Below are 72,089 nucleotides of genomic sequence, written 5' to 3' on the forward strand. Positions count from 1 at the left end.
AACAGGTACTTCAGGGGTAGGCGAACGTGGAGGAGTATTACCTCGAAGTGACTCTTCGGAGTTTGAAATCTCTTCCTCATATTCACTGGAGGAGGAGGCAAGAATAAGATTTCGCCTGGGTTGAGTCTTCCTCTTCTTTGGTGGAGGGGATTGAGCTGCCTTGGAAGGTTTGCATTTCTTTGGAGAAGGACCTTTCGCTCCTTTGACAACCTTCTTGTCTTTTCCCTTGTCATGTTTCTTTTCCCTGTGAGCAGGCCTATCAGCATCATGGATTGATTGAATCATTTCAGGAGTGAGCTCTCTGGGACCTGAGCGACAAAACTCCTTGTAAGTTCTGATGATGCGACTGTCGCTTGGAACACACCCATACATTGACTCAGGGATTGAGCCAACAAACTGAAATTTGGAGGAATCAGACACTATGATCTTCGTAGTGTGGAAAGTTCCTATGAAGGCGAGTGGAGAATCAGCAACAATAGGGACGTGATACTTGTCCATCACCCACTTTGTGACCAGCGTCCAGAATCTGGCATAAGAGATCTCTAAATGGCGAGAAGTAGACGCCAGGCTCTGAATCAACTGCTGCCATAAAACGATCCATAATCGAGATTGATGCCGTGGTACAACCCATAAAGAATTGTCATAAACAAGCGGCTCGCCCCATCTGAACCTGCACTTCGTTCCGATAGCCCTTTGAACAACACAGTGAAGAAGCCATTCCACTGAGGAGGTAAGCATAATTTCTTGAACTTTGTAACGGTGGTCAGAATTTCAGTGTAACCCATGTTATAAAACATGGAGAACAACTGTCCTATGGGAATGGATTCAGGGTTAACCCTAGACTCATCAGGTTCAAACCCTAAAAGCAAACAGAATCGCTGTTTGGAGATGGAGGACTTGTTATCAAGAATGTCGAAGAAGATTCGATCGACAGACTTGTCATAGTGGGCTGTGGAGAAGATTTGCGACAGACACTCCATTGGAACAGGTTCGAATTTGGTGAGTGCTGGAACCAGTGGCAAATACTTGAGACATTCCACGATTGGGAACATGAAAGCATCGTAAACTTGTGGGGTAAGATCGATGATCAGGCTTTGTTGAGGACGGATTGGCAAAATGTGAGAAGTAGCATGAACTGAAGAGGAGTCCGCCATTGAAGAGAGGTGTTTGGGGAAGATGATGAACAGTAGGATAAAGTAATCTTTTCTTGCTCTCTGAATATTTGGTACAGTAAAGAGGTAATGGACTGTAGAATTTACCTTTTATACCGTGGTGAGAAGAGAGAGAAGAATCTGTTCCAAATCTTCAAAGAAAAAACAAAGCGTTTCCTTAGGTGATTGACGCGTGACAGTTTAGAACCCCGATGATTACGCAGGAGAGAGAAAGACTGTCCCGTTTCACACGCCTTCCCATCAGGCGCCGTTTGAAATGTCAAAAACGATTCCGCTTCACACGCCTTCCCATCAAGCGCCGTTTGAAATATCAAAATGATTAGACTTTCGGCTGAGTCAGCAACTTATGCTTTTAGTATCAGCTGTCGTCATAGATCAAGAGAACCACGTGTAACTTTGTTAACCACATCTCTTTTATAAGATTAAATCCCATAGCCAAAAATAGCTTGTAATTAATGAAACCAGATTTATGGAAAATCAAAAAGATTTTCGTGCATAGAGCGTCAAAGAAAAAGAAATAAAGCAACACATATGTGGGAAATTGTGATGTCAATAAAGACACGAAACAGTGGATCCCGGGCACGAATCTCTTCCTTCAAAGTCAAGAGAGACCTTAAAGTGTTTGTGTGGTTTCCCGTTGAATTACGATCAGACACTAATTAAGAAGTGTTGAAAGGCATCTTTTAATAAGGCTAATTTTGGAGGCTTTCGCTTCAGTTCAGAATTCCTGATCTGGACATAAGACAAAAATCGACTGAAGTACTTGTGAGACCAATGTGGTCTGTTGAACAAGTAGGTGTGAAGAGAATTTAAGTGACATGTTGAAAATAACTTTTAGGTGAAATCTCAAAAAAAAAAAAAAATTTAAACTGGATTCTAAGGGAAGAAATGTTATGGGATTTAACAATTTCATAAGAATCACACAAAAAGAAAAATTAGAGATTTCAAGGTACAACCACTTGGGTGAATTTGTTAATTTATTAGTGAAAACTAGAGCAAATTTAATTGTTCACCGTCAATGCATAGTAGGTATGGAATTGTGGGTTTCACTTAGCACGTAGTGGCACGAAGCTAAGATCATAAACACAAAAATTGTGTAACCATAAACCTCAGTGGTAATTTCTGAGAGTCTCAAGGGTTACGTGTATGAAGCGAATAGGATGGAGAAAAATATTGGAGATGGTGTAAAGAAACCAAAGTACCTCTGCTGTTAAAATAAGGACCAAGCAGAAAAATCTTATCTCATGTGAGAAGAGAGTAAGGTAGCTCATGATTAGAATAAATATAGTAGCCTAATTGGGAAGACAAGGTTTGTATATACCAGGTCAGTAAGGCTTTATTCAGAATCAGTTGAGGCTTTGGACAACATACAACAACATGCTTCTAGGGACACTTAACTAGTAAAAGGTGTGAGAACAATACCTGCCCCATTGATCATCCACAAATGGTAAAAAAAACGAACATAAGTAAAAAAATAAAATATTTTTGGAGTTTTTGATTCAAAGAGAAAAACAAAAATAAAACAAACAAACAAAATTTTTTGGAACCGAACCCGAAATAGGCCGAACGCTCGGTTCATTTCGGTTTCAAAATAAAAGTTTGAAAGAAAAAAAATTGGCAAATAAGTGAGAAATAAATGAGAAATAAGAGTACAAAAAGTTTACAACCAAAGAAACTACCTTTGAGTGATAAGCGAAGACAAGTGAATAGGACCGAACCCGAGCGCTCGGTTCATTTCGGTACTTATGTGAACCGAACCCGAAATAGACCGAACGTTCGGTTCATTTCGCTTCCAACTTTTAGTTTTGAGAAGTAGTTTTTGGTACTGACTCCGATTCCATCATACCTAGTCCTTGTATAATTTTATTAAAACTTGCTTCAGGAAGAGCTTTAGTGAAGATGTCACCCAGTTGATCAGTAGTGCGAACAAAATGAATCTCTACGTTTTCGTCTTCTATGTGATCTTTAATGAAGTGATACCTCAATGCAATGTGTTTGGTTTTGGAATGTTGCACTGGGTTATGACAGATCCTAATTTCACTTTCTGAGTCAGAATATTGAGGGATCTTTTTCATATTGAGTCCATAATCCCAGAGTTGACTTTGGATCCAAATCACTTGAGATGTGCAAGAAGTGGCTGCAATATATTCTGCTTCGGCTGTAGACAGAGAAACACATGTTTGTTTCTTAGATTGCCAGCTCACCAACTTCCCGTCGAGGAATTGACAGCCTCCTGTAGTGGTTTTCCTATCTAAACCACATCCTCCAAGGTCTGCATCTGAGTAGGATTGAACAAAGAAACCTGAGTTTGAGGGATACCAGAGACCGAGAGAGGTGGTTCGCTTCAGATATCAGAGTATGTTTTTCACTACTAGCATGTGTGGTTCACGCGGATTCGCTTGAAACCTAGCACAATAGCACACAGAAAACATTATGTCAGGTCTGCTAGCTGTGAGGTACATCAGGGAACCAATCATTTGGCGGTATAGTGTTATATCGACTGCTGGTTTTTCCAAGGATGGTGTGAGTTTGGTGCCGAACGCCATAGGAACTTTGACTTTTGAATCTCCCATCATGCTGAATTTAGCAAGAAGAGTCTTCGTATATGCTTCCTGGTTGATAAAGATGCCTTCGGGTCCCTGTCTAATGTTTAAACCAAGGAAAAAGTTAATTGGACCCATTGAGCTCATTTCAAATTTTGTCTCCATCAGCTTTCTGAATTCAGCTGTTAAGCTAGGATTCGTTGAGCCAAAGATGATATCATCGACATAGATCTGAACTATAATAAGGTGGTTACCTTCCTTTTTACGAAAGAAGGTTGGGTCAACCGAACCTTGTTTGAATTTAGACACCTTTAACAACTTAGTTATTGTTTCATACCATGCCCTAGGCGCTTGTTTCAGACCATAAACTGCCTTATCTAGAATGTAGCAGTGATTTGGACATTTTTCATTCACAAAACCAGGAGGTTTCTCCACGTAAACCATTTCTTCAAGTTCACCATTCAGAAAAGCGCACTTCACATCCATTTGGTAGACCTCGAAATTCTTGTGTGCAGCATAGGCATGAAATATTCGAACAGATTCCAGCCTTGCTACCGGAGCAAATGTTTCTTCATAATCAATTCCTTCTTCCGGGCAGTATCCTTTCACCACAAGACGAGCTTTATTTCGAATCACATTTCCCTCCTTATCCATTTTGTTTCTAAATACCCATTTGAGACCAACTACTGAGGCATCTTTCGGTGTTGGAATGAGACGCCAAACCTTATTTCTTTCAAACTCATTTAGTTCATCTTGCATTGCCTGGACCCAATCAGAATGATCAAGAGCAATATTGACGGTCTTTGGCTCAACTTTGGACACGAAGGAATTATACATGTAGAACTCTACTTTGGAGAATAGGGAGGTTTGCTTTGCCTTCACTTGAGATCGGGTTAGGACCTTTTCAGACACATTACCCACTATCTGAGATACAGGATGATCTCTGGTCCATTTGGTGAGTAGAGGAAAGTTTGGATCATAGGATGGATCCAATTCTGCATTGACCATTTCTTCTAACTCTGATTGAATATCATCATCATAGAACATATCGGAACTCTCCCCCTCGACAGGTGATGAATCATTTGGATCTTCAGGTTGATTTGGACCATCGGGTGCTACTGAAATTTCAGATGTAGCCGGGCTTTCGGGTGCTATAGGACTTTCGGGAGTAGCCGGGCTTTCGGGTGCTACATGACTTTCAGGTGTAGCTGGGCTTTCGGGTGCTACAGGGATTGGATTCTCCCCCTAAAAGTGTGAGTCCTGTTGATTTGAAGAGAATTGATTCTCCCCCTCAACCGTAGTGCCGTGCTGGGGAGGTTCATTTCGAACTGGTTCTCCTTCTCCCATTTGTTTGGCTGTATCTTCGACAATCTGCTTCAGACGATCGATTTTGTTGTCTGCTGCCTTGGCTTCCGAGAGAGTGGCTTTCTCAGGTTCATCGAATAAGTCTACGAACTGAACAAATAAATTAGCAATCGTAGCTGTGACTTGACCTGTTTGAGAGAAAATCTCTCCAATTGCTTCTTCAGTAGTTTTTAGTTTCTTGACGTAATTGTCATCGAACGTCACATAATAGGTTTCTTCAATTCTTCTAGAACGTTTATTTAAAACCCTGTATGCCTTTGAAGTAAGAGAATATCCCAGAAAAATTCCTTCGTCAGCTTTAACATCAAACTTGTTGCGATGTTCTTTGGAGTTGAAGATGAAGCACCTTGAACCGAACACATGGAAGAATTTTACATTTGGCTTCCTGTTGTTGATGATCTCATAAGAAGTGAGAGAGAAACGCTTGTTGAGATAAGACCTATTCTGCGTAAAACATGCTGCAGCAATAGCATCAGCCCAGAAATATAAGGGAAGAGAAGCAAAACTTAGCATAGTTCGGGCTGCCTCACATAAGGATCGGTTTCGCCTTTCGACAATACCATTCTGTTGAGGAGTATCAGGGGCTGAGAAGTTATGATTGGTTCCTTTTTCTGCCAAGAAGTCTTCGAAGTCTTTGTTCTTGAATTCCAGTCCATTGTCGCTTCTAATGTTTCGAACGACTTTTCTCAGTTGTACTTCGACCTTCTTGATAAACATCTTCAGCTTAGGAGTGGCCTCAGATTTGTGCTTCAGAAAAAATACCCATGTAAAACGTGAGAAATCATCAACAATAACAAGAATATACTTGCTACCGCCAATGCTCTCGATTAATGATGGACCACATAAGTCGATGTGAAGCAACTCAAGTGGTTCAACAACTTTTGTGTTTATAATCAATGGGTGACTTTGACGACTCTGTTTCCCCATTTCGCAAGCAGCGCACAAGTGTTCTCGATCCAACTTGAGCAATGGAAGACCCTGAACATGACCGCCGGTGACAAGCTTGTTGATGTCTTTGAAGTTGAGATGTGAGAGTCTTCAGTGCCACAACCAACTTTCGTCTGAATGAGCATTGGACAAAAGACATATGGCTGGATTTCCTTTGATTGGTCTGAGATTCAGAGGAAACATTTTGCCTTTTTGATCTGATTTGAGAATGACCTTGTTGGATTTCTTCTCTATAATTTCTGAACCTTCGTCGTCGAATGAAACTTTGAGACCGGTACCTCCCACCAGTTGAGATAAACTGATGAGATTATGCTGCAATCCTTCTACACACGCCACCTTTCTTATTGTGAAGTCTCCATTGGTTATCATCCCATAACCCTTTATTGTTCCATAGGAGTTGTTACCGAACTTGACATTGCCACCATTCTGAAGTGATCGAAACTCCCTTAGCTCTTCCTTCCTTCCTATCATGTGACGTGAGCAGCCACTGTCAATGTACCATTCTTCGTTAAACTGCTCGTCACTAATAACCTGCAAAAATTAAGCAGATTTAGGAACCCAAAGTTTCTTGGGTCCACGTGAGCCTTTCACAGGAACAGGAATAGTAAGAGAAACATCAACAAGATATGTTCGTTTTATTAAGGTTGTTTCATCTTTTCTTTTAATAGTAAACACTTTGATTTTATTAGAATTAGTTGCAGGCATTTTGGATTCAGATTCTGGTGTTTGGACTTTAGTCCGCTTTCGGTCTTCCTTAGCTGAGGAAATCTTCCTTTTTCCTTTCAAATCCCTTGATGATCTTGAATTTTGTGTAGAAACTGAGTTGGACTTAGAAGAAGATTGAGAACGAGAAGAATTAGAGGTAAACTGCTTTCGCTCTGAGAGATTTTTCTCTCTGACTTAGAATCTTTATCAAGGTAAGAGTAGTGAGGATTTTGAGAGCGCCAAAACTGCTTTTGCTCTGAGAGATTTTTCTTGTATCTCCGGTTTCTCTGTTGCTTTTGATTTTTCACCTGTTTCGGTTGTTTGTGGATACTAGCCTTTTGTTTCAGCTTCTTAGCAACCGGTTCACTCTTTACAGATGAGGTTTTGCTTGTGGAGGTGACTTCTTCTACTGGAATCTCTTTTGTGCCACTGGTACTTGGTACGTCAAAGTTGGTAGGCTTATTCAGTGGTTCGGGCACATATCTACCTTTGGCCTTCCAGGATGTTCGATCCGACAGACCAACCGTTTCGTCTGCATTGTCTATAGGTGCTGACCAGAAAAACTCATCACAGCCATCAGCATTATCTTCGTTCACTATGGCTGTGAGTTCGGCTGTTTGATGTTCGGTTACTCCTGTGACCTTATACACCTAATTGGGAGTAGTTCTAACCTTCTGAAACACAACGGTCTTTTCTTTAAGAACTAGGGACTTAGTTTTGGACAAACGAGCGAATTCCACAGAATTTTCAGAAATCAGGTTTTTGTGGTTTTCGGGTTCGCTCCTGACGAACTCAGAACAGTCAACTTCGTCCTCTACAGAAATTTCACTCATATCATCATCCTCATTAAGTTTAGATGCGTTTTCAACGTCAATTTTGTTTTCTGAACTTAAATTGGTACTCAATGAGTCGAATTTTTGTATGGTTTCGGTCTTGAGTTTCAACTTATCATTTTCATCCAAAAGATTTTTGAGCATGTCCTTATGGTCTTTGGACTTTATAAAAGATTCTATTTTGTCCAGACCATACATGTAAGTAGGATTAACATCATTGGAAGATACAACACTTTCACAGTTGTATGCTACGGCATCGATTTCATCCTCCTTGAACTCAGGGAAGGGTAGAATCATGCAATGTATCTTCTGCCCTATTTCACAATTTAGATGCAGTGGAGTAATGTTAGCATAAAGCCTTTTGGAGATCAAACAAAAAACATTCCTTTGTTTTAACAATTTAAGATTGTCTCTTTGCAAATAAGTGTTTTCATCTCTAGACTTAATCAGCTCCAACTCTTTCTGCTCTATCCACATCCTTCGCTCCTCACTCTTGGATAACACCCTGCTTATTTGGTCAGTCAGATTAGAATTCGTGACCCGTGTTTGAGTTAAACAACTATCTAAATTTGAGATTATAGAATTCAAGTTATTTAATTCATTTTCATATGATTTCTGTGGAATTTTAGATGAAACAAAAACAGATTGTACCTTCTTGATCAGTTCATCAAGTTCACTGACCTGCACACTAAGAGGTTTTGCTGTAAAGCATAAGTCCTCTCGCTCCTTGGCCTCTTCATTTCCACCATCAATGTTGTATCCCCTCATCTGAGATACACCGGTCACCATCAGACATCTTCCATCGGTTTCACCACTTTTTGCAACATAAGCCTTTCCATGAGAAGGCTTTCTCACTTCATCATCTTCTGAGTCAGTCGACCACACCTGTACGCCACTTAACTCATTATCATCTGCCGAACCCTGCACAACAAGAGCATTCATAGAGGAATTAGTAGCAAATTTCTTCCTTTTTATCTCTTCTAGTCTTTTCATAAGACTTGCTTCTTCATCTTTCTCTGCCATCTTCTTCAACATGCAATCCTTTGCGTAATGATTCTTTCCCCCACAGTAGAAGCAACTAACACCAGAGTGAGCTTCACCCTTCGCTTCCTTTTTCGATTCCTCAACCCTCGGTTCATCTTTCACTCTTTCGAAACTATAGATTCCCTGCCAATTACGATTTTTGTTGGAAGGAAACTTTTTCTTGATAAACCTTCTAGGATTTGACACCATCATAGCATAGTCTTCGGCTGTCAGATCGTGATCTCCCAGATTTAGATCCTCTTCATCTTCTTCTACACTTTTACCCTTGGACAGAAGCGCCAGAGACCCCAGATTTGAAACCATGCTTTTCTCTTGAAGCACTATCTTTTCTTGGGATTTCAGAATTCCCACCAGTTTCGCCAGCGAGTACGATTTGAACTACTCGTGTGCTTTAACCTTTGACACAACAGCTCTCCATTCGGATCTTAGACCATTCAGAAAAGTGACCTTCTGTTCAATGAGCTTCCTTTCAATATCATGTTTGATCATCTTGCTGAGAACATGATTGAAGCAATGAAATGTCTGCGTAACAGACTCATCAGGATTTTGCTTGAACTCTCCAAATTCAGACAGAAGTAAGGTCTGAATTGAGTGCTCCAGATCATCATCTGTGGAATACAGCTCTCGCAGCCGATCCCAGATTTCTTTAGCTGTACTACAGGAACTCACCAATCTAAACGTGTCAGATTGAAGAGAGAATCGAATTAGTCTCAATGCCTTGATGTAGCACTGAAACTTCTCCTTTTCATCCTGAGCAACATCTTTCAACAAATCATTATACTCCTTTTGAGTTTTAATAATTCTGGATGTTCCTGAATGAGCAAATGGTCCAGACACAATAGCTTCCCATATCAAATACCCATTATCTTCAGATCCAATGACGTAGTCTTCAAAGTGATGCGCCCAAACCTCGTAATCTTGAGTGTAGAGAATTGGAATCTAGGTTTTAGATCCTATATTGTTTGAGATGTTGATAGGATTGGATTGAGAATCGTCCATGCTTGATCGTTTAACCTGTTGTAAGATCAGACTTGTAATACGTAATATTAGGGCAAGATGAATAAATAATGAGATACGTCAATTATGGAGTGACGGCTCAATAAATATCAGTAAATGCGGAATAAACCCTAATCACTTCTTTCACAGAAGAGATGTGTATGAATTACACAGTCTCCTGCTCTGATACCAATTGATGAGTTAAGAAACTCTTTGATCGTTTAGATCTTTGAACAGGTTAATCACAAAAACGAAAACAACAATATAAAGCACAAGAATGAATCAAAATATGTCGACTGATTCATTAGATTCAAGCCTCAACAGAGCTCGATAAAGAACTTCCGATGTAGAGGCTATTAGGGTTACAAACGATAAAGATTAATTCTTTTAGAATAATTAACTTCCAAATCTTACGTACTAAGATGCATGCAAGCACCTATAAATACAAAACCCTAGAAATAACTCTCGGATGGACAGGCTCGATCCGGAGACAAAATGGACTAAAGAGCGAGCCCAAGACGCAACACTTTTTAGACCCTACACAATCAAACAGATTATCAAAGACGATGCATGAAAATAAGTAACTTGATCATTTTAATAAACAGTTTGCGTGCAAAAAAATTAAGCTTAAAAGAAAATTAATGTAAATCACTTCTTCACCTACTGTGATAACCATGGTACTTTAGACATTTACCAATTCATATTGACCATGTCCACACCAACAACAACACCACAAGATGGAACTGGGCATCTCAAAATCAAACATCCAGGACCATCATTGATAAAAAAAAAACATAAAAAGAAACAGAAATCAGGATACCGATTATAAACATGTAAATGTATAATGAGATGAAAACAGAGAGCATTGTATTATCAATACTGTTGGATTAGTGTCTAAGTCCATAACTATTTTGGTATGTACTTGACCCGATGGTGCATGGTCCTTTTGGGTTGCCTTCACCAAAGCAACTTGATTGGAGAAATAAATAGAGAGAGAGATTAATATGATTTATTAATATGTTATAAGAATAATATATTAAAGGAGAAATCATATTTGTTTAATTAATATTGGTCAATAATTAATTAAGAATTAATTTTGTGATCAAGTGTAATTAATTAAACTAGAGGGGCTGAATTGTAATTATGTGATAGTTACAAAATAAGGTAAGAATTATCTTATAAGTATGGTGGACGAATTTAAGGTTGGAAAGCCTTAGAATTCGAGTATGATAAGGATTCAAGGATTATCTTATTGATTGCTTAATGGATAATCAACTAGATAAGGATAATGACTGAAACCCTATCTCTACACCTATATAAACAACCCCAAGGTCATGAATTCGTGTAACCCTTCCCAAGAGGTCCTAAGGACGAATTCTAACCTCCCTCCTCTCTCTTTATACCTTCTCCACTTGCTTATGGTGTTTGTAAGCCATTAGAGGAGTGACACTTGTGACTCTCTGCTTTCCAAGGTCAATTCAAGGAGGAATTGGATTGTTATTGCTATATAACAATCAAGGTATGTTCTTAAGCCTATTTACATGTGAATTCTGATTTCCATATGCTAGTATTAGGGTTCATAGTCTTGGATTCAAAGTATGTACAATAGAGAAACCTAGATCCAAGCATTAGGGTTTGTATGAGCACATAGGATGTCTTATGACCAAAACCCATCAGTGGTATCAGAGCCATGATTGGTTTCTATTGTATTGATGCTTGATGTAACTGAAAATCATGTTTTGGCCTCACTGTTCGACCTGACTCGGCGAGTCACTCTTGGACTCGACGAGTCAGCCCTACTCGGCGAGTTCCAGAGGGTGACTCGGCGAGTCGGTGCGTCAGACAGTGCTTATCTCGGGATTTCTTGCTGTTTGTGCATTGGGATAATTAGGTTATCATGTTAGATTAATATTAATCCGATTATATGATATATTTGACTATAATTTTAATCTAATTGAAGATATTTATCAATTAATAGGATAATTGTTTCCTTATAAGATAATTGATTAATTATTTTAAGTAAATTGATAAATTATTTTGCAAGAAATCATCAAATATGGATAATTATGTGATTAAATGTTAATTTGAATTATTTGTTATTTGATCCTTGTTGTTATGAAAAGTTTCATGTTTTCCCCTTTAGGTTTTATAGTTTTAATTTGACCCCAAAAGCTTTGTTGTTTTGAAATTTAAATAGTTGAAACCCTAATGTTTTGAAAAAGGTTTCAAAACTTGCCCTCAAGTTTTGGAATTTAAAAGTTGATTAACAGTTTAATTAGGAATGTTAAATTCTAAAACTCAAGTATAGTTTTGAAAAAGTTCAAATCACACCCTTATGGTTTTATTAACTAATTAAGGTGTTTAATTAAAGAGGTTTAATAAATCCATAAAAGTTTAGGTTTACAATTTAAGTAAATTAAAAGTATAATTGCTAAATTGAACCACCTAATATTTTAAAAGTGTAAAATACACCCTATACTATATATAACATTAAAAGTCTAACATTATATATATGTATGAGTAAAAGTCAGTCTTACCGTTAGTAGGCCTCATTTACGAAGCTGGTCTATAAGGGGTGTTTAAGGAAATTGCCTATAAAATGGCGATTAAATGGGTATCCACTCTTACCCACCGCACTCTTGACCAGTGGAGGGTCGTTAGCCGAACGGGTAGGATAGGACGAAACCTTCCTTTATAAGTATAATGAAGTATAAAAGTAACTAAATGTTTTCATATAATTCCCAATCTTAGTTACTTAGGCAAAAGTGAATTGATGCAATTCCATGAAATTACACTTTGTGCCCTTGCGAAGACGTTAGTGGAGCGTGTGTGGTTAACCGGCACACTAAATGGGTCTAAGCAAAGGTAGCAAAAGATGACTCAGTGTTTGTCATAGTTCGGTGGAGCGTGTGTGGTTTACCGGCACATCGAATAGGCGACCGTAACATGTGAGGGCACCATGTAAGTTTGCATGGTTATTCACACCCGTTTTGTGATCCTCGGCATCCCAGTCACAAACAAGAGGGGCATATCGAGATTTAAACATGCCATTGAAAGTTCAATGAATCTCAAAGGATCTAGGAGTTTTCATAGATTTAAAACTTAAAAATAATTATCGTTTTCATGGTGGAAATTAGTGAATCGTCATTCACTTACCTTCAAATGTTCTGCAATTTGGGTTACGGCATCCCTCTCCCGAATTGTAGAATATTGTGTTGGGTCCTAGCCTTGGAATTTCATTTGGGTGATTTACCAAGGACTCAATCAATCAACTAACTTGAATTCGTTTTCTCCCGTTTTGTAGATGTCAAAGTTCGACAACTATGGTATTCCCAAATCCCGTGGAACAAGCATTCCACATGAAGATGATATTCCACGATTCGATCGAGGATCAAGAAATCATGCTTCACTTCCTCCTCCTCCTCCAATTATTCTCCCTAACCCACAAGATTGTAAAATTGAAAGGTTCAATATCACTCAAGCCCTTTTGGCAAGTAAACATAAAGAAGGAAAGTCGGTGTGTGCACACGAAGTCGCGCATTGATAAACTAAGAATGATGGGATCCGTTGAAGAGATGGCTGTTGATTGGGTTCTTTAGTCACTTCCCAACTCATATAGTGAGTTCGTAAGAGAGTACTATATGACGAACCACAACGTGACCCTTATAGATCTCACCTATATGCTTATTGCTGCCGAATCAGCAATGGTTTGGCGTAATAGAAAAGCAAAGTTGATTGGTGAATCTGCCTTCAAGACCTCTATGGATATAGACAATGGCAATGAAAGACATGCAATGATCGAAAAGTTTGATCATAAGAGAAAGGCGATGTCTGAAGTAGTTCCATGTGAGTCAATTTGCTTTTATTGCCAAGAGAAGGGGCATTGGAGACGAAGTTGCCCTAATTACCTAAGAGATCTAAGAGATGGGAGAGTCAAAGGTATGACTGCGCTTTAGGTAAAAATCCACTATCTAACTCCATTAAGTTCCTATTCATTGATTCTTAATACATGATGTAATAAGATTACATTTGAGTGCTTTGTAGGGTCAGTGAAAAGAAAGGAAGCTTGATAAGAGAGCAAGATGAATCTAATCACAAGAGATGGATCTCGATCGCATGGACTTGAAGATTAGATTTTGAGCTTAGAAAGTTATGATAGAGTTGTTAGAAATTTTCTTTTGTACATAGTTTTGAATGGATTTTGCATTGTAAGGACAAATTTTTCCGCTGCTTTTATAAATAAAATAAATTTTTGTTTGACTTATTTATTTATTTGTTTATTTCCTTGCAATAAAATCGTTATGAAAATTGGTGTTTGAATATTTCTACAACAAATGGATATGATTCTTATTTATGGTGTTTATGGAAAAGTCGCGAATTTACCAAATAAGGAGAGTTTCTCATCGCCCAAGTTTCAATTGGACAGAAACTTGGAATCATGCAACTTGTTTGCACGATGAATGAGAAATTTCATATTTGGAAATTAGACAAATTCATTGACAAAGTGTCAAGTGAAGGACTAAGAGATCAAACACACAATGTTGCGTGTTGATCGAGTCCACCATAAGAGTAACAATGATATTCGTCATGATTTACTAAAGGTTTAGTAAATATGATTATACTTACATGTTTAGGTGTAATTCTGAATTGATTAAAGGGTTTAAATCAATAGCAGAACGAATAAGAAGAATCAAGTAGGCAGAAAGATAAAAGTTACTCCATTCTAAGATGAAGGGAGAGTACCTTTTATGCTTTATGATAGGTCTTAATGATTAAGAACCATATCTCAATTGATCCTCTAAGTGAGTACAATTGTATGTCTAAGAAGAGGAATCAAGAATTGAAGAAATGGTTAAATCAATAAGTCAATCATACTTCGTTCCAATAACAAGTCTTAAAGTTAAGATTGTGACATTGAGTGAAAGGTATTAAGAAGGTTTGTAACTTTCATTAAATGTGGAAAGTTGTGATGTCTTGGATAAGACAAAGACCAACTAGGACCAATTTATGAAGTGTTTTGATAAAAGCTACACTAACTCTTGAATATTTGTTTGTCAAGAAATGGTTTTTGACAAGAGAATCTTATATGTCAAGGAGTCAGTGGGAGTCTTAATGGTCTTGAAAGGTTTCAAGAACAAATCAAATAAACATTATCGATCATCACTAGCACACGAGTTGAGGTTTACAACCTATCGTGTTGACATTATTTTGATTCTGTGCCAATCCAATCGAGTTAATTATGCATGTGAGTTCTATGAGTTCTCATTTTGAATGCATAAAAGGCAAAGCACCTTAATCGATGAAAGGTACATTGATAGGAAAGGGTGAGCTGCTTAACTACTTGGAAGACATGGTGGGCAGCTGTGCTACCATAAAGGCAAGAAATCGAGATCAAGAAAGTTCGATCCATAAGAGTTTGAATTTGTCGTAAACCTTGGTTTTGACAAATTTACATGGATAGGAACAAATACACTGTTTAAATCTAAGTGTCATAAGATTTCCTCCTTCATGAAAATGATTGTGAGGAAATGCTTTCACTAAGAAAGATTTTAAGAAGATAGTGATTGTAAAATTGCATTCTCGAATTCAATTATGGTTACGGCATCCCTTTCCATAATTTGAATTGTGAGGTTTGGCAATTAGTCTTAATTGTTTAGACACACATATGAACTATCGAAGGCAAAGGTGTATAAAGAATCCTTGATAAAAGATTATCAAAGCACTAAGTATTAGAAACATGAACTTAAGAAATTCAATAAGCATTGTTTTCTAAAAGTTGAGATGTTTATGAATACATGTCGAAGCTAGTGGGAGCATAAGTGTTATGTTTTATAATAATCATCAAGATAGTGGGAGCATAAAAGTTATGATTGTATGATTATTAAGGAAAGTATTCCAAGGTTAGCAATATTAATTCTAGAAAACAAGAGTCATACTTTGCAAAGTCGCAATAGTTGAAGAGTTGTTTTGCTATAATTAAGGGAGAGAATATTATGCTTCATTTCAAATCTAAAGGTTTAGGTTGAGAAATGTTAATAAAATTTAGTCAAAGGTACATAGTGTGTTCTTAAAATTTCGATTATGATTACGGCATCCCTCTTCACAATTCGAATTTTGAGAACATAGCAAATAAAACATTATGCGTCGTGTCCCATACGCTTCGGGTATAGGATCGATTGCAAATGCTTTAATGTTTGACCATTCTAAAATTTTCCAAATGTCGAGCACATTTAGAGGGAAAAAGGACTAGAATCGGTTTAGACTAAAATAATTAAACAACTATCAAAGGACAATCCAAGTTCGATGAGGATTGGTCGCTTGTGAGTAGTTGGAAGTATAGTATTGGAAAATATGGAAATGTTTCCATATTGGATGGACCATATCGACATCCTTACAAATAGATAAGATTCTATTAAGAATGAGTTGTCATATGGAACATATGGATGTGTGTCCATATTGGGAATTGAATATTAAGAAATCTATGACTAGATTAGAAACTTCTATGCAAAAGGATGTTCAAAGAAAGTACTTTGAGTGAGAGACATCATATCTAAGGAATTGTCTTGTAACAATCTCCGATAGAGGACTTTGTAATATCATTGGCAATAGTCTTTGTGACTTTAGTGCGGTGACATTATGAAAGGATAGTTGCATAGAATGTTAGAATCTAGCATATTCTATAAGTAACAAAGAATTTGATATTCTTTAACTTATGAAAAACGGATTTGGAGTTGTGAAATGAGAAGGATTGGAAATGTGTTCAATGTGATATATTTCACAAAGTAAGAACCACAGGTAAACATTGTGTGCATGCTAGGAGCATGGGACAAGTGTTGGAATTCAAGTAAGAAGTTGATTACCCGAAACTACAAATAATGAGTAATCAATATGGTGATAAATAAAAGGTGTTTTATTTATGCTCAAAGGGTTGAGGCCATATGGGATTAGTATTATTCTTGTGTTTCACATTTGCATGTTTTGACTTCCAGAATAATTGAGTTTATTAAGAATAATCGAATTATTCAAACGGGCCACAGTCGTTCATATGTTGGAAGTAGATATGAATGAAGACTGTCGTGAATTGGTGTGTGGATTGTCTAAAAGAGTATTAGACATAAGCAAATGTTTGCTGCAACGTTCATGAGTGCTTATGAATATGATTTGAGCATTGGATTAAACCCACGCTCACTTGGATCACTCCATGGATTGTATCACGAGTGATTGGTGAGACGATAACATCTTATATTCTTGAAACCGAGATGTGTGATTTGTATCTTGCAAATCGGTTGCACATTGATAATATGTAAACGCACCAGTAACTTGGTGTTATAAAACATATTGTTGTGTGTGATTCGGTGCGTGAGTACAAGCAAGCATTGTATCAAAGTTTATCCGTTCCTTTTATTCAAAGTAGGATAAAAGCGATATCTTTGGGCCCCTCGATGGTTTAGTGATGACAAACGTAAATGCTCGGCCGGGCTAGGGCTAATTTGATTTGTTCAATTAGTCAGTCGTCATAAATCGGAAATCGAGAAATAGTACAAAGAGAATGATTTGAAATCATATCTCATATGATATCTAGAATGGAGGAATATATGATCCCTTATCTAAGGACACGCGTATTTGATATGATCAGAGTTGACAGCGGCTTTGGAAAGCTACGATTGCAGATCGGGATCCGAAGTCATACGCAGAATAGTTGTTAGACTTATCCAAGTGGGAGACTGTTGGATTAGTGTCTAAGTCCATAACTATTTTGGTATGTACTTGACCCGATGGTGCATGGTCCTTTTGGGTTGCCTTCACCAAAGCAACTTGATTGGAGAAATAAATAGAGAGAGAGATTAATATGATTTATTAATATGTTATAAGAATAATATATTAAAGGATAAATCATATTTGTTTAATTAATATTGGTCAATAATTAATTAAGAATTAATTTTGTGATCAAGTGTAATTAATTAAACTAGAGGGGCTGAATTGTAATTATGTGATAGTTACAAAATAAGGTAAGAATTATCTTATAAGTATGGTGGACGAATTTAAGGTTGGAAAGCCTTAGAATTCGAGTATGATAAGGATTCAAGGATTATCTTATTGGTTGCTTAATGGATAATCAACTAGATAAGGATAATGACTGAAACCCTATCTCTACACCTATATAAACAACCCCAAGGTCATGAATTCGTGTAACCCTTCCCAAGAGGTCCTAAGGACGAATTCTAACCTCCCTCCTCTCTCTTTATACCTTCTCCACTTGCTTATGGTGTTTGTAAGCCATTAGAGGAGTGACACTTGTGACTCTCTGCTTTCCAAGGTCAATTCAAGGAGGAATTGGATTGTTATTGCTATATAACAATCAAGGTATGTTCTTAAGCCTATTTACATGTGAATTCTGATTTCCATATGCTAGTATTAGGGTTCATAGTCTTGGATTCAAAGTATGTACAATAGAGAAACCTAGATCCAAGCATTAGGGTTTGTATGAGCACATAGGATGTCTTATGACCAAAACCCATCAAATACAAACCTGCTCAACATGTGTTACAGAAAGGATGACAACAAGCAGCAGTGCTAACACTATCAAGTGTATATGATTCAAAGCAGATCCCGCAAGGAAGCTTCAAAAGATACAAAAAATCAAAGATAAGGATTAAAAACTCCACTAAACATTAACTTATTTACCATTTTACCCTAACTTACCTCTCCAACTTTTGGTGGATTGATATTGGATGGAGGCAAGAGCGAACAGATAGAAAATAATATATGTCGACAATTTTTTGTCATAGAAGTTAACCAAAATAATATTAGAACAGAAAACAAAGAAATCGACACCAGGCAACAATGTCTTAGAACCAACTCATCATCGAATCATTAGCTAATAAAACCACTGAAGCCTTGTTATATGATGAAGTTGGAATGATTGAAATAGATCTGTGTTGTGTATAATAACATATCAAGTCAAATTTTACTTTTAAAAAATAATCTGCAATTATTGATTGAATACCTGAAGCATTCCATCTTCCAAAATTTCTGCCACATTGCTAAGAAACCCATGAGTATACTCATGAAGTGTACAACACTCCATCCCATAACCCTAACATGTTAATAAGTCAAAGCTCTTCAAACTAGTAACAATAAATTATTTATGGAGATAATGATAGAGAGTTATTACAGAAATAGCAGCTTCAATAAAAAAATGGTAAAATCGATTCCATTTTGTCTTTTACTACAATCATTGCAACTATCCCCAACAATTTAGTAGCCCTTGCTCGTTAACATAGGTCCTCTTCATTTATAAGCACCATGAAAGTTTTCATCAGTTCAAGAACCCTTTCAACATATGGCAGAAATGCTTTCTGGGTAGTAGATGAAACTGAACTAATCATAGACCAGAATAATTGAAAACAAGTTTGATAAGCTCATTCCCAGATATAATATAAGTAGAGCATGATTTCATGCATCATTACCAAACATGTTTCTGATGGGTTTTATGCATAAGAAACAATCCTATAATCTCATACAAACCCTAATGCTTGAATCTAGGTTTCTCTATTGTACATGCTTTGAATCCAAGGCTATAAACCCTAGATCTAACATTTAATAAACTGAATTAGGTTTTAGAGAATTACCTTTGATTGTTATATTGAAATAAAAATCAATTCCTTGCTTTGATTGGCTTTAGAAAGCTTAGTGCATCAAGTATTGCACCTCTAATGGAGTCACAAACACCATATGCAACTTGGATGAAGATGAGAAGAAAGGAGGCTGCCCAAAATGACTAGAAACCCTAGAGAATCAGTTGTATAAGTTTTTGGGGCATAAGGACCCTTTATATACATGTAGGCTATTAGGGTTTTCAACTAGGAAACCTTAATCTGACTGCTTAAGCCCTAAGCAGCCCATGGACTCCTTTAACATATCCCTTGGACGATTTCTAATGGACTTTCCATAGAATTCGTCCAACCTATATATTATTAGGTGATCCATAACCCAATTATAATTATCTTATAATTACAACTTCAGTCCCCTAAGTTTAATTAATCTCTTTTAGCCACAAAATTAATTCTTAATTAATTCTTGACTAATATTAAATTAAACAATATGATTTCTCTTTTAATATATAATTCTCATAATATATTAATAAATCATATTTAAACCTTTCTCTCCTTAATTCATCCTACATATTGCTATGGTGAAGGCAACCCAAAAGGACCATGCTCATAATCGGGTCAGGTACATACCAAAATAGTTATGGACTTAGACACTAATCCAACAGTCTCCCACTTGGATAAGTCAAATAACTATTTTCCGTATGACTTCAGAACCTGATCAGCAATCGTAGCTTTCAAAAGCCGCTGTCAACTCTGATCTTATCAGATAGCATGTCCTTTAGATAAGGGATTATATATTCCTCCATTCTCAAGATATTGTATACACATAAGACATGAATTTTAATCATTCTCTCTATACTGTTTCCCGACTTCCGATTTATGACAACTGACAATAGACTACAATTGAACACATCAACTTAGTCCCGGCTTGGCCAAGCACTTAGGTGTCATCACTAAATCATCGAGAGGCCCACATATATCGCTTTTATCCCACTTTGGGTAAAAGGAATGGATAAACTTTGACTCATATGCTTGCTTGCATTCACTGATCGAATCACACACAACATTAAGTTTTATAACACCAAGTTACTTGTGCGTTTACTTATCATCAATGTGCAACCGACCAACAAATAACCACTCACACGTCTCGGTTTCAAGAATATACAATATTATCTCCTCACTAATCACTCATAATATAACCATGAAGTGATCCTAGTGAGCGTGGGTTTAGTCCAATACTCTAATCTTATCAAAGCACTCATGAACTCTGCAGCAAACTTGTGCTATGTCTAAACCTTTCAGACAATCTATAGACTCTTCATGACAGTCTTCCTTCATACTTACTTCCAACGTATGACCGACTGTGGATGTTTGAATAACCTAGTTATTCTGGAAGTCAAAACATGCAAACTGAAACATAACAATAATACTTAATCCTATATGGCCCCGAACTTGTGAGAGTAAATAAAACACTTCTATTTATCCACCATATTGATTACTCATTATTTATCATTTAATGTTTCGGATAATCAACTCATTACTTGAATTACAACAACAATTGTCCCATGCTCTAAGCATGCACACCTTGTTTCCTATGGTCCATGCTTTGTGAAATAGATCAACTGAAAACTTTTCCAATGATGCCCATTTCACAATTCCTTAATCCTAACTGTTAGTGTAAGAACACAAGGTTCTTGCCACTACTAGAATATGCTAGATTCTAACATTTTATGCAACGATCCTTTTGCAAAATCATAGCACAAAAGTCACCAAGACTTGGCCAATGAAATTACAAAGTACTCTATCGGAAATTGTCGCAAGACAATTCTATAGACGTGAAGTCTCACATTCAATGTGCATTCCTTTGAACATCCTTCTTGCATAAAAGTATCTAATCTTGACATAAATTTTCAATATCCAACTCCCAATATGGAAACATTTCCACATTTGCCATATGACAACTCATTCTTAATAGAATCTTATCTATTCATAATAATGTCAATATGGTCCATCCAATACCATACTTGCAACTACTCACAAGCGACCAATCCTCAGCGAACTTTGGATCGTCCTTTGATAGTTGTTTAATTATTTTAGTCAAAACCGATTCTAGTCCTTTTTCCCTCTTAATGTGCTAGACATTTGGAAAATTTTAGAATGGTCAAATATTATAGCATTTGCAATCGATCCTATACCTGAAGCGTATGGGACACAATGCATAATGTCTTACATAAAGTTATGATACTTTATCAATCTTCTGCCATAATACTTTTTGTGTCACATTCTCACAATTCGAACTATGAAGAGGGATGCCGTAATCATAATCGAAATTTGAGAACACACTATGTATCCTTTGACTAAATTTATTAAATTTTCTCAATCTAAGCTTTAGATTTTGAAATGAAGTATAATATTCTCTCCCTTAATTATAGCAAAACAACTCTTCAACCCATGCAACTTTGCAAATTGAATCTTTGTTTTTCTATAATTAATATTGCTAACTTGCAATACTCGCCATAATAATCATACAAGCATAACACTTATGCTCCCACTATCATGATTATCGTATAAACATAACACTTATGCTCCCACTAGCTTTGACATGTATTTAGAAAACAAATGAACTTCCAGAAAACAATGCCTATTGAATTTCTGAAATTCATATTTCTAATACAAGATGCTTCGATAAGCCTTTATCTAAGCTTCTTAAACTTATACACCTTTGCCTTATATAGCTCATATGTGTGCTTAAACAATTTAGAACTTATGTTACTAAGTTCCAAATGTTCAAAGTAATTGCCAAATCTCACAATTCAAACTATGGAAAGGGATGCCGTAACCATAATCGAATTTGAGAATTCAATTTTCACAATTGCTATCTTCTTAAGATCTCTCTTAGTGAAAGCATCTCCTCACAGTCATTTTCATGAAGGAGGGAATATTATGACACTTAGATTTTATGGTGTATGAGTTCCTATCCATGTGAATTTGCTAAAACCAAGGTTTGCGACAAATCCAAACTCATATGGACTGAACTTTCTTAATCTTGATTTGTTGCCTTATGGTAACACGAGTGCCCACCATATCTTCCAAGTAGTTTAGTAACTTGTCCTTACATATCAATGTACTTTCCATCGACTAAGGCGCTAGTATGCATTCAAATGAGAACTCACAGAACTCACATACACAATTAACTCAATTGGAATGGCACAGAAACAAAATAATGTCAACACGATAGGTTGTGAACCTCAAGTCATGTGCTAGTGATGATTGATAAGGTTTATTCTTGATTTGTTCTTGAAACCTTTCAAGACCATTAAGACTCCCACCGACTCCCTGAAATATAAGATTCTCTTGTCAAGAAACATTTCTTGACAAAGCAAATATTCAAGAGTTAGTGTAGTTCTTATCATTTCACATAATTGGTCCTAGTTGGTCTTTGTCTTATCCAAGACAGCACAACTTACCAATTTCAAATGTGCAAGAATGAGAAACCTTTTCCAAATTCCACATTTGATGAATGTTATAAACCTACTTAAGACTTTTCACTCAATGTCACAATCTTGGAGTATGACTCTAAGACTTTATACTGGAACGAAGTATGATTGACTCTTTGATTTAACCATTTCTACAATTCTCGATTCCTCTTCTTAGACATAAAAATGCACTAAGACTCACTTAGAGGATCAATTGAGATATGGTTCTTAATCATTAAGACTTCATCATAAAACACAATAAAAGGTACTCTCCCTTCTTCTTAGAATGGAGAAACTTTTATCTTTCTGCCTTCTTGATTCTTCTCATTCGTTCTGCTATTGATTGAAACTCTTTCAGTTAACTTAGAATTATACTCAATCTTATAAGTATAACCATATTTACTAAACTTTAGTAAATCACGACAAATATCTTTGTCACTCTTGTGGTAGACTTGATCAACGTACGACCTAGTGTACTTGATCTCGTAGTCCTTCAATCGACACTTTGTCAAAAAATTAGTCTAAGTTTCCCAAATGTGAAAGTTTTTCATTCATCATACAATACACATTGTATGATTCCAAGTTTCTGTCCAATTGGAACTTTGGGCGATGAGAAACTCTCCCTATTTTGTAAACTTTTGACATTTCCACAAATAACATAATTAAGAATCAAATCCATTATTGCTAATAATAGAAACATTCAAACATCAATTTTTCATACATGCCATTGCAAGGATAAATAAATAAGATAAAATCAAAATTCATTTTATTGCGGAAAAAAATTGTCCTTACAATGCAATTCAATTGAAAAACTATGTTATTACATATTTCTTAACAATCTATTCTAACTCCGAGTAGTAGCTCAAGAATCCAATCTTCAAGTAATGCGATCGAAATCCATTTCTTCACGATTAGATTCAGCTCACTTCTTCCCTTAAGCTTCCTCTCTTTTCTTCGATCCTACAAAACATCAAAATGTAATCTTATCACATCATGTATTAAGAATCTAGAATAGGAACTTAAAAGAGTTAGATAATGGATTTTACCTGAAGTAGAGCCATACGTCTTGACTCTCCCATCTCTTAGATCTCTTAGGTAAATAGGGTAGCTTCGTTTCCAATGCCCCTTCTCTTGGCAATTGAAAGCAAATGGACTCCTTTGGCACAACACATCGGACAATCACAGACTCAGTTCTTTCAGGACTTCCAATGTTGTCAGTGTCCATTGAGGTTTGGGAGTTTGATTCACCAGACAAATTTGCTTGATTAGCATGCCAAATCATTGCTGATTTAGCAGCTATAAGTAAATAGGTGAGATCAATAAGGGTCACGTCGTGGTCCATCATATAGTACTCTCTAACGAACTCACTATATGATTCAGGAAGTGACTGAAGAACCCAGTCAACAGCCAACTCACTTGAATTCTCGACACCCAACATGTTTAACCTATCAATGTGTGACTTCATCTCTAAGACGTGTGCACACACAGGTTTCCTATCTTCGTGTTTACTTTCCGAAAGGGCTTGAGTGAGCTTGAACTTTTGAAGCCTTTGAACTTGTGGGTTAGGGAGAACAATTAGAGGAGGTGGAGGAAGTGAAGCATTACTCTCATTTCCTTGATCGTATCTCGGAACGTCATCTTCATTTGGAAAACTTGTTCCATGGGATTTGGGAAGACCATGATTGTCAAAACTAGACATCTACAAAACGGGAGAAAGTTCAAGTTAAGTTGATTGAGTCCTTAATAAAACACCCAAATGAGTTATTAAGGCTAGGATCCAACACAATATTCTACAACCTAGAAGAGGGATGCCGTAATCTAGTTGCATAATATTTGAAGGTAGGTAAATGACGATTTACCAATTTCCACCATGAAAAACGAAAAGGAAGTTTAAGTTTTAAATGAATTGAAACTCCTAGATCTTTTGAGATTCATTGAACTTTTCAATGGAATGTTTAATCTTGATTATGCCCTTCTATTTGTGACTGGGATGCCGAGGATCACAAGTAAGGTGTGAATAACTATACGAATCACGTGGTGCACCCAAGGCTACTATCACATAATCAATGTGCCGGTTAGCCACACACGCTCCATTGATCTATGACAAACATCGAGTCACCCTTCGCTACCAATGTCATCCCCAAATTTGTGTGCTGGTTAACCACACACGCTCCACTAACGTTTGACAAGGGTACGAAGTGTAATTCTATGGATTAGCATACAATTTCACATTTTTCCTAAAGTAACTATGATTTGGGAATTTGAAAAAGCATTTAGTTACTTTGTACTTCATTATACTTATAATGGAAGGTTTCTGTCCTATCCTACCCATTCGGCTAACGACCCTCCACTAGTCAAGAGTGCGGTGGGTAAGAGTAGATACCCATTCAATCGCCATTTTATAGGCAATTTCCTTAAACACCCCTTATAGACCAACTTCGTGAATGAGGCCTACTAACGGTAAGTCTGACTGTTTACTCATACATATATATATATAATATTAGACTTTTAATGTTATATATAGTATAGGGTGTATTTTACACTTTTAAAATACTAGGTGGTTTAACTTAGTAAATTATACTTTTAATTTAATTAAATGTAAACCAAAACTTTATGGATTTATTAAATCACTTTTAATTATACACTTTAATTAATTAATAAAACCATAAGTGTGTGATTTGAACTTTTCAAATTATTAGAGTTTGAGAATTTAACATTTCAAAATTAAACTTTTAATCAACTTTTAAATTCCAAAACTCGAGGACAAGTTTTGAAACATTTCAAAACATTAGGGTTTAACTTATTTAAATTTCATAAACAAAACTTTTAAGTTCAAATTTAAACTATAAAACCTAAAGGGTGCAATTGAAACTTTTCACATCACAAAGGATCAAATAACAAATAATATAATTTAAACAATTAATTTGGTCATTATCTATATTTGACCTAATTTCAATTTCTTACAAGATAAGTTACCCAATTAATACAAATAAACAATCTTTAATCATATAAGGAAGTTATTATCTAATCAATTGGCAATTATCTTGTATTTTGGCAAGGATAATCTTTTGGAAACAATAAAAATCGTATTTTATTAGTTTAAAACGAATTAGGCATTAAATCCAAGTCAAAACAGTAGCTAAATCCCGAAATACCCTTTGTTTGACACTCAAACTCGCCGAGTTAGCTCTGAACTCGCCGAGTCCAGATACTGACTCGCCGAGTTGAGTCGGGCAGAGGTCAAAAACTCAATTTTTAGCAAACAAAATAGTTAAGCATCATATACAACTGAAACCAATCAATGCTCTGATACCACTGATAGGTTTTATGCATAAGAAACAATCCCATAAGCTCATACAAACCCTAATGCTTGGATCTAGGTTTCTCTATTGTACATGCTTTGAATCCAAGGCTATAAACCCTAGATCTAACATTTAATAAACTGAATTAGGGTTTAGAGAATTACCTTTGATTGTTATATTGCAATAACAATCAATTCCTTCCTTTGATTGGCTTTAGAAAGCTTAGTGCCTCAAGTGTTGCACCTCTAATGGAGTCACAAACACCATATGCAACTTGGATGAAGAGGAGAAGAAAGGAGGCTGCCCAAAACGACTAGAAACCCTAGAGAATCAGTTGTACAAGTTTTTTGGGCATAGGGACCCTTTATATACATGTAGGCTATTAGGGTTTTCAACTAGGAAACCCTATTCTGACTGCTTAAGCCCTAAGTAGCCCATGGACTCCTTTAACATATCCCTTGGATGATTTCTAATGGGCTTTCCATAGAATTCGTCCAACCTATATATTATTAGGTGATCCATAACCCAATTATAATTATCTTATAATTACAACTTCAGTCCCCTTAGTTCAATTAATCTCTTTTAGCCACACAATTAATTCATAATTAATTCTTGACTAATATTAAATTAAACAATATGATTTCTCTTTTAATATATAATTCTCATAATATATTAATAAATCATATTTAAACCTTCTCTCCTTAATTCATCCTACATATTGCTACGGTGAAGGCAACCCAAAAGGACCATGCTCATAATCCGGTCAAGTACATACCAAAATAGTTATAGACTTAGACACTAATCCAATAGTTTCATGTAACTTTCTTGGATTTTTTTAGAGAGCAATAAGTAGTTTCCCCATTAGAGGATTAGTAAAAGGGATGATTTCCTCACCCATGTTCTCACAAAATGCTGCCAATGCACAGTAGGATTTCTCCTACATGTGGTTGAGATTTGTTGAACAATATTAGAAAAGACATTTATGATCTTATGATCTTAATAACCTTCACATCATCAGATGCATCTCGTAAGGACCTAAATATATGAGGGAAGAACGAATTATTTAACCTCTGTGATAGGGTTGTCAATAACTCTCTCAGGCCCATACTTGAGTAACAATCCTTTTGTAATCTATCTAAGCATAAACAATTCCAATATTATGAGATCAAAACCCACACAAACTTGATAGATCAAGTGCAATGCTATTGAAATTCTAACCTTTTATGCACCCTGATATTCTCCAACCTACACATCACAAAGAAGATGAGACTTAGAGCGAAAGACTCTCTGGATATACAATGATAAGCACAATACTAGCTAGTTACCTCTTCACCCATGATAAATACACTAGAATCAACAGCCATTTCCTCATCAATATCATAGTTCAAAGATCTCTTATTTTCATCTGCAAAAATATGAAGTTAAATCTATATATAGCAGTTTCTCTAAAACCTAATTTCAGCACTATGCAAAAAGGTCTACTGGTGTTTAAATACCCTTTTGGTTCAATATTATTGATATGTAAAATCAGAAGAATCCATATTACATCTGGTATCGTTCCAATTTGGGAAAGCTTATGAAAGGTCTTCTTGAAAGATAATATTGCAAGGTACTGGGCAAAAGAACAATATTACAATTACTAATGACAAGGGGAGACCTTCAAAGGATAAGATTAAGAAGATGGTTCAGGAAGCTGGGAAGTATGAGTCTGGAGATGAGGAGCACAAGAAGAAGTTGGAGGTGAACAATGCTTTGGAGAATTATACGTATAACATGAGGAACATAGCGAAAGATGAGAAGCTTGGTGAGAAGTTGACTCCGGTTGATAAGAAGATTGAGGATGCGATTGATGAGGTGATTGTGTGGTCAGATATGAACTAGTTGGTTGAGGGGGATGAGTTTAAGAATAAGATGAAGGAGCTTTTTCCCATTTTGAAACTTTTAGGTTAGAGAGAGATAGAGGGATATATATATATATATATATATATATATATATATATATATAGAGAGAGAGAGAGAGAGAGAGGAGATTGAATGAAGAAATGTTGGAGGCGCTGGAGGTGGGTGAAGGCGGGGGCCCTAGGGCTTCTTGCTACTAATTCAAAGATCAACATCGATGGCAGAAGGTGGAGGAATCAGTAGAGAGAACAAGGTAAAAAGAGAGGAGATCGAACCATTTAGTGTGAGGGTCGATTTGGAAGAAATCTCAAACCCTTAACCTTAAACGTGATGTGAAGCGATTGATCCATAATCTTTTGCATCTCCATCAATTCCTTGGGCTCACATAATCGGACGATGGTGGTTAATGAAGCATTCTTAGAGAAGGAAGGTGTGACAACCTAAAAGTTCCCGTTAGTTTTAACGTCAGAATTAATTACGTCAAAAATTAGACAAATTTAGCCCAAAAATATTTTTGACCAGAATTAAACCCGTTGGAATATTTTAAATAATATTCGTCAAGCAAAAATAAACTCGTAAATTATCTTTCCATTTTATTGGAAAAAGTTTATTTTTGATTACGACCATTTAACCGGGTAAAAATTTTAAACCTTGTTAAATATAAGTATCGGGTAGTCGTATGCCGGGTACAACACCCAAGCCCTATATAAGGGAGGGTGGACACTCCTTAGAACCCTTTTACGACCTAGACCCCACTTTCTCTCTCTACTCTCTCTCCTTATGTCCGATTTCACCTCAAAACCGCAAGTTTCCGCTTCCAAAACGTAACTTCCCTTACCCTAACATGTTCTAAACATCATTGATGGTTGCTATAGTTCACAAATCACTCAAGAAAGCCAACTAAAAGGAGTTCAAGGCCTAAGAACCTCCTTAGGCCGTAAACACCTAATATGTCACACCCCAAAACCGGAACGGCGGAAACGTTCTGGGGTGGATGACGTCATGTCAAGTATCACAACACATGCATTATAGTAATCAAAGTACAACAAAACATTGCATTAATGGTAATAGTTTTACAAGGTTACATTACAATACATCGAAGTAAATACAAGTACATATAAGTAAGTACGGCATGGCACTAAGCTCTCTTCATCAACTGCTCCGGGGATGTACCTGTCTAATGCTAACCTGAGAATACAAGTTATTTGAAAAGCGAGTATCAGCATTTTTACAAATGCTGGTGAGTTCATAAGTATTTAGTGTCATTTAGTCAAATAACTTTATAAAGTAGTAGTTTAAGTGTTTACAGTGCATTAGGGTTCTTTCCAGAAAATCCTATATTTTCTTTAATAAAGCAACCTTCTACCAAGGCTGGTATGTGTTATGTGGTAAAAAGTAGTTTTCCTTAAATTGCTATCATTATCAAAATACTGAATTTAATTATTGAGGAAAGCAAACGACATCAGGGAATAACATATGCCTCAGCAGTGAGGACTGCTGACTAAGGCAAGGAATCATAGACTCCAGGAAGTATTGAACGAACGACACACCTGGTTCAGTCTAACAAGTGGAGACACAAACCCCCGAAGGTACCAAATGAAAGGTACGACTGGTAAGGTCTAAAACAGTGAATACAGACCCCAAACAGTATCAAATGAAAGATACGTCTTGTAAGGTCAAAACAGTGTGACTCTGAAAAAGTGATACCAACATACAGTGTAAATTGCCGGTGTGATACCGTTACCTTAAAGCCAAAGAATTATAAGGTAACCCGGGATACTCGTAACCATACTGACTAGAGTTCGAGACGCCCTACAAGCGTCTATAAGATGTGACATTTGTCATCCGTTGGCTTGGTAGGCCGGGACTGTAGCTAGCAGTCTGGGTGCGGGGTTGTCAATCCCGTATAGATCTATACACACAATGTCCGCCCTCCCTACAGGAGATTCTGGTTACCGACTAGACGACGGAGAAGGCCGTGTCCTGAAGATGCATCCCAAATAGTGGGTAGAGACTTCCAATTAGTGGGTAGTGTGCGAGTGCTGAACTAGAGGTAGAGACTTCCCAATAGTGGGTTTCTAATGTAAGTGTAGGCTAGAGGTAGAGACTCTTAACTGAACTGACTACAGACTTCCTATATGTCCATGCTCATATACATAATATATAGCTAATGAGTCAAACGACCTTCGGACGGCCATCCGATCCCACCAGACCACATCTCAATGAAGAAAAGGAAATAGGGCAGACGAGCCTTCCTAAGTCTTTCAATCATTACTTATATGTACCTATATAAGCACATATATATATCTAACTACGACTGCGTGTGTATCAAGTAGAAGTGATCTTTGTGAAGTAGGAGTGTCTAACAAGTGAAGTAGGAGTGGTCGCAAGTGAAGTAGGAGTGTCGGACAAGTATAAGCGTATCACGAAGTACAGACGACAATAAGTGAAGTAAAGCGTATCGAGTATAAGTGAAGTAGAGGCGATATCAAGTATAAGTGCAGTAGAAGTGTATCTCTAAGTAAGAGTATGAATAAGTATAGACGTCCATCAGGTATAAACGACTACAAGTATAAGTGAAAGCGTTACAGAGTAGGAGTATAAAATATGTATTAGCGAAGCAGCAGTATTTAAGAAGTAAAAGTATACGTCGTAAAAGGGAAACTTTGATGAAAAACCTTTATCCGGAGAATATCACAATTTGTATTGTTTTGTAAAATATGTTTGAAAACCTTAGAAAATCTTTTATAAACCAGTTTAGAATGAATTTAGATAAAACAGTATAAGTAAGAGTTTGAAATAATTTAAAACCATTATAGTGTCCTACTCGGTAAAAACAGTGTACAGTGGTAAAATCTTGTGCATGCGGGTTATCAATCACATGTGATTGTTATGATAACTGGCATGTTTAACTTGTATTCCCCCCTATAAAACATGTAAAAACATTTAAAAGGTTCATTTAGGGGTATGAACTCACCTGGTGTAAGTAGGTCCGACGAAGGTGCCGTTTGAGCGATCGGTGTCACGCAAAGACTCGAACACTCTCAATGACCTATTTAACATATGTTCACATACAATTAGTATATTTAATACTAATTAAACACGTATACGCACTCAAAGGTGCGGAAAACACTTTGGTTAAGTGTTTGGGTGTCCCGAGTAGCGTTTAAGGGTGTGTATGACCTAAGAATGGAGTTTACTCTCCGAGAGTAAACCCTTAACACTTAGTTTACGGCCCAGGGACTACTCCCCATGAGTTTACGGCCGTAAACTCATGGTGAGGGTGTTCTAGGGTGTTTTAAGGCTTCTACTTGCTCATGGAATTATCCTAAGTCCAAAACCATAAAGTGTGAATGAGTTTAAGCATGAAATGGCCCCTTTGAGGAGTTTACGGCCATAAGCAAGGGAGCTTACGACCGTAAGCTCCTATACCCTCTGTCTTTTGGTGTTTTAAGGGCTTAAGTGGTAGTGGGTAAATTCCTAAGCATTTTTCCAAGTCAAATGGGGAGTTTAGGGCACCAAATAACCCCTTTGTGGGAGTTTACGGACCAGGTACCCTTCCATGAGGTGTTTACGGCCGTAAACTCCTTATGGAGTTGTTTTAATTTCATTTAAGGTCCCTAACTTGTTGTTGGTCAATTCTAGAATTTACTCCCCATGAAGAGGAGTTTACGGCCCAAGCATGTTCTTGGGCAGTAAACTCTTGTTTACTCTTCCAAATGCTAGTTCAAGGTGTTCTAAGTCCGATTCCATAAGCCTGCAAGTCATATCTAAGCCTTAGGGACAATTTGGAGGGGTTTTGGGGCTTCAAAACCCCATTAATTGGTGTTCACGGCCTAAGAGTGTTCTTGGGCCGTAAACTCATGATGTTGTCCCTATTTTTATGTTTCAAACTCAAATTTGTACGCTAGATAAGTTATACAACGAGTTAGGATAGTTTACCTACTCGTTTGGGGCTCGAAACGGACGATTTTTGGCTCGGGAAAAAGTTGTAGAGAGAGAGTTTGGAGAGTGTAAAAAGTCTCCTATGGACTCCATTCACCCTTGTATAGGGGTTGGAGTTGGGGCCCAGTGGGATTCTACCCAATACTGTCGTTATACGGGGCTTTTGGTCGCACCCGAATTTAGTGGTCGTAATAATAAAATCTAACTTTTCCAACTAAATGGAAATGTGTATTTTGAGTTTTTATTTCTCTTATCACGACTTAATCACATAAATAAATGAAACATTTATTTATTTGACGACCCTTATTAACGAAATTTTTATAAACTAGAATATTCCGTTAACGGTAACGGGGAAATGTAACGGAACAACTCGGGTTGTCACATCATCCCCCCGTTAGAGGGAATTTTGTCCCAAAATTCAGGTCTAGGCAAGGAAGTAGGTATGAATGGCCAAGTAGAGGTAAGAGAGTACTTTCTATATAGTTGTCCTCGCATTCCCAAGTGATCTCTAGTCTGTGTTTGTCATTCCGACAGACCTTCACGTACGGGATGCGGATTCTGTCTCGTGTAGCTAGTGGGTTCCGACTGGTGTATCTACGAAGTTAGGGTTCTGAATAAATTCTATCAAGATGAGTGAGGTACGAAGAGTGATGTCAGGAATTCACATATCAAGTCTAAGAAGTGGATCGATCGGGTGTGAATCTTGCGGGGTATCCGAAGGTAGTAGCGGCCTGAAAAAGGGTTAGACCAAGTCTCCATGAGTATTCTCATATGGTCCTAAGCTCTCGGAATGGTAGAGCTTTTCAGTACTCAGAACATAGTATACTTCTATGGCAAGATCATCACTGGCGTGATCGCCATTCCGAAGTTCCCAACGTTCTCACTCGTACTGGGCGTGTAGTCCTTCAGGTTGGTTCTTAGGAATCTCGAGTGGTCTTTGGTTTCGTGTTTTCTGTCAACTGGCTGATAGAGGCTTTCTAGGTCGTCGAGTGGGTTGCGTGACTATGGTTATCGGTTTGCTGTAAAGTGTCTATCTCAAGCTTGCGCAAAAGGAATCTGCACTAACGAAGCTTGAGATGTGGAAACCATGGAGGTCGGGAATATAAGGTTTCACCAGATGAGTGTTGGACTCTCTCGGGAGGTGGTTCTACTATCTCCGCGTGAGATAATATTCGTGGAACACCTAATAGTCCAATAAATCTCTAAGATTGTGGTTTATTCTAGTGTGGAAAGTGTATGCTCCTGCATAACCCTTCGACTAACACCAGGACTGGTGTCAAGTCTATAACCTCTTCGGGATCAGGGTCATGAGGCTTAACGCAACTACTTTCGTTCTTTGATCAAGTATTCTTGGCTACGAAGGTTATCCTGTGGTTCTCGGTATTCTAGTGTTTACTTCGGAAAGTGTGATTCTTCGTCTACCGGGTGATGACGATTTCCTCCTTGCGAGAGGGTGGAGGATGATAAGCACCACTTGTCTATAACAGAAGGGACGAGGTGCCTGAGTAGTGCGAACATCTACAGCAGCTACTCTTCCGAAGGTTCTGAGTTTTCTCAGTCTAGGTCAATTCTAGTGAGTATAGGGTCTCATCACTCGGAACTTTACTAGCTTAACCCGCAGTGATTATCTTGACTCCGGCTCCTATGTTATGCAATAGAGTGAAAGTGTCTTGCGAAGAGGTTCGTGGTAGAGCTCATGCTTCGTCTAACCACAAATACCGGGTGTATGCAGGCAGTATACAATTGAGGTCGGCAAGATGTTCAGCTGTGCGACTCCACCCCAAACCCACAACCCAACGAGGAATAGGGAATAGGGAGGAAAGACACACCTTAAATCTTTTTGATCTCAATTGTATACCACCTTTACGCATATACCTAATTATAGTGGTCAGTCTCATGACTTCTAATCTCTATGCTTACGAACCTGACGTGCAAGGTGCGAAGGGTCTTTTTGGTGAGACTATGAAGTACGCTTCGGATGGTTGTTGTCTTCTGGAGTATCTGCAATGTCGTTCACTTCGGTGTTCATCTGACTACGAGGGGTCGGTCGACGGCGCGTGGTACCCTCTCTTGGTTACTTCGGAAGGTTTGAGATAAGAGGGACGATTGACGGATCGCATTAGGTTAGATTATTTGTGTTAGGTTTTAGGTTCGGGAGAACCTTTATTTGCCGACATGGCTATGGAGAAAGTCCTTTTTACACAGCACTAAGGATGTACACATGGTTGCACGAAGTCGAACCATGATTAATAGGGTCGTCGAAGTTGGCACACTCCGACATGATATATATAATGAAGATCGATAGAGTCATGTGCCGAACAGGCACACAAGTTCTAGGCGTCTCGGGTTTCGTCCTATGTATCACTACCGCGGATACCTGGACCGATAGAGTCAACGCGGAACTATAGAGAGTTCTAAGTGTTTCCGAATAGAGTACCTTTTCATGAGTGGATTCTCACAAGGCATTTCTATAATCGCCTCACATATACTAGTCATGTATATTTAAGGTGGGGAGGACTGTTGACTGAGCGACCCCGCCCTAAATCCACAACCAAACGTGGAACAGGAAATGAGGCGGCATTCGCTCACTCTAGTTCTGTCCATCTTAAATATACATGGTCGTAACGTATATGTTTAGCCATTATAGTTTTACCTAATGAATTTTAGATTTTATAACAGTGCTGCGACTTTCGCCTTACTGGGGAGAATTTACATTTGAATTAGTCTTTTATTGTTCTTAGTTTAGTTATCCGAGATCGAGAGACGTAGCAAAATCTAACGAGTTCCTTGCCGCTTCTCGCTAAGCAGTAGTGTCAGGCTCCTTCTGTGTCTTTGTCTTTCTCTTATCACGACTTAATCACATAAATAAATGAAACATTTATTTATTTGACGACCTTTATTAACGGAATTTTTATAAACTGGAATATTCCGTTAATGGTAACGGGGAAATGTAACGGAACAACTCGGGTTGTCACATAAAATGGTGCCAAAATGCCCAAAACTCCCTCCTTTAGGCTTCGAAACTAGTTTTGGGTTAAACATAGAAGTGTTTGAGCCTTGAATCATCAAGTTTTGGGGCTTGAAAGAGGGTTTACGGTCCAAGCATATGCTTAGACCGTAAACACCCTCTAAATATGCAAATCAAGCCCAAAACACTTCCAAACCTCATTAATTTAGGCTTAAGATATGACTAAGGGACTTACCATTTCGGACTTGGAACACCCAAACATCACCATTTGGAGGGCAAACTAGAGTTTACAGCCCAAGCATATGCTTAGACCGTAAACTCCCCTAAAACATGCCAAATGAAGTTTCAACCCCCTAGAAAGCCTTATACCCTCACTAGAACTTGTTAGGAATGAGCCAAGGACCTTGAAATCAAAGAATGAAAGGTGTCCAAGAGTTTACTACCATAAACCATGGGGTTTACGGCTGTAAACTCCTCAAGGAGTGTCAATGGACCGTAAACTCCTCAAATGGTCCATTTTGAAGCCTTAAACCCTTCATAAGCCCTAGAATTGAACCTAGCCTAGTTCCACAAGTGTTATAAGACCTTAATGCATCAAAGAACACACCACCTATGAGTTTACGGCCGTAAACTCATGGGGATAAGGTCTTCGGGCCGTAAACTCAATAAAGAGTTTACTCTTGAAGAGTAAACTCCCTATCTAGGCCATACACACCCTTAGATGTTACCCGGGACACTCCTAACACTTGACCAAAGTGTTTTCTGCATTTTAGGATGCGTATACGTGTTTAAATTAGTATTATATTTACTAATTGTATGTAAACATATGTCATCATATGTTAATAGGTCACTAAGTGTGTTCAAGTCTTTACTTGACACCGAGCACCCAACCGGCACTTTCGTTCGATCCGCTTACAACAGGTGAGTTCATACCCCTGAATTAACCTTTTAAATGCTTTTACATGCTTTTGGGGGGGGGGGGGGGGGAATACAAGTTAAAATATGCCAATTATCATATCAATCACATGTGATTGATAACCCGCATGCACAAGGATTTATTACACTGTCAACTGTTTTACCAAGTATGATACTGTAAATGGTTTTCCAAAACGTCTTTATTTGTTCAAATCTTTTCTAAAATTGTTTCTCGCGCTGTATGTTTTACTTCAAATTCAGTTACAACAGTATTTTAAACAAAGGTTTCCTTTACTTATATTGTTTTATCAAAGTTTTAATCCAAACTTGTTAATGAAAGATTTTCAAGGATTTCTAAAGATTTTCAAACTTATTTTACAAAAGTATACGAAGTCATGATTTTCTTAAGTGTAAAGTGATGGAACCTTGTCCTGGATGAGACCTTGCTTCTGACTCTGGGATGAGATCTTCTTGGTTGCTTGATTATAACTGCAAGATCACAAAGAACAAGGGCCGTCAACCGCTTCCCGGGAGGGGTTCCCGGGAGAACGCTCCAACGGTCAAGTTAGGATGACTCTATGGTTTGTGTTTGTTCTCTCAGGATTGGTTAGAGAGGTTACCTCGCTAGTCTTGTGTGCACATCCTTTTATACCTAGCACTCCTGCCTGGTCCGTACCAGATGGGATCACTTTTGGAGGAGACAAGGTCAGAGGCACTGATTGGAGGGTCGTGCGCCCTCAACCGCTAGAGCGCTCTCATTGGCTCCAATGGTAATGCTCTGATCATGCCCTTTGTCTCCTGACCGTATCTTTTGTCTTGGACCAAGGAGCGTTACTTGGCGGGCGCGAGCCTTCCGCCTATCCGTTTCGCTCCCGGGGGCGCCAGCGGGCGCTGAGCCTGGATGGTGTGCCCGGCTCTAGGGATTGGACGCGGTTCTGCTGTGCTGCCCTAGGCACACCATCAAGTCCCCCAGTCCAGTAGCCGTAGCATTGCAGCGCTAGTTACGACGTTCTGGACTTAACTGATTGACGTGTGTCCGTCGTTACTCCGCTCTTTATGGCGACGTGACCGCGCTTGACTGCTAACGGTTACGTCAGTGTGTCAGGCATTTGAATGTTCTGCCTCTTCCTTTTCCTTTAAAGGGGATTTACAGAGAACGATTCTCGCCATTTCTTCCCTCTTTTCCCTACGTATTCGTCTTTTCTCTCTTCTCATGGCTAATCTTCCCGGAATTGTCCCTTCTGCCGTCGAGTATCAACAGTTGGAGGCCACTTATGGCTTGTCTCCTTTAGAAGGTGTGGAATTTCCCTTTGCTGGCTCTAGCATCTCTTCTCCCCGCCCCCTGGGAAAATTGGGGTTTTCCTTAAAATCTTAGATGCTGGCATACGATTTCCTTTGACAGATTTCCAAGAGGAGGTTCTTCAGAAGGATGGCTGTAGTCTTCAGATGTTGACCCTTAATGCTGTCAACAAGGTGGTTACCTTCGAGATGATCTGTAGATCCAATGGGTATGTTCCTGACTACTTCGTTTTCAAGTTCTTCTTCCGGTTCTGCCTTACCAGAGATAAGTGTACTTTTTCGGGCCGGCGAGGGCGACATGCCCTAGTTCCTGATGGGCGCACCCACAAGAATTGGCAAGACAAGAACTGGTTGGGAGTGGTCGTTATCGTGCCAATGCTTTCGCCGATACTGTCCCTAAGCTTTTCCCTCACAATCAAGAAGTCGCCGATTACCTGAAAAGTGTGCGGGTAACCGCTGAGGATTACTTCGAAGCGCTTCTGTCCGGGGTAGGGATGAGCCCCTCCTGGAGGCGGCGTGGAAAGATGGCGGTGTTCTACTCCGTCATTGATGGTGAGTGTCGCATTCTTCCTGTTTCTCTCTTTACTTTACCTTTTTGGTGTTTCTCTTAACCGCCTCCATGTGACTTACATTTCATTCTACTTTTCTTTAGGTGTTGAGTCTTCCTTATCCATGGATGAGGTGCTGCGTAAACGCTATCGAGGCAAACTGGAGTTTCGCGAGGTGGATCTGTTCGAGCGTCTTCCCCCTCCTCGTCGGGCAGATCGTCTCAACACCCCTACTCCTCCTGTCCCTCCAGCGGGCTCGTCGGTGTCTGAGGGAGGTCCGCTGCATGCCCGCCCAATTTCCTTTGTATGCCAACGGGTGGTGCTCCTTCCCCTTCCCCGGAGGACAGTGAGGACAGCAAAAAGGGTATCATTGCTGACGTTCGACCGGCGCTACTCTTGCCCCCAAGAGGGTGCATACTAGGCACATCTTTTCTCGTCTGCTGAGCGCGATGAGTTCCACGCCAGTGAGCTCCACTTCCGTTGGCATGGTTGTGATTCCCGATGATGACGTGTAACAGTCTGAGGGAGTCAATAGGGCGACTGAACAGCCCGGTTTTCCAGATTTCTCTTCAATCCCTTCTCCAAGTGTTACGTTTGTCCCTTTCAAGCTTTCTCCCTAGAAAGCCTTATACCCTCACTAGAACTTGTTAGGAATGAGCCAAGGACCTTGAAATCAAAGAATGAAAGGTGTCCAAAAGTTTACTACCGTAAACCATGGGGTTTACGGCCGTAAACTCCTCAAGGAGTGTCAATGGACCGTAAACTCCTCAAATGGTCCATTTTGAAGCCTTAAACCCTTCATAAGCCCAAGAATTGAACCTAGCCTAGTTCCACAGGTGTTATAAGACCTTAATGTATCAAAGAACACACCACCCATGAAGAGTAAACTCCCTATCTAGGCCATACACACCCTTAGATGTTACCCGGGACACTCCTAGCACTTGAGCAAAGTGTTTTCCGCATTTTAGGATGCGTATACGTGTTTAAATTAGTATTATATTTACTAATTTTATGTAAACATATGTCATCATATGTTAATAGGTCACTAAGTGTGTTCAAGTCTTTACTTGACACCAAGCACCCAACCGGCACTTTCGTTTGATCCGCTTACAACAGGTGAGTTCATACCACTAAATTAACCTTTTAAATGTTTTTACATGCGTTTATGGGGGGGGGGGGGAATACAAGTTAAAACATGTCAGTTATCATATCAATCACATGTGATTGATAATCCGCATGCACAAGGATTTATTACACTGTCAACTGTTTTACCAAGAATGATATTGTAAATGGTTTTCCAAAATGTCTTTACTTGTTCAAATCTTTTCTCAAATTGTCTCTCGTGCTGTATGTTTTACTTCAAATTCAGTTACAACAGTATTTTAAACAAAGGTTTCCTTTACTTATATTGTTTTATCAAAGTTTTAATCAAAACTTGTTTATGAAAGATTTTCAAGGATTTCTACAGATTTTCAAACTTATTTTAAAGATGAATACAAAGTCATGATTTTCTTAAGTGTAATGGTTTTCCAAAGTTTTCGTCAAAGTTTTCTTCCATGTTTTATACTCCTACTTCGTTAGATACTACTACTTCGTTAGGCCTCTACTTCGTTAAATGCTCCTACTTAGTTAAACGCTTCTACTTTGTTAACGCTTCTACTTCGTGAAACGCTTCTACTTTGTTAACGCTTCTACTTCGTTAAAACGCTTCTACTTTGTTAACGCTTCTACTTTGTTAACGATTCTACTTCGTTAAAACGCTTCTACTTCGTGAAACGCTTCTACTTTGTTAACGCTTGTACTTCATGAAACGCTTCTACTTTGTTAACGCTTCTACTTCGTGAAACGCTTCTACTTTGTTAACGCTTCTACTTCGTTAAACGCTTTTACTTTGTTAAATGTTTCTACTTCGTTAATGCTACTACTTCGTTAAATGCTTCTATGTCGTTAAATGTATGTCTGTAGTTGTATAGTTATATAAATAATGTTTAAAAGACTTCGGAAGGCTAGTTCGCCCTATTTCCTTTTCCTCGTTTGGATGTGGTCTGGTGGGATCGGATATCCGTCTGAAGGTCGTTTAATCATTAGTTATATATCATTTGTACATGTATAGACATAAAGGTTTACAAGGGTCAGTTCACACGCGAGTCTATATCATCTCTCCAGTGCCTCTAATGGAATTCAGATTACGAGATGCATCTTCAAGACACGGATCTTCCCCTCGTCGAGTTGGTAACCAGAGTCTCCTGTAGGGAGAGCGGGCATTGTGTGTATAGATCTATACGGGACTGACACCCCCGCACCCTGACTGCTAGCTACAGTCCATGACCTACCAAGCCAAGGAGTGACAAATGTCAAATTTACACCGACACTTGCAGGGCGTCAAGAACTCTAGTGTCGATCAGTATGGTTACGAGTATCTCCATGTTTACCTTATAATTCATGGCCTTAAGGTAACGATAATTAACACTGTATGTTGGAAACACTCTCTTAGAATTACTCTTTGTTTTAGACCTTGCTAGCTGTATCTTTCATTTGATACTTTCTGGGTTCTGTGTTTCTTTGTTTTAGACCTTGCTAGCCGTATCTTTCATTTGATACTGTCTGGGGTCTGTGTTTCTTTGTTTTAGACCTTGCTAGCCGTATCGTACATTTGATACTGTCTGGGGTCTATGCTCCCTTTTGTTAGACTGAGCCAGGCGTATCATTCATTTGATACTCCCCTGGAGTCTATGATTTCTTTTGCCTTAGTCAGCAGTATTCTCTGCTAAGGCATATGTTATTTTTCCCTAATGTTTTTACTCGTGATATTCTCCTACTTTCTTTAAAATCAAATACCGTATTTTGAGTAATGATAGTATTTCAGGGAAAATTTCTCTTTAAAACATAACACTGTCGAGTCTTGGTAGAAGACTGCTTTTAATTAGAAAATATAGGATTTTCTGGAAAGGACTCTAATACACTGTAGACTCCAAACTACTAATTTTATAAAGTTTTCTTGAATAAAATGCTTACTTACACAAATGACATTAAATACTTATGAACTCACATGCATTTATAAAAATGTTGATACTCGCTTTCAAAATAACTTGTATTCTCAGGTCAGCAATAGACAGGTACATCCCAGGAGCTTTTGGTGAAGACAGTTTAGTACCAAGCTGCACTTATATTATTACTTGTATTACTTTAATGTCTCTATGAAATGTAACTTATGTAAAACTATTACTATTAATGCAGTGATTGTTGTACTTTGATTACTATACCGCATATGTTGTGATACGTGACATGAAGTCATCCACCCCAGAACGTTTCCACCGTTCCAGTTTTGGGGTGTGACAGATTGGTATCAGAGCATTGTTTATAGTGAACTAAGTATATCAAGTCATAAAAGATATACAACCTATAAATACATAGGGATAAAACACTCTAACCAAAAATTATACTTTAAAATATAACCATATTTTACCAAAGTATAAGACCATCCAGAATCTAAACACTCGAACACAAGTATCACAAGAAGAACAAGAATAAAAGTCTTCGGATGTTGAGCATTACCGTCAAACCTGGGCAGTTATGTAATCGTAAGCTGGAATAAATGTAACCTGATCAACTACATTTATTCGAGATGCGATGAACATGTGCCTGGGAGTGATAGTGGTGTTGCAACAGGTCTGAAACTTACCAACTAGGAATGCTAGAGCCAAACATAAAGTTTAAAATACTATGGGAGTATTTTGGAATACTAAAAGACTCACATTAATCCCAGAATCATATTCAGATGTTAAGAATCAAACAAGAAATTAAAATACCATAGGAGTATTTTAGGATCCATGTATAACCTTGAGTGAAGAACTAAAAAGATCCTTAATTATATACCTACAATTACAGAGGGTATACTCCCAAGGTTATATATGATAAGGATCCCATAGACTAAGAATGTGTGGTTTCGCTCTACTTCCTTTTCCTCGTTGGGATGTGGATATAGAGTAGTATCACATATTCGAAGGCCTATCGGATCTAAGCTATATATGATTTGTGTACCCTAACTAATTGTAGCAGGACTCGATATGGATCACCCAATGAAATGTTAATAATCTCTTAGGATTCTTTATACATTTCCATTCTCGCACGAACCCTATAGAAAACCCTATCCACTTCAGTGCTCGACGGAAGAGTTGATTCAGACCTAGAGGAGGTTCATGAGAAGATTTCCAGTTCGGAAATAAATGAAATAGGTCGAGACTATTGAAATCACTAAGTGCCTATATCTTTTTAGGGACATGGTGGGAAATTCGCCTAAACTTCCTAGATTTCCAGTCATCCATCATGAAGTGATGACACCCAGAGTCGGAATCGGAAGTAAGACGGAGTAGAAATTCAATATGTCTATAGGTGAAGAGAACCCTAGGTAACTACCCGAAGGAAACCAATGCCGGTCCTAGTCAAAGATACGAGGTAGACAGAGGGAGCCAATGCATGGAACCCGAGAAGTGTCTTTTTCTCGTTATACTCGCGCTAATACAGCCATAAAATAATACAATTTAGTGAGTTGGTGATTACACTACCCACGCTATGTGTTAGGTAAATCGCCTTTTCCCGTTGCAAGTAATACGATTAGAGCGGATCCCCACACCTCTATTGAGAGTGTTTAGCCATAAGTCTGCATGAGCCTTTCTTCCCGCTGTCTTCGTTCCGAACTGTTCTCAGATCTTTCCACGCCGGAGAGTGAACCTTTCCCAGTATAAAGGTAACTTAGTAGGAAAGACTCCTGTCTTCTAGCTTTTCCGATACTCATACTCCTACCTTGAATACCCGGACTACATCATAGGGATGTAAGTCGACACTCAGACAACCAATATCTGAGGCACGGGAAAAATTTATGTCTAATATAGTAAGGATAGATACGTCTAGGGTTAACCATCGTCTCTCATCAGCTTGTGTTCCTTTCCGCGTAGGGAAAAACCATGCCTCCGAGAAAGCGTAACCCATCCGCCGGCAAGAAACCAACTCTCCTATTCGATGAAGCTACGTTCCAAGCTGCAGTTTCGGCAGCTGTAGCAGCTGTCATGGCTCAACTGAATGCTAACAATGCCGATGTTAGCAAGAGCCCCATCGGAAATTCCGATCCATGTAATGGACAGCAGCAACCAACCTCTGTGTACCCAGCCACCCAGGAACCTCAACCAAGTCCGCTGAAGAGAAATTTCAAGATTGAGGAGGGGAGTACCTCGGCTCAAGGACCTTCCGAAGGGCAATGAGCTGAGACAGTCAATACCCCTGCCAGCCCTTCCATCCCGACTTCAAGAAGACCATACCTAGGAAACCTTCCCCACTGCAGCAAGTGTAGCTTCCATCATCATGGTATATGCCAGGAACTCTTTTGTGCTAGGTGCAACATGAAGGGGCATACTGCTCGCGTCTGCAGAACTCCGGTTGAGTTTATTACATCAACCACCAATGCGACGATCAATCAAGTATGCCATCTATGTGGTAAGATTGGGCACCTAAAGCGAGATTGCCCAACGGAAAGAAAAGACAAGGACACAGGAGGAGTCTAACTCTAATGCTTGGGGAAAAGTATCAAGGAACCCGATAGATTTTTGGTACGTCTCTCAATTCAGATAACTAACCGAAAACATTAAAAGGCTAATTCAAAATGTAAATACTACCCCATTAAGGCGAAAGTCGCATCACTGTTATAAAATTTAAAATTTCATCAGGTAAAACTATAATGGCTAGATATATACGTTACGACCATGTATAATTGAGATGGATAGACCTAGAGTGAGAGAATGCCGCCTTATTTCCTGTTCCTCGTTTGGTTATGGATTTAGGGCAGAGTCGCTCAGTCAACAGTCCTCCCCACCTTAATTATACATGACTAGTATATGTTAGGCGATTATAGAAAGGCCTCGTGAAAATCCATTCATGAAAGGTACCCTATTCAGAAACACTCAGGACCTTCTACAGATCCGCGTCGAATCTGTTGGTCCAAGTATCCGCGACAGTGATACACGGGACGAAACCCGAGACGCCAAGAACTGGTGTGCCGTTCAGCACATGACCCTATCGACCCTCGTTCTATGTCATGTCGATGTGTGCCAACTTCGACGCCTCTATCAATCATGGTCTGACTTAGTGTAACCGTGTGTAACTCCCTAGTGCTGCGTAAAAAGAACTTTCATCGTAGCCATTTCGACAATTAAAGGTTCTTCCAAACCTAAACATAATAAAAATAATAAAGACTAACGCGATCCGTCAGTCGTCACTCTTATTTCAAACCTTCCGAAGTACCCAGGAGAAGGGTATCGCGCGCTGTTAACCAACCCTTCTTAGATAGATAGAAACCGAAGCGAACGACACTGCAGGTATACCAGAAGACGATAACCACCCGAAACCTACTTGTAACACCCCCCCTCTGGCACGTATCACAATACTGTCCGCTTTGGGCCACTTGGCATGAGGACTTCCCAGGGGTCACCCATCCTGGTACTACTCCCGCCCGAGCACACTTAACTGCAGAGTTCTTATGGGATCTGCTGCCCTCACAACATTAAAACGCGTTGTGATAGGGAAGGTATCCACACCCCTTATAAGGAATGCTTAGTTCTCCTTCCCAGTCAATGTGGGATCAGATCTAACCCATTTTCACCCCCCATTATAAGGTTCGACGTCCCTGTCGAACACATCGACCCGTGCCCTAGCTCTACAAATAACTTGTAACACCGTAAATTTCAAAATAATTTTTTGCATAATATAAAAACATATTCATTTAGTTTTTCATAAAACATCAGTGTTTGAAAATCCAATCAATGTCATACAATAAATCCCAAGATCACATATCATAAAAATCCCATGTGTGTGTACTGATCAAGCCGGCGCCTTCCCTTAGTCATCACTAGTACCTGAAACAATAAACACCAACACTGTAAGCACAAAGCTTAGTGAGTTCCCCAAAATACCACACATAACACATATTAGCCACTCGAGGCTATAACTCTGTGGGTCCGTAGACCCTACTCTGTGAACCCTCTGGTTCTAACTCTGGGAACCTTCCGGTTCCAACTCTATAAACATGCACAGCATAAATCACATAGAAATAATGCAGTACAACACATAGCATACATATAGCATACAAATACTCTGTCACATAACTCTGGTTACTTACTCTAGGTAAAGTAAAGTGAGAAGACTCACCTCGTGTATCTCGATAACTCGCGAATCCCAGAAATCACTCGCGCTCGATCCTACGAGCTATAATCCTCCTATAACATCATATACCTCTAATTAACACTTTCAAAACTAAAATTGACTATCCCTCTCAAGTCAACACTGGTCAACTTTGGTCAACGGTCAACGGTCAACTTTGACCGGACTCGGCGAGTGCACTAGAGCGACTCGACGAGTCTATACGTGTTCACTGACTCCCTAGGATCCTCTCTTGACACGTCGAGTACTTCCCTGACTCGACGAGTTCCACCTGGCATGAATCGCGGGGCTACCACGACTCAACTCACCGAGTCTCAAGAACAACTCGGCGAGTTCCAGCTTGACACAGTCCACCTCTCAACCCTCTCTGACTCTCCCTGACTCACTGAGTCAACCCATAACTCGGTAAGACTACTCGCTGAGTGGTTAAAGGCAATCTTCAAGCTACTCGCCGAGTCTGTTCTTCAGACTCGGCGAGTCAAAGCCATGCATGAACTCAAACTCACTCCTGAGGTCAGATCCGCCCCAGTAACTCATAGATCCAGTCCTTTCAAGCACATTTATCATGTAATGTTACAATCTTGGCTACCATGCAACGCTTACAAGGCTTCTTATGGTGAAATGACATTTAAAATGGTAACCTAAGTCCCCAACTCAAAAGGATAGGCACAAAGCAGGGCATTTGGGACTTTCTGGTCCTACTAAGATCCAGATCTAGGTACCAATTCACAAAGGTGTTGGGTTTTGAGCATTCTAACACTCCTAAGTGTACATGAAACCCTAAATACCTTGGATCTATGTTTTCTCTATTATACATACAAATAAGAACTTCCAAGGTATTATCCTAATCTAGCATACAAACACAATGACTATAGCAATATAGAATACATACCTCTTTGGAGAAGAAAGTCTTCATGAAGCTAGAGTGCCTAGTGCCCCAAGTGTGACACCTCAAATGGAATCACAATCATCAAAACACTTGGAATGACTTGAGAGAATTCTACACTCATCAAAATCGGCTAGCCCTTTCACTTCACACACTAGTGTGATTCTAGTCACCGATTTTGCCAAGAATAATATCTTTATATAGTGTTACAATTAGGGCAAACCCTAATTGTCATGACTTTCCATTTCCTTGGATCCATGGGTTCAAATACACCATGGAGCATCCATGAACCATCCTATGGGTTTTAGCCCAACTTGATTATCCATGGAGCATTAGCCCACTATACAAGTATGGATGATTTACACAATCAACCCATATATTTAATTAGTCTTCTTTTGATCACTTAATTAATCCTAGATTAATTCTTGATCAATACTAATTAAATAATCTTATTATTCTTATTATTAATATACTAGAACTTATAATATATTAATAACCATAAGTGTCTTATTTCTCTCATCCAAGTGCATGATGGTATGCAACCCAAATGGACCATGCCGGGTCGGGTCAAGTCTTACCAATTATATTTATGGACTTAGACATTAATCCAACAGTCTCCCACTTGGATAAGTCTAAAACTATTATTGCGTATGACTTCAGGAACCAACCGGCAATCGTAGCTCTCAAAAGCTTCTGTCGAACTCTGACCTTGTAGATGAACTCTGACCTTTGTCAGTGACTTGTCCATTAGATAAGTGATCATATATTCCTCCATTCTAGATATCATATGGACTGAGACATGGATTATAATCATTCTCTCTGTCCATTTGTTGTTTCCCGATTTTCGATTTATGACGACTGACTAATTGAACAAATCAAATCAGTCCTGGCCCGGCCGAGCACTTCCATTTGTCATCATCAAATCATCGAGGGGCCCACAGATATCGCTTTTATCCCGAAGGTAAAAGGAATGGATAAACTTCGACTCATATGGCTTGTTCTACTACTTGTTGAATCATACACAAAGGCACGTTTTATAGCACAGAGTTACCAAATGCGTTTTCGTGCTATCAATGTACTATCAACTCATAGTAACAACTCATATCTCTAGGTTTGAAGAATATAAGATATTATCGTCTCATGATCACTCGTGATAAAATCCATGAAGTGACTCCAATGAGCGTGGGTTGAATCCAATAGTCAGAACTTATGAGCACTCATGAGTGTTGTAGCCTTGTCCAACACCTTAGACCTCTACAAGCCAACCCATGACAGTCTTAATTCATATCTACTTCCAACATATGACCGACTGTGGATGGTTTGAATAACTTAGTCATTCCGAAAGAATAACCTAGTTTATTCGGGAAGTCAAAACATGCAAAATGAAACACAATAATAATTGAATCCAATATGGTATCAAAACCTATCACCATATGATTATACATTATTCATTGTATACTGTTTCAGCTATCAACTTTATTCTTGAATTTAAAACAATAGTTGTCCCATGCTCCAAGCATGTACACTATGTTTTCTAAACACTAGTCATGCCACACACCAAGTATGCATACTATGTTTGTCTATGATCTTTACTTTGTGAACTAGATCAATTGAACATAGCTTCAATGATTCTCTTTTCACACTCCCAAATCCTTACTGCAAATGCAAGAATTCCAAATTCATGCCATTTACTGAAATCTGTTAGATTCTAAACTTATATGCATTGATCCTCTTGTAACGATTATGCACAAAATCACAAAGACTTGGCAACAATCATTACAGAGTATTCCAAAGGAGATCAACTCCTTGGAAACATCCTTCTTGCATTAAGTTTCCTTAATCTTATACAGATTGAAATCTCTAACTTTGAAACATTTCCAGATTCCATTTTGACTATCACTTCTGAACAAGAGTTTCCTCCTTACAGATTATGTCAATATGGTCCTTCCAGAATTATCACTATACTTCCAATTGTCCTTGAGTAACCAATCTTTGGTAAACCTTAGATTGTCCTCGACAATTGTTTAATCCTTTTAGTCATATCTAGTTCTAAACCTTTTCCCTTCTTAATGCCCCAGGCATTTGGAAAATTTTAGAACGGATGATTATAGCACATGTAATCGATCCTATATCCGAAGCATATGGGACACGATTCATGATGTCTCACATAAAGACTAAACCGGTCTTTTGCTATAACATTTCCATTTCAATTTGCCAAGTTCTCATAATTCAGATTATGAAAAGGGATGCCGTAATCATAATCGAATTTTAGAACGCAAATAATGGACTCATATACAGAATTTCCTTATGTTGAGCCATTCCAACATGAAATTCATATATTTCCTTGACTAAATGATTAAAACCTCAAGATCTAAGCTTATAGATTTGAGACGAAGTATAATTTCCTCTCCCTTAATTATAGCAAAACAACTTTTTCCCAATTGAAACTTTTGTTTTCTATAATTAACATTGCTAACTTGCAATACTTATCATAATTATCATGCTCCCACTAACATGATGATTATTAGCATAACGCTTATGCTCCCACTAGCTTTGACATGTACTCAGAAATCAGCTGACTTTCTTACCAAAGTTCAGATTTCTGATACTAGATTGTTTTGATAAGACTTTATCAAAATCATACACCTTCCCTTAGATAGCACACTTGTGTATCTAAACAATTATGAAGAGGGATGCCGTAATCATAATGTTTAGACCTTTTTGCCACTTCTCACAAGTCCATGTTAGTGTGCCGGTTAACCACACGCGCTCCACTAACGACTTTGAGAATGCAAATATCACGATTGCTATCTAGCTAAAATCTACTTAGTGAAAGTGTTTCCTCACCATCATTTTCATGAATCGGAGAGAAACCTTATGACACTTAGATTTAATGGTGTATGTGTTCTTATCCATGTGAATTGTCAAAACCATAATCACAAGACAAAGATAATGACAAATCCAAACTCATATGGACCGAACTCAATCTTAACTTCTTGCCACCTGGCAGCTCAAGGGCCTGCCATTGCTTCCAAGTTGTTGTGCAACAAATTGAGAACTCTAAGAACTCATATGCAAAACCAACTTTAATTGGAATGGGCACAGAATATGTCAACACAATAGATTATAAACCTCAAATTGTGTGCTAGAGAAGAACTTTAGGTTTTATTCTTGATTAGTTCTTGAGACTTTCAAGACCTTTAAGACTCCCACTGTCCTCTTGACCTATAAGACTCCCTTGTCAAATATCCAAGAGATAGTGTGGATTCTAATCAAGACAAACACTTCACACAATTGGCCTAAGTTGGTCTTTGTTTTATCCAAAACATCACAACTTACCAATTTCAAATGTAAAATAGTAGAAAACTTTTACTCTCACATTTGACAAGTGTTTTAAACCTTCTTTAAGACATGTCACTCAAGTTACAATCTTGGAGTATGACTCTAAGACTTGTATTGGAACGAAGTATGACTCATCTTCTTGATTTAACCACTTCAACAATTCAAGATCCCTCTTCTTAGTCATAAGAATGCACTAAGACTTTCTTAGAGAACTAATTGTGCTATGGTTTCTTAATCATTAAGATGATCACAAAATGATACTAAAGTACTCTCCCATCTTTTCAGATTTGAGAAACTTTTATCCTTCTGCCTAATTTGATTCTTCTTATTCGCTCTGCCATACATTGGAACCTTTTCCAATGTCTCAGAGTTAAACTTAGGCTTGTAAGTATAATCATATTTACTGAGCTTTAGTAAACTATGACGAATAGTCTTATCAAACTTTTGTGGTGGACTTAATCAGTGCACAAGAATGTGTACTCGATCCCTTAGTCCTTTACTTGACTCACACATCCATGTGAACAAGTAATTAGTCTTAATTTTCCAATACTTGAAAGTTCTCATTCATCATGCTATACAACTTGCATGATTCCAAGTTCCGGTCCAATTGAAACTTGGGTGATGAGAATCTTTCCTTATTTGGTAAATTTTGACATTACCACAAATGAAAGAATCAATTTCATATTTCCACTCTTGCTATTAATGGAATCATATAAGCAACAATTTTTCCTCAAATGCCATTGTAAGGATATTTTAAAATAAATAAAATAAAAAATTTTCGATTATTTTAAAACTTTGCGGAAAAACTAATCCTTACAATCCATATGAAAACTTGTTGTTATCTATTCCTAAGCAAAAATATCATAACTCCTAAGAAGTAGCTCAAGAATCCGATTTTTCAAGCTATGCGATAGAAATCCATCTACGCGATCAGATTCAGCATATTCTTTCTTTAAGTTTCTTCACTTTTTCTTTGATTCTTAAAACATCACCATGTGACCCAGTCACATCATGTATCAAGAATCTCAGAATAGAAACTTAACAGAGTTAGATAGTGGACTTTACCTGAAGTAGAGTCAAACTTATTGACTTTAACATCCTTAGGTAAATTTGGCAGCTTCGTGACCAATGCCCCTTCCTTTGGCAATATAAACATATGGACCCTTTGATAATGGTACACAAGACTATCACAGACTTAGCTTTTCTCTTTACCATTTGGTCAACCGAGTTGACTATGGCCGATCCCTTTCCATTGGGAAGAGAATGCTTTACTGGATATCCAATGTCATCATTGTCAATGTCCATAAAGTTTTAGGAAGTTGATCTTAGCAAATAGATAAGATCATTAAGGGTCTTGTCATAGTCGGTTTCATAGGTGTTCCAAAAGAACTCACTATGTGACTCAGAAAGTAGTTGAACCACCAACTTTCTCAAGACTTTGACACCCAACTCTCCCGGATTGTCAATATGTGACTACATCTCCAAGATGTGTTCACACCTAGACCTTGCCTTGCCAATAGGGCTTGAGTGACCTTAAACTTTTCAAGAACTTGTGGGTTAAGGAGAATGATTGGAGGAGGAGAAAGAAGTATGATATCCATGGGACATCATCCTCATTAGGAAACCTTGTTTCAAGAGATTTGGGAAGATCATAGATGTCTATTACAGACATCTTTTGGGAGATATTCAAGATAGTTGATTTAAAGTCCTTAATATGACACCCAATATGAAATATTAAGGCTAGGACCCAACAAACTATTTTATAACTTAGAAGAGGTATACCGTAATCCAAGCTATAAAATATTTGAAGGTAGGTGAATGACGATTCACCAATTTCCACCAAGATAAATGAAATGTATTATTAGGTTTTAATTGGTTTTGAAACTCCTAGATCTTTGAGATTCATTGAACGGTTCAAAGGCATGTTTCAATCTCGAGTGTGCCCTTCAGGTTTTGTGACTGGGATGCCGAGGATCACAAAACAAGGTGTGAAGTAACCATGAAAATCACTTGGTACCCTTAATAAATTACCCCTCAATCGATGTGCCGGTTAACCACACACGCTCCATCGATACTATGATAAATATTAAGTCACCCTTTACCTACCTTGTTAAGTCCAAGTTAGTGTGCCGGTTAACCACACACGCTCGACTAACGACTTAGAAAAAGTGTAAAGTGTAATTTCATGGGTTAGCACCTTATTCACATTTTTCCTAAGTAACTAAGATTGGGTATTATTAAGAGTTTAGTTACTTAGTATTATCATTAATACTTTTAATGAAGGGAGAATTCTAGTCCTGTCAAACCCGTTCGGCTAACGACCCTCCACCGGTCAAGCAAGCGGTGGGTGAGAGTGGACACCCATTAAGTTGCCATTTTATAGGCAACACCCTTATACCCACCTTATAGACCGGCTTCGTGAATGAGGCGTACTAGCGGTAAGACTGACTTTACTCTTATACATATATATATTATTAACTTATAATATTATAAAGTATAAGGGTTGAATTTTAACTCTTAAAATTCTAAGGGCTAACTTGGAATTAAAGTATTCATAAGAGAAAACTTTACAAATTCCAAAACTTGAGGGCAAGTTTTGAAACTATTCAAAACTAATTAATTCCATAACTTATGAGTTTAAAGTAGTTTTAATCCAAAAACTCTTCAAGTTCCATAACTTGAGGACAAGTTATGGAAGACTTTAAACTAATAAAAGAACTAACTTTTTCTTTATTTTATAACTTATGGATTTAATTATGGTTACATATTTTTCTTTAATGAAGTGTCTCTTGAACTTCCATAACTTGAGGACAAGTTATGGAGTCATAAAAAATTATTCAATGACACAAGACTCTTCATCTTGTAACCATTGCCAACTTTTATGAGTTTTATGAGTCTTTAATGTGACTCTTCATGTAACTTGAGGACAAGTTACACAAACACATTTTATACTCAACTCTTAGATTAAAATGGATTGAAAACAACTATTTCACTCAACATTTCTATTAATCTAAGCAACTCATAAGAACAAGATAATTCAAATCAAACTTTTTCATGTAATTAGTCTAAACCTTAAACTAATACAAAACATGAATCTATTGACAATTATCTTTGAAAATGGATTAGCATGAACATTACCACATCAAAAACAAGTTTATAAGTTCAAAAACAACTTAGGGTAATGTTCCTAGTCCATTTCTAGCCAAAAAAACTCGAGTTTATGCTGTCCGGGGGTCCAACTCGTCGAGTGCACGAACCAACTCGGCGAGTTGGATGCATTTTGCCTTGGACTCGGCGAGTCTGCTGGGCAGACAGCATCAAAACTCGATTTTCCAGCTTCTTTTGCAAGTATAACAAGAAAACAAGACTAGGCTCTGATACCACTGTTGGGTTTTGAGCATTCTAACACTCCTAAGTGTACATGCAACCCTAAATACCTTGGATCTATGTTTTCTCTATTATACATACAAATAAGAACTTCCAAGGTATTATCCTAATCTAGCATACAAACACAATGACTATAGCAATATAGAATACATACCTCTTTGGAGAAGAAAGTCTTCATGAAGCTAGAGTGCCTAGTGCCCCAAGTGTGACACCTCAAATGGAATCACAATCATCAAAACACTTGGAATGACTTGAGAGAATTCTACACTCATCAAAATCAGCTAACCCTTTCACTTCACACACTAGTGTGATTCTAGTCACCGATTTTGCCAAGAATAATATCTTTATATAGTGTTACAATTAGGACAAACCCTAATTGTCATGACTTTCCATTTCCTTGGATCCATGGGTTCAAATACACCATGGAGCATCCATGAACCATCCTATGGGTTTTAGCCCAACTTGATTATCCATGGAGCATTAGCCCACTATACAAGTATGGATGATTTACACAATCAAACCATATATTTAATTAGTCTTCTTTTGATCACTTAATTAATCCTAGATTAATTCTTGATCAATACTAATTAAATAATCTTATTATTCTTATTATTAATATACTAGAACTTATAATATATTAATAACCATAAGTGTCTTATTTCTCTCATCCAAGTGCATGATGGTATGCAACCCAAATGGACCATGCCGGGTCGGGTCAAGTCTTACCAATTATAGTTATGGACTTAGACATTAATCCAACAAAAGGGACCTCTCACACTCAAATTACAAGGCATACAAGGCATGAAGAAACCCTAGATTTGACCATATACATAAAAACACGAGAATAAGCTCTGAATAATACCTCAAATAGCTTCCTCTGCCAAAATGGAAGTAGATCCAAGCTCCCCAACCCTCCAAATTTGGCCTTCCTCTTCCCTTCTTGCTAAAACACACAAATATGAAGAATAATGGCCTCTTTTCTCACTCACAAGGGCTCACAGGTGCTCTAGTGCTCTCAAGGTTGAAGGTAGCCGCAATGAAGGGTTATAAGGCCCTTTAAATAGGGCTCAGGGCCGGGAAATTAGGGTTTCATTAAACAGCGTGGACTCGCCGAGTCCACTCTTGGACTCGTCGAGTCCGGATGCGAACCCGTGTCCAAATCTGCGATCCTACTCGGCGAGTCTAGGCTCCAACTTGCCGAGTCTCCTCATAATTTACCAAAAATAAATAAATGAATAATACCTGGGAATCCGGGCTGTTACAATTCTCCCCCACTAGAACTAGACCCCTTCTGATGCTGCCACTGAACCAAGACCAGGGGTACCTCCTTGTTCCTCAGAACCCTGATTTTCCGATCTCTGATTGCCACTGGTCTCTCAGCATAATTCAGGCTCGCATCCACCTGAATATCCTCTAATGGAACCACTGCCGACTCATCGGCTATACACTTCCTCAGCTGCGACACATGAAAAGTGTCGTGAATCTGGCCCAACTCTGCTGGCAAATCCAAACGATAGGCTACCCGGCCTACCCTTGCGATCACTCGGAAAGGACCAATATATCGGGGACCCAACTTGCCCCTCTTCCTGAATCGAATCACTCCTTTCCAAGGAGAGACCTTCAGGAGCACAAGGTCGCCGACCTGAAACTCAAGATCGGACTGGCGTCTGTCTGCATAGCTCTTCTAACGACTTTGAGCGATCAACAACCTCTGTCTGACCTGCTGGATCTGCTTTGTCGTCTGAAGCACGATCTCTGTACTGCCCATCACACGCTGACCAACCTCTCCCCAACAAATGGGGGTCCGACACCTCCTCCCATACAACAGCTCAAAGGGCGGCATACCAATGCTCGACTGATGGTTTTTGTTGTAGGAAAACTCTGCCAAGGGCAATTACGCATCCCAACTACCCCCGAAATCCAATACACATGCCCGGAGCATGTCCTCGAGCGTCTGAATCGTCCGCTCACTCTCACCGTCTGTCTGGGGATGATATGCGGTACTAAAATGCAGCCTAGTACCCAACTCCTCATGAAACTTCTTCCAGAACCTGGAAGTGAGACGCACATCTCGGTCTGACACAATCGAGATCGGCACCCCATGCCGAGATACCACTTCCCTCACGTACACCTCTGCCAATTTCTCTACTGAAGAACTCTCGCTGATAGCAAGAAAGTGAGCGCTCTTCGTCAACCTGTCCACAATCACCCAAATTGCATCAACTCCCCTGGAAGTCCTTGGCAATTTGGTGATAAAATCCATGGTGATCTATTCCCACTTCCATTCGGGAACCTCCAACGGCTGCAACTTACCATGCGGCCTCTGGTGCTCGGCCTTAACCCTACGGCAGGTCAAGCACCTCTCAAAAAACCACGCAACATCCCTCTTCATACAGGGCCACCAATACTCCTTCCTCAGGTCCAAATACATCTTAGTGGCCCCAGGATGGATCAAAAATTTTGACCGATGAGCCTCTTCCATCAAAATGGTACGCGTTCCTCCCACAAACGGCACCCAGATACGCCCCTGAAATGTTATAAGCCCCCGACCATCGGTAACAAACTCTGAAACCAAACCAACAACCCGCTCTTGCTTCTGCATCTCAGGTTGCACAGCCTCAGTCTGTGCCCCACGAATGGCATCCAACACTGGAGCTACCACGGTCAATCTCAAACATACATCCCGTAGCGGGGTGCTTTCCGCCCTGCGACTCAGTGTATCGGCTACCACATTAGCCTTGCCTGGGTGGTACAGGATCTCACAATCATAATCCTTGACCACATCCAACCACCTTCTCTGCCGCATATTTAGGTTGGGCTGATCCATCAAATATTTCAAATTCTTATGGTCCGTGTATATCGTACACCGAACCCCATACAGGTAGTGACGCCAAATCTTGAGGGCAAACACTACTGCCCCCAACTCTAGATCATGGGTGGGATATCTCATCTCATGAGGCTTTAGCTGCCTCGATGCATATGCTATCACATGCCCTCTCTGCATCAGCACCACCCCCAACCCCAAAATCGATGCGTCACAGTATACCACAAAGTCCTCCATCCCTTCCGGGAGGGCTATATCGGGGCTTCGCATAACCTTTGGCAAAGCGTCTCAAAGGAGGCCTGCTGCTCGAGGCCCCATGAAAAAGCAACACCGTTCCGGGTCAACCTGGTGAGTGGCACTGCGATTTTAGAGAAATCCTTGATAAATCTCCGATAATACCCCGCCAACCCTAGGAAACTCCTGATCTCGGAGGGTGACCTCGGCACCTCCCAACTCATCACCGCCTCAACTTTAGCCGGGTCGACCAATATCCCTTTCTGGTTAACGAGATGTCCTAAGAACTGGACCTCCCGCAACTAGAAATCACACTTGGAGAATTTGGCATAAAGCCTCTCCGATCTCAGAACTCCGAGAACCTCTCTCAAATGCTCCTCATGCGGCTCCCTAGATCTCGAATATACCAAAATGTCGTCGATAAATACAATCACCGACTGATCCAGCATCGGCCTGCACACTCGGTTCATGAGATCCATGAACACTATCGGGGCATTGGTGAGCCCAAAAGGCATCACCACAAACTCGTAATGCCCATAACACGTCCTGAATGTTGTCTTCTGGACGTCCTCATCTCGCACCCTCACCTGATGATATCCAGACCTCAAATCGATCTTGGAGAACCAAGACGCTCCCTGCAACTGATCGAACAAATAGTCGATCCTCGGCAACGGGTAACGGTTCTTGACCGTCAGCTTGTTCAACTCCCGGTAATCAATGCACATCCGGTGTGAACCATCCTTCTTCTTGACGAACAGGATAGGCGCTCCCCACGGCGAGCTGCTCGGTCGAATAAACCCCTTCCCCAGCAGCTCCTGAAGCTGCGAGGATAACTCTTGCATCTCTGGAGGTGCAAGACGATAAGGCACCTTAGCGATAGGCGCGGCCCCCGGAACCAAATCGATACTGAACTCCACTTGCCTCACAAGAGGCACACCCGGAAACTCCTAAGGAAATACATCAGGGAAGTCACGCACTACCGGAACCTCCTCAACAGACCTCGGTCTCTCGGAATCCACCCGCGTATCCATCACATATGCCACAAAACCCTTACAGCCCTGCTGTAGACACTGCCTTGCCCTAGCGGCCGAACAAAACGCTGATCCCAAACGTGTACCCTCGCCGTACACCGTAAGAACTCCCCTACTAGGGTCTCGTATGGTCACCAGCTGTCGCTTGCAATCGATAACCACACCGAATCTGCTCAACCAGTCCATGCCCACAATGACACAAACATCACCCATCGCAATAGGAACCAGATCAATCGGGAACTCAACACCAAAAATCTTGACTACGCACCCTCGGAGAACCTCCGTGGCATATATCACCCTCTCGTCAGCTATGGAAACTCTCAGAGGCCGACTCAATGCCTCACTACTAACACTAATATGCTGACTAAAAGCCAAAGATACAAAAGACCGACTCGCACCCGAGTCAAATAACACCAAGGCAGGTACATAATTCGCAAGAAAAGTACCTACGCATAACATAATATAAGCATAATATCACAACATCAAAATAAATACACGAACGAATATATACCAGCCACGACATCGGGTGCTGCGCGGACCTCCTCCGCGGTCAGCTGAAAAGCTCTCCCTCATGCTCTCGGCGCCTCGGCCTTCACTGGCCGACTCTCAATAGCTATGATGGCGGCAGGGGCAGATCCCTGATGTGCTCCCTGAGATGACCCTCACAATTGCGGACACTCTGCCTTCCGGTGTCCGGTCTGGTTGTAGTGAAAGCACACTGCAAACCCCTTGGGGCAGTCCTTGGCCATGTGCCCCTCCTTGCCACACTTGTAGCAAGATCCCGCTCTACATACTCCATCATGACCCTTGCTACACTTCCCACAAGTGCGGCCCTTCTGGCTCCCTGGTTTGGGATCAACGGGCTTTTGCCGATCCCTCCCCTGAGACTCCGCCTCCTCCCTGGCCTGAGTCTCTAGCTCGATCTCCCTCTTCCAGGCGTTTGCCTGAAGCTCGGCAAATGTCCGGTACGAGGAGTGAGCCGCGAACTCCAGAATGTCTCGCCTCAAGATACTCAAATATCGGCTCATACGTGCCTGCTTCGTGAACACGTGCTCAGAGCAGAACATCGCCCTCTCATGGAACATCCTGGTAATCACCGTAACAGACTCAGTACCCTGCTTGAGGGTCAGGAACTCCTGGGCCAAACTCTCCCTCTCCACCTAGGGAACGTACTTATCTCGGAACATGGCAGTGAACCTCTCCCAGGTCACTACAGCAAGCTCAGCAGGCGTAAAGTGCGCCGTCACAAACTTCCACCAGTCTTTCGCTCCCAAGCGAAGCTGGTTCAGCACGAACCGAACCTTCAAATGCTCAGGAGTTGAGCAAGTGAAGAAACACCCCTCTACATCAGAAATCCATCTCATAGCCGTCACCGGGTCCTGGGTCCCATCAAACTCTGGTGGTTTTGTGTTGCTGAACTCCCGGAACAGCAACGCATCACCACCCTACGGCCTCGCGGCAGCAATAGTTGTGGTAGCCGCTGCAACAGCAGCCTTAGAAAGAGCGGCATAACGCTCATCGAAGGTCTCAATCAACATGGTCTTAATAGACCTGAACATCTCTGGTATCTCTACCCTGATGGCCGCAACCACCTCCTCATGGATGATCCGGTGGATCTCCTCATCACTGGTCTCACTGCTCTCAGGCATCAGACGTGTCCTCACCATGATCTACCTCTGAAATACAACATACGATAAATTATAATCCATTCGAGCATACACACACTCGAAAACTCTTCCTTCCTTGATCCTTGGTATTCCAAAGATTCCTACTTGGGCTGTACACCGCTCCGGTGCTTTCAGTAGTACGGGCCCAATACTACTGTCCGCATCGTACCAGAATACACCCCAAGTCCTCCTCTTCGGATCCCAAATTCCAAGTACTCTAACATGCATAATCCATTCTCTAACAGATCTCTCATAAGCCCCTCGCTGCTACCTACTCACTCTCAAGCATCTCATAGCAGCTCACCTCTCCCTAGGCTAAGGCATCACAAATCAGGCCACTCTAGTCCTAATAGGAGTACCTAGCCTACTCTAGCATGAGAATACATCATATCAATATCGATATCACATAACATGAGGGTATTTTAGGGAAATCACCGTTCGGGCACTGACTGATCATACATACAACTCTGCTCTATGTTCTTCCAAAAAATTACTTTTATTCTTTTTGAAAATACTTCTCAAATCCTCAGTTTGAGTTCAAATACGCCCGAAGGTGTACTCGAATCCCTCAAACCAAGGCTCTGCTACCAACTTGTAACACCGTAAATTTCAAAATAATTTTTCGCATAATATAAAAACATATTCATTTAGTTTTTCATAAAACATCAGTGTTTGAAACTCCAATCAATGTCATACAATAAATCCCAAGATCACATATCATAAAAATCCCATGTGTGTGTACTAATCAAGTCGGCACCTTCCCACGGTCATCACTAGTACCTGAAACAATAAACACCAACACTGTAAGCACAAAGCTTAGTGAGTTCCCCAAAATACCACACATAACACATATTAGCCACTCGAGGCTATAACTCTGTGGGTCTGTAGACCCTACTCTGTGAACACTCTGGTTCTAACTCTGGGAACCTTCTGGTTCAAACTCTATAAACATGCACATCATAAATCACATAGAAATAATGCAGTACAAGACATAACATACATATAGCATACAAATACTCTATCACATAACTCTGGTTACCTACTCTAGGTAAAGTATAGTGAGAAGACTCACCTCGTGTATCTCGATAACTCGCGAATCCCATAAATCACTTGCTCTCGATCCTCCGAGCTATAATCCTCCTATAACATGATATATCTCTAATTAACACTTTCACAACTAAAATTGACTATCCCTCTCAAGTCAACACTGGTCAACTCTGGTCAACGGTCAACTTTGACCGGACTCGGCGAGTGCACTAGAGCGACTCGGCGAGTATATACGTGTTCACTGACTCCCTAGGATCCCCTCTTGACATGTCGAGTACTTCCCTGACTCGACGAGTTCCACCTGGCATGAATCGCGGGGCTACCACGACTCAACTCTCCGAGTCTCAAGAACAACTCGGCGAGTTCCAGCTTGACACAATCCACCTGTCAACCCTCTCTGACTCTCCCTGACTCACTGAGTCAACCCATAACTCGGTAAGACTACTCGCTGAGTGGTTAAAGGCAATCTTCAAGCTACTCGCCGAGTCTGTACTTCGGACTCGACGAGTCTAAGCCATGCATGAACTCAAACTCACTCCTGAGGTCAGATCCGCCCCAGTAACTCATAGATCCAGTCCTTCCAAGCACATTTATCACGTAAAGTTACAATCTTGGCTACCATGCAACGCTTACAAGGCTTCTTTTGGTGAAATGACATTTAAAATGGTAACCTAAGTCCCCAACTCAAAAGGATAGGCACAAAGCAGGGCATTTGGGACTCTCTGGACCTACTAAGATCCAGATCTAGGTACCAATTCACAAAGGGACCTCTCACACTCAAATTAAAAGGCATACAAGGCATGAAGAAACCCTAGATTTGACCATATACATAAAAACACGAGAATAAGCTCTGAATAATACCTCAAATAGCTTCCTCTGCCAAAATGGAAGTAGATCCAAGCTCCCCAACCCTCCAAGTTTGGCCTTCCTCTTCCCTTCTTGCTAAAACACACAAAGATGAAGAATAATGGCCTCTTTTCTCACTCACAAGGGCTCACAGGTGCTTTGGTGCTCTCAAGGTTGAAGGTAGCCGCAATGAAGGGTTATAAGGCCCTTTAAATAGGGCTCAGGGCCAGGAAATTAGGGTTTCATTAAACAGCGTGGACTCGTCAAGTCCACTCTTGGACTCGTCGAGTCCGAACGCGAACCCGCGTCCAAATCCGCGATCCTACTCGGCGAGTCCAGACTCCAACTCGTCGAGTCTCCTCACAATTTACCAAAAATAAATAAATGAATAATACCTGGGAATCCGGGCTGTTACACTACTCCGTAGATCCCCTAGAAAGACCCTTCGCACCTCCCAATCAGGTTCGTGAGTCAAGAGGATAGAACTCATGGGATTGACTACTATTAACTGAGTATATGCATAAGAGTGGTATATAATTGAGATCAAAAAGATTTAAGATGTGTGCTTCCATCCTACTCCCTGTTCCTTGTTGGGTTGTGGGTCTGGGGTGGAGTCGCACAACTAAACATCCTGCCGACCTCAATTATATACGGCTTGCATGCACCAAGTATTAGTGGTTAAGCCAAGTATGAGATATACCACGAACCTCATAGTAAAACCCTTCATCCTATTCCATAGAATAGGAGCTAGAGTCAAGAGAACCACGACGGGTTGAGCTACTATAATGACCACAAATCCGAAATTTGTTGTCGTCCTGGTTAAGCTAACATAGTAGCTAGCACCCTCAGTTGGTAAGGAAATCTGAGTCGTAAGAGTTAAGGACATTAACTACGACCATCCATTCACGCTTAATCCCCCGAATTAGGCATCTCAACGGATATCCCGAAAATCCAGAAGTTGCGATACGTTACACCTTGAGAAGAGTGGATGAAGAGATTAGACGTTCCGAGTGACGGAACCCTATACTACTAAGACTTAACCCAAAACAAGAAAACTCAAAACCCCCGGAAGAGTAGTTGCAGAAGGTGCTCGCACTACTCAGATATTTCGTCCTCCCCGTTACCGACGAGTAGTGCCCAGGACACTCCGCCTCCCCCTCACGTGGAAGAAGTCACCGTCGCTCTGTAGACGATAGACTGCATTCTCCGAAGTGAACACTAGAATGCCAGGAACCACAGGATAACCTCCGCAGCCAAGAATACTTGATTTCAGTGAGAAAGTAGGTTGCGTTAAGCCTTATAACCCAGATCCCGAAGAGATTATAGACTTGACACCAGTCTAGGTGTTAGTCGATGGGTTATACAAGAGCACGCGCTTTCTGCAACTGAAATAAACCAACACCTTAGAGAATAGGGCATGTCTTAGAGATTCATTGAACTAATAGGTGTTCCAAGAATACTATCTCACACAGAAATAGTAGAACCACCTCCCGAGATAGTCCAACACTTTGGAAAATCTCTAAGGATTGAGTTAGCCCGGAGCAGAGCCAACTGTTCATGAAACAACAAGGCAAGTAAGAGCATGATCTTTTCCCGTTAAGGATCATATTGTGAAAGCGCTAACTAGACGATAATGTAAAGTTTTAAAACTTTCTAAGCACTCGTCTGGTGAAACCCTATCTCCCCGACCCTGAGAGTTTCCGTTAGGAACATCTGAAGATTCGTTAGTGCAGGTTCATTTTGCACAAGATTGAGATAGCCACTCTACAGCAAACAAATACCCGTAGAAGTGCATTATGTTCTGAGAAACGAAAAGCTCTATCTTCCCGAGAGCTTAGGACCATCTGAGATTCTTTACAAAGATTGGTCCAACCCTCTTCATACCACTACTACTTTCGGAAATTCCACAAGTTTCACCCCAAAACAATCCACTTTTTAGACTTGATAAGTGTTTGCTCGACGTCAGTCTTTGTATCCCACTCATCTTGATAGAAACAATTGGGAACCCAAACTTCGTAGACGAACCTGTAGGAATCTCTAACAGCATGAGACGGAATCCGCATCCCGAAAGTGAAGTTTTGTTAGAACGCCAATGTAACGCCCGTAGATCCGGGCTAGTCAATTTAGAGGCAATAGGAGTCGAAAACGACTTTTCGACAAAAGATTATTTAGAATAAATAATCTTAACCAAGTTGTAGAATATGTCACAAGGTTTCCGTACATATAAAGAACGCCGAAATCCGAGTGATAATGAAGAAGTTATGACCCGTCGAAGTTTCGTGACAGAACCAGCACGGCACCGGGAAGCGTAAGTAGTGAATTTACGATAGTGCGAGATTTAGCCTTAGCTATCTAAACGAAAGTCGTAGAACATGTTAAACTAAGAACATTGATAAAAAGAGCGCCCAAATCTGACTTCGTATGAAGAAGTTATGATTTTTCGAAGTTTCGAGTTAGCAGTGTACAACCCGAAATTCGAATATTAGATCGAGCGGTTTTTAGCCAACACGACCTAAACGTAAATCGAAGATCTCGTTGGGAGTAGCGTAACGAGAAAAAGGTGGGCGAAAACGGATGTCAGATGAAGAAGTTATGAGGATTTAACGGACCAATCCTGTCCCAGCCTGTTAATAATATAAAATTAAAAATCAAGCCAAAGTTAGCCGATGGAGTTTAAACGAAAGTTGTAGAGTACGTTCCCACCTTCGCGTGGATATAAAGAACGTCAAAAACGGAGCTCGTATGCGAAAGTTATGATTTTTAGAAGTCGAGAATGCAATTTGCGAAGGCTGATAAGGAATTGATGACGTGGCGCGTTGTGGGCCGGCCATCGCTGATCAGATCTCGCTTCGGATGAAGGACACGTCACCCTCGCTTACGCCCCGCGTCCGAAGCCAGTACGCCCCGCGTACCCTTGCCCTTATCTCTTCCGGAGTGCAAGACAGCTGGTCCGAGGTGGCGCCCTTATCCGAGCCATTACGCCCAGCGTAGGTCCGAGGTACGCCCAGCGTACCGAGGCCTCGCAGGCTATAAAAGGGGGCCGAGATTTCTTCATTCTTCACACCATTTTTCACTTCTCTCTCTACAAACTTTCTCTCTCTAAGTGCTATAAACCCCCCTAAGCCTTAGTTAAGCCCCTTAGCCCCTGAGGGAAACCTTGAGGCTCCGGGAGTCCCGAGAAAAAGAGCCTTTCGGTTTCGAAACGCTGCTCCAATTAAGTTCCGGTTTTCGATAAAATTAGCTGTAACTGTGCTACGCTTACACAATTTTTAATATAGCTTTCAAATAATTATAGGAATGTTATTAGGTCCTTAAAATAATTATTTGGGCTATTATTATGAGTTATATTGAGTGTTATTAACGCTTAATAATAGTCAGACTAATTAATTTGTCGCGATTATCGTTAGACTAAACCCTAGTGATATTGGTACTAGGTTTTATCGATGGAAAATCATTTTGAGAGCATCGAAGCGTTGTTCGAGTGCTGAGTCACCACCTACTCAGGTGAGTGCATGGTCCTTTTCATCTTACACATAGATATGAAGTATGTTATTATAAAATACGTGCTTTGTGTGCATATTGTCTGAATACTTGTTGTCTATGCTGGTGAAAGGTTTTTATACATGTTTTAAATGATGTAAACTGTATAAAGTATTTTATATCTACAAAATATGTTGGGTAAAACATGGGTAGATGAATGATGAGGGATAAAAGCTGAAATAGAGGAACATTAGTAGCATGGACCTAGTGCCCTATAGGTATACATTGGCAGCAGTGGACCTAGTACCCTATAGATGAGCACTGGCAGCTGCGCCACAACCCGTAGATGTTTTAGATCTACGGTAAACATCCTAGCAGCTGCGCTCTAAGGACAGTATCGGCAGCTGCGCCTAATAGGGAGCCTTATGACCATGACAGTAGCATTTAAAGGTCAATACCCGGCATAAGCGCCTCATAGAAAATGTCCCAATTCTAGCAGTTGCGCCTAAGTGACAAGATTAGCAGCTGCGCTTAACCAATGTGTCATTGGCAACAATGGACTTCATGTTGTTTCCTTAGGATGATCCTTAGGAACGAATGAATGAGAAATAACTGATTCTTAGGGTTAGATCCTTAAGGATAAAGAAGATAATGGGGATGGGTAAATGGGTTAACTGTTCGATGATTAAACATAATAATTATATTAATGTGGGTTGAAAACCCTATGTACTCACCAGGTTTCCCAACTTGACCCACTCAGTTTATTTATATCACAGGTGTTGATATGAAGTGACATTACACTGAGAGATTTAAAGAGATGTAGATCACTAGTGTAAATAATTGTAAGTTCTGTTTATGCTTGTGTTTCTGTATTAACGATGACATCCCAAACGTTTTAAAATGAAATAAATACGTTTATTCGAAAATGTTTTAATAACGTATTTACCATGTTTTTCTGGGAACAAATTCCGCAACATTTTTATAAAATGAAGTACTCTGATTTTTATAAAGCATAAACAAAATCGGTCTTTTCTGGCCGTGATTTTGGGGATGTCACAGCTAAGCAAAGGCCAGAGTTCACTTGGGAGTGCGAGGACCAGCCTAATAGGAAGTACCCTCATCTCATTACTCGATCATTCATACCTACTTCCTTGCCTAAACCTGAATTTCGGGACGAAATTCTATCTAACGGGGAGATGATGTGACAACCCAAAAGTTCCCGTTAGTTTTAACGTCAGAATTAATTACGTCAAAAATTAGCCAAATTTATCCCAAAAATATTTTTGACCGGAATTAAACCCGTTGGAATATTTTAAATAATATTCGTCAAGCAAAAATAAACTCGTAAATTATCTTTCCATTTTATTGGAAAAAGTTTATTTTTGATTACGACCATTTAACCGGGTAAAAATTTTAAACCTCGTTAAACGTAAGTATCGGGTAGTCGTATACCAGGTACAACACCCAAGCCCTATATAAGGGAGGGTGGACACTCCTTAGAACCCTTTTACCACCTAGACCCACTTTCTCTCTCTACTCTCTCTCCTCAAGTCCAATTTCACCTCAAAACCGCAAGTTTCCGCTTCCAAAACGTAAGTTCCCTTACCCTAACATGTTCTAAACATCATTGCCGGTTGCTATAGTTCAAAAATCACTCAAGAAAGCCAACTAAAAGGAGTTCACGGCCTAAGAACCTCCTTAGGCCGTAAACACCTAAAATGGTGCCAATATGCCCAAAACTCCCTCCTTTAGGCTTAGAAACTAGTTTCAGGTTAAACCTAAAAGTGTTTGAGCCATGAATCATCAAGTTTGGGGGCTTGAAAGAGGGTTTACGGTCCAAGCATATCCTTAGACCGTAAACACCCTCTAAATATGCAAATCAAGCCCAAAACACTTCCAAACTGCATTAATTTAGGCGTAAGATATGACTAAGGGACTTACCATTTCGGACTTGGAACACCCAAACATCACCATTTGGAGGGCAAACTAGAGTTTACGGCCTAAGCATATGCTTAGACCATAAACTCCCCTAAAACATGCCAAATGAAGTTTCAACCCCCTAGAAAGCCTTATACCCTCACTCGAACTTGTTAGGAATGAGCCAAGGACCTTGAAATCAAAGAATGAAAGGTGTCCAAGAGTTTACTACCATAAACCATGGGGTTTACGGCCGTAAACTCCTCAAGGAGTGTCAATGGACCGTAAACTCCTCAAATAGTCCATTTTGAAGCCTTAAACCCTTCATAAGCCCTAGAATTGAACCTAGCCTAGTTCTACAGGTGTTATAAGACCTTAATGCATCAAAGAACACACCACCCATGAAGAGTAAACTCCCTATCTAGGCCATACACACCCTTAGATGTTACCCGGGACACTCCTAGCACTTGACCAAAGTGTTTTCCGCATTTTAGGATGCGTATACGTGCTTAAATTAGTATTATATTTACTAATTGTATGTAAACATATGTCATCATATGTTAATAAGTCACTAAGTGTGTTCAAGTCTTTACTTGAGTCCGAGCACCCAACCGGCACTTTCGTTCGATCCGCTTACAACAGGTGAGTTCATACCCCTGAATTAACCTTTTAAATGCTTTTACATGCTTTTATGGGGGGGGGGGGGGAATACAAGTTAAAACATGCCAGTTATGATATCAATCACATGTGATTGATAACCCGCATGCACAAGGATTTATTACACTGTCAACTGTTTTACCAAGTATGATACTGTAAATGGTTTTCCAAAACGTCTTTATTTGTTCAAATCTTTTCTCAAATTGTCTCTCGCGCTGTATGTTTTACTTCAAATTCAGTTATAACAGTATTTTAAACTAAGGTTTCCTTTACTTATATTGTTTTATCAAAGTTTTAATCAAAACTTGTTAATGAAAGATTTTCAAGGATTTCTAAAGATTTTCAAACTTATTTTACAAAAGAATACAAATTCATGATTTTCTTAAGTGTAAAGTGATGGAACCTTGTCCCGGATGAGACCTTGCTTCTGACTTTGGGATGAGATCTTCTTGGTTGCTTGATTATAACTGCAAGATCACAAAGAACAAGGGCGGTCAGCCACTTCCCGGGAGGGGTTCCCGGGAGAATGCTCCGACGGTCAAGTTAGGATGACTCTAGGGTTTGTGTTTGTTCTCTCAGGATTGGTTAGAGAGCTTACCTCGCTGGTCTTGTGTGCACATCCTTTTATACCTAGCGCTCGTGCCTGGTCCGTACCAGATAGGATCACTTTTGGAGGAGACAAGTTCAGAGGTGTTGATTGGAGCGTCGTGCGCCCTCAACCGCTAGAGCGCTCTCATTGGCTCCAACGGTAATGCTCTGATCCTGCCCTTTGTCTCCTGACCGTATCTTTTGTCTTGGAGCACGGAGCGTTACTTGGCGGGCGCGAGCCTTCCGCCTGTCCGTTTCGCTCCCAGGGGCTCCAGCGGGCACTGAGCCTGGCTGGTGTGCCCGACTCTAGGGATTGGACGCGGTTCTATTGTGCTGCCCTAGGCACACCATCAAGTCCCCCAGTCCAGTAGCCGTAGCGTTGCAGCGCTAGTTATAGCGTTCTGGACTTAACTGATTGACGCGTGTCCGTCGTTACTCCGCTCTTTATGGTGACGTGACCGCGCTTGACTGCTAACGGTTACGTCAGCGTGTCAGGCATTTGAATGTTCTGCCTCTTCCTTTTCCTTTAAAGGGGATTTACAGAGAACGATTCTCGCCATTTCTTCCCTTTTTTCCCTGCGTATTCGTCTTTTCTCTCTTTTCATGGCTAATCTTCCCGGAATTGTCCCTTCTGCCGTCGAGTATCAACAGTTGAAGGCCACTTATGGCTTGTCCCCTTTAGAAGGTGTGGAATTTCCCTCTGCTGGATCTTGCATCTCTTCTCCCCCCTGGGAAAATTGGGGTTTTCCTTAAAACCTTAGATGCTGGCATACAATTTCCTTTTACAGATTTCCAAGAGGAGGTTCTTCAGAAGGATGTCTATAGTCTTCAGATGTTGACCCCTAATGCTGTCAACAAGGTGATTGCCTTCGAGATGATCTGTAGAGCCAATTGGTATGTTCCCGACCACTTCATCTTCAAGTTCTTCTTCCGGTTCTGCCTTACTGGAGATAAGTGTACTTTTTCGGGCCGACGAGGGGGACATGCCCTAGTTCCTGATGGGTGCACCTACAAGAATTGGCAAGTCAAGTAGTTGTGGGTGAATCAAAAACTGGCTGGGAGTGGTCGTTACCGTGCCAATGCTTTCGCCGATACTGTCCCTAAGCTTTTCCCTCACAATCAAGAAGTCGCCGATTACCTGAAAAGTGTGCAGGTAACCGCTGAGGATTACTCCGAAGCGCTTCTGTCCGGGGTAGGGATGAGCCCCTCCTGGAGGCGGCATGGAAAGATGGCGGTGTTCTACTCCGTCATTGATGGTGAGTGTCGCATTCGTCATGTTTCTCTCTTTACTTTACCTTTTTGGTGTTTCTCTTAACTGCCTCCATGTGACTTACATTTCATTCTACTTTTCTTTAGGTGTTGAGTCTTCCTTATCCATGGATGAGGTGCTGCGTAAACGCTATCGAGGCAAACTGGAGTTTCGCGAGGTGGATCTGTTCGAGCGTCTTCTCCCTCCTCGTCGGGCAGATCGTCTCAACACCCCTACCCCTCCTGTCCCTCCAGCGGGCTCGTAGGTGTCTGAGGGAGGTCTGCTGCTTGCCCGCCCAATTTCCTTTGTTATGCCAACGGGCGGTGCTCATTCCCCTTCCCCGGAGGACAGTGAGGACAGCAAAGAGGGTATCATTGCTGACGTTCGACGGATGCAGGCGAAACGGAAAGCTATGCAGGCGATGGGTGAGCCGGTGACCGGTGCTCCTCTTGCCCCCAAGAGGGTGTGTAGGGTTACAAAGCACTCCATGGATGATGGCAATGGGCCCCTTTGATGAATTCTAGGTTAAAAGCCCAAGACTTGTCTTTTCCCTATAAATAGTCATGTATTATTCATTATTAGGGTGAAGAGTGTGGCAAAATGTAGCCGCCACGTGAGGTTTCTTGTAGAGTTAGATTCTTATTTCTTAAGTGTAATTCGTTCCTCACAATTCAATAAATCGAGTGATCATTCGACATAATCTTCATTATTTGTGTTTGTTCTTATTTTCCGCATCTTGTTCATCAAATCACAATTAGGGTTTTAATCCCAACAAGTGGTATCAGAGCGGGTCTTTGAAAATCTATTGATTTTTGAAGTATCGGTTCTTGATTTGGTGATTTTCTACATATATTGAAGATTATTGGTGTTTTGGCGGTATGGAATCAATATTTTGTTCAAGCTACTGCTCATGGAAATTCATGCTGTTCATCACTGTTCATCTGATTTTTTTTATTCGTTTTTCTGTTCGTCTGGGATCAAATAATTTGCTTAATCCCAAATCAATTAATTCCTTTGTTTTAAGCCTCTGAATCCAATCGTATTTACTTTTGTTTTGGCCCAAAATGTTCAGTCCGTCACTGTTCATAAAGCGAGTATTTGATGATAATCACGATCTAGTTTTATTTGACCCTAATATTACATCTATGTCTCCGTTTCCGTTTGCGTTCTTGTTCTGTGCTCAATTCGATAATTCTTGTTTGTCAATTTCAACATCCGTGGCTATCTACTAAGGATATTGGGTTTTAATCCCAACAAAAAGTTTGGGCGATCGTTTCTGTTTCCTGTTCTCACCTGTTGCACAATTTTTTTATAATCGATATCTTGTCTTGTTGGAGTCTAATAATTGAAATCCAAGTTGTATGATTTATTTGACATCGATTATGGTCGATCGTTTGTTATGGTTATGATAAATCTTCTTGATCTAGAAATCGATTTTGAAAGTGCGATTTGATGGGTGTTATACTGATATTTCGAGCACCAATGCTGAACAGACGAAGATTGGATGAACAAATCTGAGTTTTGATTTTGATGGTCAAAGAAATAAAAATTAAAATTGGAATGAATGATTTCTCCTATGAATTTAATTGATACGAATGACATGTGAATCGTAATCGTCATTCCATTTGGTAGCGTTCGGAACTAGAACATGATTGGGTCTTCAAAAACCGATTTGCTGTGTAATGGGTCTTGATATGTTGGGGTTTAAATCGGAAGTGTGGTCAAACTTCAAGGCCAAAATTGATGTGAAAAGTTCTTACCTGTGAACGAATGAAGAACGAATCGATCTCATCTGGATGAACATTGGTCAATAGAAAAGTCAAAATCGCTGTGAAATCCTTACCTATGAACGCTCGTTTACTGTGCTTCTCATTGGGGTATAATCGATGAAATTGAAGCGAATCTATGATTGGGTTTGTTTGTTGCCTTGGAACGAAAGAAAGGAAGACAGAAAGCGAACTTGGGTTCGGGTGCTAGCTCTTGGAACGAAAGGGCTTGAAGCGAATGTAGAGTGAGAACAATAAGCGAACTGGGAATGGAGACTCGCCTTGGGGTATAATCAACGGAATTGGAACGAACCTCTATCTTGGATTCGCGTGTTTATGCTGGGTTCAGTTGTTAATGGTTGGAGCGAACGAAGGATGAACCGAAAGCGAAAGGAGTTTCGCCTGATGAAGTTTGATTTGGAATAAGAAACGAACCGAACGTTCGGTTATGTTCGCGTGAATCAATGGCGATCTTGAAACGAACCTTGGTTCGGTTGGTTGTGCTTGAAACGAAAGTGGCTCAGATTCGCGTTCGCTTGAAATCATGTTCCAGTCGCTGTGGTTGTATAAATGGGGAAGATGACTTAATGTTTCATACTTGGTCCCTGCCACTTCAAGAATTTAACGATCTGGTCCCTATACTTTTCATGCCTTGGCAGTTTTGGATCATTTGCAGATTTTGTTACATATAAAAGGGTTTGTTGATGCTAAATTACCATTCCAGCCCCTGTCTTTCAGAAAGTGACAGTTTCGGCCCAATTTTCAGAAAAGTTACTACATTGAGGGCCGGTGAACAGTTTTGGATTCTTTAACGCTCATATTTTTTCGTGAACAGCAAAATAATGATTCCATCAAGTCTTGGCGGTTCGAAAAGTCGTTTTTTTTTAACGTCAAGTTTTCACGATTTTTTCGGATTTTTTTTATATCTTTTTGTCGCGGGGGAGCATAGTAAATTTTTATCCATTCAAGATCATTCTCATGACCTTTTGAAGGCTTTATAATCATGTTTTTGATTATAAATCGGGGGAGAATTTGGTATGGCCATTCGAAATTGGATTTGTGACTTTTGAAAGTCGAAGATTTTTGATAAAGCTTGTGGGAGAATTATGAAGGTAGCTTTTTTACAGAAGTTCTTCATCGAGCTCTACTAAGGTTTTTACAGAGAAGTATCCTTTACAGCAGGAGTTCTTCATCGAGCTCTGCTAAGGACTTGTTATATCTCCGACTTCTTGTATTTTCTCGATCAAGTGGCGTTACGAATCTTAAAGTTTGGGTTGTTACATGATATTTTTTGATGGCTTATATCATTAGCTTATTTGAAGATCGTTGTGACTTGGAGGGGGAGCTCTTCAAAGACAAGAAGTGATTCAGTTTCTTTGTTCTGAAATGGGTTTTATGGCGGGTTTGGTTTTCATGAAGATTCTTTGGTATTACATTCGAAAATGAAGTTTAAAGACATTACTTCAGTGCTTGATTTATATATCCTAGAGCCCGTGTTTGAAGACTATTGAAGAATCAAGATTCGTGGATTGCTTCATATATTCCTCGTTGCAGATCTTCTTATTTGCTAGATGCTTGTTTTGGAAGTTAAAGCATTGTCATCCATTCCATACTTTGAGGGGGAGATTGTAGGGTTTCAAAGCACTCCATGGATGATGGCAATGGGCCCCTTTGATGAATTCTAGGTTAAAAGCCCAAGACTTGTCTTTTCCCTATAAATAGTCATGTATTATTCATTATTAGGGTGAAGAGTGTGGCAAAATGTAGCCGCCACGTGAGGTTTCTTGTAGAGTTAGATTCTTATTTCTTAAGTGTAATTCGTTCCTCACAATTCAATAAATCGAGTGATCATTCGACATAATCTTCATTATTTGTGTTTCTTCTTATTTTCCGCATCTTGTTCATCAAATCACAATTAGGGTTTTAATCCCAACAAGTTTTTTTTTTTTTTTTTTTTGTTCGCAATGCTGAAGACGATGCCAGTCGTGTGGCGCGTGAGGCTGAAGAAGCCGAACAAAAGCAAAAAGAAGCCCATGATCTCCTTGAGAGCCGAAAGTTGCTCTTCCCTGCCTGGACCAGGGATCGTTTGATAAAAGAGGCCATAGGACTCCAAGCATACTATGGCTCGAGCCGGTTATATCATTCGACTGCAACAACTCTATCGATTCGCAGTTTGATATGCCGCTGACTCGAAAGGCGTTCATCTTCCACGCCTTCTCTAACATTTTTGAAGTCCCGCATCCGAATGATGAGCTTGACAGGGAGCTCATTGACTTCTATCTGGAGGCCGCTCGCCCACAATACCTCACCTGGAGCGCCCAAAAGATTGTTAGTGTTCGGGTGCTGAAGCCTTATGCTATGGGGAGATACACAAACGTTAAGTTCAA

Source organism: Lactuca serriola, chromosome 2 (genome assembly GCF_051521515.1).
Source record: "Lactuca serriola cultivar US96UC23 chromosome 2, Lser_US96UC23_V15, whole genome shotgun sequence".
Lineage (NCBI taxonomy): Eukaryota > Viridiplantae > Streptophyta > Magnoliopsida > Asterales > Asteraceae > Lactuca > Lactuca serriola.